Source organism: Notothenia rossii (assembly GCF_949606895.1).
Source record: "Notothenia rossii genome assembly, chromosome: 3".
NCBI lineage: Eukaryota > Metazoa > Chordata > Actinopteri > Perciformes > Nototheniidae > Notothenia > Notothenia rossii.
The window spans coordinates 43,931,012-43,998,511 of record NC_136901.1 but is presented as its reverse complement, the minus strand read 5'-3'; the positions used below and the strand labels follow the sequence as shown (position 1 = coordinate 43,998,511).

The 67,500-nt window shown below is 38.6% G+C and overlaps 5 protein-coding genes across 6 annotated transcripts in view; 3 read left to right on the top strand and 2 right to left on the bottom strand.

Moving 5' to 3' along the window:
* Positions 1-3,867, top strand: part of npy2rl (neuropeptide Y receptor Y2, like) — a 36,723-nt gene extending 32,856 nt beyond the window's left edge. The window contains exon 6 of the mRNA XM_079671968.1: positions 1-3,867. This exon is cut by the window's left edge and continues 2,160 nt beyond it. The gene's annotated coding sequence lies outside the window, so the exon portion shown is untranslated.
* A 24,319-nt stretch (positions 3,868-28,186) lies between these two features.
* LOC307033171 (uncharacterized protein) lies at positions 28,187-35,692 on the top strand. The gene is made up of 4 exons (XM_079671529.1): positions 28,187-28,392; positions 30,535-30,770; positions 33,290-34,011; positions 34,434-35,692. The coding sequence occupies exons 2-4, from the start codon at positions 30,542-30,544 to the stop codon at positions 34,722-34,724; spliced, it is 1,242 nt and encodes a 413-aa protein (XP_079527655.1). The 5' UTR covers positions 28,187-28,392; positions 30,535-30,541; the 3' UTR covers positions 34,725-35,692.
* A 372-nt stretch (positions 35,693-36,064) lies between these two features.
* On the top strand, positions 36,065-52,064 carry LOC307033169 (fibrinogen alpha chain-like). 2 transcript variants are annotated; one of them, XM_079671528.1, is made up of 11 exons: positions 36,065-36,222; positions 36,434-36,541; positions 36,855-37,038; positions 37,126-37,271; positions 37,781-37,879; positions 43,045-43,206; positions 43,503-44,097; positions 47,534-47,643; positions 48,534-48,717; positions 49,198-49,343; positions 49,960-52,064. In XM_079671528.1, the coding sequence occupies exons 1-11, from the start codon at positions 36,175-36,177 to the stop codon at positions 50,272-50,274; spliced, it is 2,097 nt and encodes a 698-aa protein (XP_079527654.1). In that variant the 5' UTR covers positions 36,065-36,174; the 3' UTR covers positions 50,275-52,064. The 2 variants fall into 2 exon arrangements, with proteins under 2 accessions (XP_079527654.1, XP_079527653.1); XM_079671527.1 differs by lacking the exons at positions 47,534-47,643; positions 48,534-48,717; positions 49,198-49,343; positions 49,960-52,064 and adding an exon at positions 44,918-46,488.
* An 803-nt stretch (positions 52,065-52,867) lies between these two features.
* On the bottom strand, positions 52,868-60,959 carry fgb (fibrinogen beta chain). The gene is made up of 13 exons (XM_079671957.1): positions 60,784-60,959; positions 60,297-60,320; positions 60,106-60,215; positions 59,354-59,456; positions 58,630-58,698; positions 57,921-58,035; positions 57,212-57,318; positions 55,996-56,110; positions 55,691-55,810; positions 55,482-55,604; positions 54,858-54,952; positions 54,409-54,599; positions 52,868-53,519 (listed from the first exon to the last, which is right to left on the bottom strand). The coding sequence occupies exons 1-13, from the start codon at positions 60,871-60,873 to the stop codon at positions 53,288-53,290; spliced, it is 1,494 nt and encodes a 497-aa protein (XP_079528083.1). The 5' UTR covers positions 60,874-60,959; the 3' UTR covers positions 52,868-53,287.
* Positions 60,960-62,006: 1,047 nt separating this feature from the next.
* Positions 62,007-64,463, bottom strand: LOC307033471 (ladderlectin-like). The gene is made up of 5 exons (XM_079671958.1): positions 64,071-64,463; positions 63,341-63,432; positions 63,032-63,166; positions 62,720-62,825; positions 62,007-62,229 (listed from the first exon to the last, which is right to left on the bottom strand). Exons 1-5 carry the CDS (start codon positions 64,357-64,359, stop codon positions 62,162-62,164), a joined length of 690 nt encoding a protein of 229 aa, XP_079528084.1. The 5' UTR covers positions 64,360-64,463; the 3' UTR covers positions 62,007-62,161.
* Between the last annotated feature and the right edge of the window lie 3,037 nt (positions 64,464-67,500).

Genomic DNA, 67,500 nt, shown 5'->3' with positions numbered 1-67,500 from the left:
CAATAATAGCCAGGAAGAAGTGGACATAGATATGGGAAAGAGAAGGGCGAGAGCGGGGGGAAATACACATGATTTCAAAGCCTTTTTTTATCAGTAGCTTCAGGACAGATGGGCAGAAAGTGAGGAGAGGATCAATGTGAGGAGGGAGATGTGAGATAATGAGGGAGAAGGAAATAAACATCTTCAAATGGAAATCCAGCTGAGATCACACAGATTTCAAAACGTCTCTTCAGTTCGAAACTGCACGATGTTAAACGTGTTAGATGAATCTGATTTAGCTGAGAGGCAATTCGTCAAATCTGGCTGACTGCTCAGATTTTGCGTCACGCTTCGATTTCATTTTCATTACAGAGTTTAATCAGCACGACTTAATAATATATGAGGAAAGAGATGGTTCGAATATGATTGTTCACTCTGCAGAATTTCTTTTATTTCATTTTGTAAGTGTTTCTTGTACTTCAAAGTGACTTTTATTTAGTAAGTGAAAAATAGTGGGCTATTTTGCCCTGAACTGAGCCTTTCAGGCATTTTGTCTTATCGAAAAAAGGCCTGCAGATGCAAAAAAATGTATTAGCATATATGTTAAGTGTTGTGTAATTCTAAAGACTCCACTCCTTATGTATAAACAATCTCTGCAAATTAAAGGTGATATTTAAGTTTAAATGTTCAGGTTTGTCGGAAACCAAAAGCACCTTACTTACAGATCGCCAGCCATCAATGAAAATGAAGTTTATTTATACCAGCGATAACCAGGCAACGCAACAGTTGTTCTTAGTAATGGCCATTAAGGCTCGTTAGTTAACTTAGTAAGTGATTTAAGTAAAACCTTTACAAACGGTGCCTTATAGGCCTTTTCCACTACAGGAACTCAAAGTGTGTGTATAGATTGTGATAGGTGCAGCTCAGGAGAAGGAGATGAAGCCAAGTTTAGCGATTTCTGGGAAGAATAAAGCAGTATTGTCAGTGGCCAAATGTTTCAAACTATGTTACCCTACGTACCAATCTTTAGCTTCAGCAGAAATACAGGAAAATACTTTAGGAATCTGGGTTAGAATAAGTGTTTATTAAGTTCATAAGACCATTTTGCTAGGCTGTGTTTCCCTTCTTTAGAAATGCAGAAACTGAGATCACTATCGGTTTTCATATTTGTATTTTTTTTCTATCAATGCTGGGACTGTAGTATTTTGTGATTCAGTCTACATTTTCTTGGCAAACTATTGAATCTTTTGCAATTAGATTATCTTTTAGATCCCATTGGTTCTCCTTCTGGTGACGGTCCTCCTTATTCCTCCCACCGAAAACTTGTTGTATCCCGGACGATCCCCCAAAATTGTTAAAAAGTCCATCCATCTTCTCCCGCTTATCCGTGGTCGGGTCGCGGAGGTAGCAGTTCCATCAGAGAGCCCCAAACGTTCCTTTCCCTGGCCACATCAACCAGCTCTGACTGGGGGATCCCAAGGCGCTTCCAGGCCAGAAGAGATATAATCCCTCCACCTGGTTCTAGGTCTACCCCTTGGTCTCCTCCCAGCTGGACGTGCCTGGAACACCTCCCTAGGGAGGCGCCCACGTGGCATCCTAACTAGGTCCTTTCAAAGTGTTGAATAATTTGCAAAGACCTTATCCGTCGCACAGTTATCTAATATTATATCTAATAACAACTTTGGATCACGTGTTAAAACATGTACTTTTGAAAAACTAGAATATAGAGGCAAATGAATTAATAGTGTGTTTTGCTGCTTTGTCATTTCTATATTATGCACGATTTGGGTTATCCAGCAATGTTTAGCTAACGGTGACATTGAGAAGCAACATTTCCAGTCATATGAGGCGGAGCGGCACAAGTAAAAAGTGATATATTTGTATTTATCTTGTAGTAAAAAAACAAACAAAAAAGTATTTTAGTGACACTGATAAAAAAGTCATTCGATTTAAAAGTGACAAATATCAAAAATGGTTCCAAATGTTTCATCGTCGTTTTGAAATAAACTACTCACAACTAAATCACTAAATAGAGCATAAAATGTGTGCTTTTTCATTGAAATGTAACCCAAATGTTTGTTGAAAAACACAAAGCATGTGCTTAAAAACTTCCTGTAGTGGAAAATGTCCATTTTTAGAAAAGTGATACCCTAAAACACTTACTTACAGATCAATTCTGAATGTCAGTGTCATGATTTCCATGCCCTGAGTCATATTTATTTATATTCCTATATATCTGCCAATCTTTCACCCCCGGTGTTCCCATCATGCACCCTGCCTGCAGGCTGAAAATCATTACCTGTCTCTTTAGTGATTTCGGGGACAGGAAAGGTCAAAAAGTGCATTTGTTTTTTCAGAGACCTTTTTTTTATTTCCCCTAATGAATATGACTTCTCCTAAAGCTCGTTTTCTTTCCACACCATTGATCGGCGCCGCTCCAAATTAAATTGCAAATGTTATTACCAAAGGTCTCATTAAACTTTAATTGCCTGATTTTAATTACGGCGCTCTGTTTCCCTCTGTGTCAACATGCTAAACACTTTGCAAAATGTGAATCAACACTACACCAGTTATTAGTTCTGCAGATGAAACTCTTAGCTTTTTTAATTTTTGGGGATTTAGCCACTTGTTTTTCCCTCTTTAATTCTCCGTCTCTTGTATGCGTCATTACCTCGCACGACCCGAAATCCCACAATCCCTCACCAGCTGTTTATCTCCGTCCTCTTTCAGCCCATCGTCTGTCTCGTTCCACCCTTTTTCCCGTGAATGCATGCCTCAAACTGATGGAGAACGGGGTTTTCCTCTGAGGGAAAAATGGCTATTTTCGTCCTCATGATGGAGGATTTCATAAAAGAAAAAACAGCTGCAATGTTGGTGATATTTTACCCTGACTGTATCCGCCTCAAATATATTTCCAGCAAATAACTAAAACATAAGTAAACCAATATGTGCTTTACTTTAACAGCAGCATCCTGAGTTATGAACCTTGGCGTTAAATTGGATGTTTTATGAAAAGGATTATATTTTGAATGGTAAAAAGATAAAAAAAGGGCAGTTTGACGTCATCTTGTTTGCTTTTAATCCTTGAACATATCCCACAATGCATTGCGTGGGTACGTCGTCATGCACTTTGTTAATAGAGGAAATATTTTGTACACAAATCGAATTTATTGGAGTATTTTAAGGACTTGGATTGACATTAATTGTACAAAAAAGGATTAAATAATATCATTTTTTTGGTAAAACATGAATAAAAATACAAGCATGTGGTCATACAATTTTTTTTTAACGTTTTTAATTTTTTCTAGCAAGCAGAACACTTCAGAAAACATTATGACACACTTAGTGAATGGATATTTCTTGTTGCAGTGCATCTTGGGAGTTGTAGTTAACTTCTACCTTTTACATTTTTGAGTCTGTTTTCTACTAAATTAATCTTTTGGACTTTTTTGAACCAGTTTCCAAGAACAAACATAACATTTAACTAATTGAAGAGTTTTGAAACAGTATTATTATTTCATCACATTTGTGACATAGCTAGCAATACGTTTATAACATCTACCAACGCTCATAGGACTCAAAGCAAACAAGATGGCGTCATTCCCGTTCAAACATGTCTTTCAGCTTGTTTTCTATTATTTGCAGAACAGCACCCGGTGTTTATTTCCTCAGTGATGATGTTCTGATGTTTTTCTGACGAGGTTTGGGGGGGACACGGATGCTGCTTGACCTTTATAAAAACATGAATGTAAAACTGCTTAGTAACATGGCTGTAATGTTGTGTATCGTGTCATTCTGTGTAAATATGTGTGAAAGACTGTAACCAAGCACAACGTGTGGGCCTTTACTCGTGTCCAACAACATATGTACTGTTTTCTCAAGCACAAATACGCCTCTGACTCTTTATTTACCTGTGTGTGTGTGTGTGTGTGTGTGTGTGTGTGTGTATGTGTGTGTGTGTGTGTGTGTGTGTGTGTGTGTCTCTGTGTGTGTGTGTGTGTGTGTGTGTGTGTGAGTGTGAGTGAGTGTGTGTGTCTGTCTTACTGGTGTTGTGGGGACACATCTCTGTTTACACAATCACAATGTGGGCACACGCAACTAGGGGCTTACAAAAATGTAAGTTTAAGGTTGTGTGTGTGTGTGTGTGTGTGTGTGTGTGTGTGCCCTTATATATACATTTGTTTTGTTAGGGGCTGTCACAATATAAGATTGTCTCTACTGTGAAAGTACTAACCCACGATAGCGATATTGTCACGATACCTTGATAATATTTAAAAATATGTATAATGTTGCTCAAAATCTTTTTTTAGCATTTGACTTATTTGTTCAGTTTAGAAACATAGTTATTTAACATTACAGCTACTTAACTTACATAACAATCATAAACAAGTCAGATATTGCAATACTTTTAGATAATAATACTTTTTTAAAAAGAAAATATGACCAAGAAAATTTACAAAATGCATTGATTTGAACCAAAACATGTACCTGTAGTCATCCGCTGTCTTTCTGAACAATATAAGGTTAAATAAGTGCAGCAAAGCTTTCATTAACTCCAGCTTCATCAGTGCGGAAGGTCTCAGCTGCAGGCGACTTCACAGTTTCACTTGCTATACATGTATACACAACTCAATTAAAAATGTAAGCGACGTGTTTGTGTGTAAAGCAAGCTGACATCTAAATATTCAACAGACAGCGTTGGATCTGCAGCTCCAGGTGGGATCAGTTCAGCAGAAAGAGACACGATGAGTTCTAATTGAAAACGGTTACTGACGCTCGTTCATAATAAATGTGCCTCGCTGGGCAGAAAAGGACAATTAGACAGAATAAGTCTATTTTTACTTTTTCATCCACAACTTTTACTCAATAGACAAAGCTCAGACTGACTCGAAAGCGAGGGAAAAGAGGTGGGTCTTCAGGCGGGACTTAAAAGTTTGAAGAGTGGGCGACAATTTTACATATGGGGGGGGGGGGGCAGGTCGTTCCAGAGCCTGGGGGCTACCGCTGAGAAGGCTCGGTCTCCCCTGGTCTTTTACCTTGTTTAAAGGCCCAGACACACCGGCCAGTCACCTGAGAAGTCGCCGACGCCGACACCGACTGTTACGTCGCCGGACTCTCCTGCGTATTTGCCGACTTCGCGCACTGGAACACACCGCGAATCCGAGCCGAGCACGTATGAACTGCGTATGCATGAGTGGCAATAACTCTCCTTACCAGCAGGCGGCGGTAGTGTGTATTCATCATTCAAAAGAGGCAACAACCGGAAGACAGAGAAGAAGAACAGACTGTGATATAAACAAACAACAAATAGCGTTTTTCTTTCCATTTTCACTCTCGTCCATTGAAAACCTGAACGAACAGGAGCTCTATAAACCCATGAGGTGAAATAGCCGTCCGTGTGTGTTCCATCTTCCATTTGAAATCATTTGTTTACCTCCCTCACTTCCGTTAACGCTTCTCATGCACTGATTCGCTAGCTGAACAGCCAATCAGTGTTATCCCTTTGTCCGACTTCCGGTGGTGTTCCCGACGCCGATTCAACATGTTCGGCCCGACTCCCATTTACGGCCGATTTCGGCTCTGTGTATCTGGGCCTTAAGGGACTAACAGCTGATCAGCCGACCTCAAAGCCCTTGAGGTGGTGTACACCTGTAGGAGGTCGGAGATGTACTGAGGGAGGGGCCAGCCCATTGAGCGATTTAAAAACAAACAATAGAATCGTCAAATGAACTCTAAAATGGACAGGAAGCCAGAGGAGGGAAGCCAGAGGAGGGAAGCCAGTGGAGGGAAGCCAGTGGAGGGAAGCCAGAGGAGGGAAGCCAGTGGAGGGAAGCCAGTGGAGGGAAGCCGGCGTAAAGTGCATTACAGTGATCTAGACGAGTAGAAACAAAGACGTTACACGTTCAAAGTCTAAAGGATAAAACCTCAAGTGATAAAAACTGGACTTATCTGTTTATCTAATTTAAAAGCACTGTCGATTTTGACGCCAAGATTTGTGACCATGGGTTTTGCATTCTGTTAAAGGACAACCGTACATTACATTTCCCTTTACATACCGTGTTTCTGCACTGTAAAGATTATTTGATCTCTTATTTTGGAAGGGCACAGTTTCAATTCCAATGGCAAGCTTTCTCAGGTAAAGCTTTGTCATTTATTTAGAATATTTTCATATTCTTTCATAAAATGTTTACATGTATTTAAAACGTGTCTTTATCTCGTAACTGTGTATTATTTATTAAAAACACTTAATACATTATTTAGAATATTATCTGATATTTATAAAAAAAACACATTTTCTTTTTTAGAATATTCTGTTATTTTTCACATCTCCATAGTTATTGAAAACACCTAATAATTAATTAAAAAATATGTTCTTATTCATCTGTAACCCTTAGGTCAGTGTACTTTTTAACCTGTACACCTTTAGGACTTGGCAAATACCCAAATCAGTGCTTAAATTCGGCTTTTGTTTTGAAAAGTTATGCGTTTTGTCTCCAAAGCAGAGAGTGTCGTGGTGTTCATTGACTTTGCCTCGGGAAGCTTTTAAATCACCCGTGAAAAATTGCTGGGTTATATTTTAATCAAATGAATTAGTCTAGAGGTGAAGTTTGTCACGTCTGGACCTACAATGGAGGGTTTTTTAATTGACATTCATGGAAGAAAAGTAAATGATGAGCAATTCAGCAACTAATTTACAATCCTGCTGCCGACTCTCCGTGCTCCAACGGAGGCAGAAACTGAGGTTACCTACCAAAGAAAACGCAGAGTTTAAATGAGACTCCAGGGGTTAGTTGGACGTCTTAGTTAAACTCTCTGGAGACGATTTAATTCAGCTGTCACGCCTACAGAATTCTAAAACAGCTGATTAATTTGCAACGTCAGGAAAAGTTCCTCCGTGTGCAGACTCACTTTTCATTTTATAATAAAAGCTGAAGGACTCGGTGATGCTCCAAAAACCTTTCTCTACTCACCAGCTGTGCCATCAATCACTAGGAACAACGTATGTCCCCTTAAATTGGACGGGAGGTGAAGTATAAAAACTATATTGTATTGTTCACTGATTCATGTACCCTATCTGTTTACAAGGATAACAGATACCTGAATACAAACCAGGGTTATGGCTGTCAGTCGCAGGTAGATGTTCTTATATTAAAGAGGCCCTATTCTGCTTCAAGAATTTGGGCATTTTTTGGATTATTTTATAAATTGACGACACTTTTGAAAATTCAAAGAAATGTTTGGAGGTCCTTTAAAGGCCTGTTTGAAATTGTACTTGTCTTAAAGGGGACCTATCATGCAAAATGCACTTTTTGATGTCTTTTATACATACATATGTGTCCCGGTGCGTCGGGGAACTCACGCAGCGTCAGAAAATAAAAGCCTTTCTCTTTTCCTCCGTACCCAAATATTTTCAAAACGGGGGAACAACGAGCGGATACAGATTTGCTGCCGATCTGACGTAATATCGGCGGCGTACCCACAGAGAGTTGCTATCAGAAACAGTGCCTGACGTGTTCTGGACGTAATCTCGTCTTTGTTTACATTAGCATCGCTAACACTCAGAGCTAACCTGTACACTGGAGAGCACATGTGTTTAAAAAGCAGGAAATTATAAAAGGAACTCACCTTGTGATAAACCCGCAAGAGAAAAAGCATTTGAACTCCATACTGTTTCAGAAATAATCTTTGATGTGGTTTAGAACAGGATGGCGTTTTATCACAGCAGAATTTAACTTTATCTCCGGTAGAATTCTGATCAGGCATTAGCTCCGCCTCCTCTTTTTTTCTTTCAAAGCTAAGGACCCAACATCCGCGTTTCTCTAACAGCTGGAACAGAGGGGTATGAGCATGGATGTATAATAAGAACTGGATACAGCGTGGGAGGCGGGGCCTCATTCATTCCTATGAGAGTTGCTCAATGGCGCATGATGACAAAATGGCCCAACTTTTGAGAGAGCAAAACGTCACAGATTACCCAGCATGCCTGAGAAGTACCCGTATGTGCACTCATAGAGCATGCGCAACTTTAACCACGCCGCCCAAAAGGCTCGTTCACATCAAGTACGTGAATTTGCGTACACGTAACAGCACCGCGCGTTCGTGACAGCATGGTACTGGATTTATATTAACGAGGCGGCAGTTAGCAGCTAGCGGCTAGCTAGTAAATTATGCTAAGTTACACATCAATCGTTATGTACTTTTATATTACGCTGACATCAGGATCTAGTGATATCCAAGCAACAGAGCTTCATTTAGCATGATACTTGTGTGGATTGTACATGAAACCACTTGGTAATATATAAAAATGTATATGTTGAAGCCTGATGCTATGCTAAATGCTAATTTCTACCTGAAATGCTTGTGTATTTGTAATTACATTTTCGTAAAGCTTTCACTTTTTCAGCGGAATAAATATTATAACTGGTTTTGTTCAGCATTGCCAGCTTCACTGTTGAGCGTGATGTTGTGCCCAGCATTCTCCTGTCCTGTGCTCTGAAATCAAAAATATGGATAAGAAGAAAACAACACTAAAATAAACACTACAATACAACTTGTAAAACTTTTGAAAAAACACAAGGTTGTTCATTTGTGTGTATACATATACAATACACGCAATATACATATATTTATACAATTATAATTAATACAACTGTTCATTTGATTAGAGCTTTGACACATATCTTTATTGATATATGTATAAATATGACGACTTAATATATAGTCGGCCTAATAACAAACAGCAAAGTTCAACTCTTTTAATGGTATATTGCAAGTGCAATAAGAAGCTACAGGAACGTTAATCTACGTCGGTAATAGTAACTTTATTTAATACAACATTTACGGTACAAGGTTTACATCATACAGCCCATGTAGTATAATATTTTACAAATGATGAATTACAGCAAACATGTGCAATATATCCATTATTACAGCTCCGTGGGATGGCAGTAAGGCGATATGGTCCGTTGTTATTGTGCATCCAAGAGAAAAACTCATTTAGTACTGAACATGTCACATGAACGTGCCGGGCGGCGCGGTCCCGTGGGTTAGATGCATGTTCATAATGCAGAGGGATATAACTCTCAGAATAACGTTATTAGCACATTTATACAACTTGAGGAACGAATGTTTTTAATAAGGGATATACAAGTGTTCATACTGGGTGGCTTATTTAGTTTAAAAAAAATTATCCAATGAGTTAGAGACCACTCTTTCCCAATGTAAGTCAATGGGAAAAAGTGTTTCCGGGCCCAGCAAACAAACAGAAGTGTAGTACCGCCGTTTGGCCACAACGAATATTCTCATCAGACTCCGGCGCACTTCCTGGGGGCTTGGGTATGAGGGATGTCTGTTTGTATTTTGAGCAAAACACATCATAGACATGTTTTTATTTTTTTATGTTTTCTGAAATAAAATAGCATGATAGCTGCACTTTAAAGTTGAATAACTATGTATTAAAAAGTTTAAAGAGGCTTTATTCACATGTTCTGGGTTCAAAATCATCTTCAACTTACAGAACATTTCAAAAATGTCAAAATGTTCCCATTGTCCAAATTTGTCCTCACTTTCAAAAGCGTATCTTCAGTTTCTGGAAAAGTCCCAAATGTTCCTCAAAAGCCTTTTAAAGTTAGCTGTCATTTCAAACGATGTCTACAGTTTCTAAAAGAAGTCTTCACCTTTCCCAAATATATCTTTAAAATAACCTACGTTTCTATTTTCCAAAATGTCTTGGCTTTTCCAAAAATGTGTCCTCACTTTCAAATCTTTCTGACGAGACCCATTCCTTTCCAAAGATGTCTTAGTTTCTAGAAGAACGTCCTCCTTCCTAAATGTCCTTTCTTTATGTCTAAACATGTCTTCAGTTTCCCAAAAAGTCGTCACCATCACAAAACTGTCTCCACCTATCAGAAAATGTTCGATTTTCCCAAAAGAAAGTTGCCTTCACAAAACTGTCTCCACCTTAAAGTACCTCCCACCATCGTTAATGGTGAAATACATCAGACAACAGAATAACAACGTGTCAGTCGCAGGTTGTTTTTCTGTGAAAAGATAGATGCGACGGCCTTGAAGTCTTTCAGTTTGCAGACGTCCTGCTGCTCCTCTGTTTCTGACGTTCAGGGTTCCAGTGTTGCAGTGACAGATTAAACAGTGACAGTGAACGTCCCTGAACGCAGCACAGTGTGTCAGCCTTTCTGTTTTGTTTTTCTGGAAAGACGCCCGCTGGCATTCACCGTCGCTTAATATAGAAACGTCTGTCAGTGGAAATCTGCTAAATGCCCAAATCACTGGGATAGAAATATATAACAGACCGACCTTCAGACGCTGTGAACCTGAAGAGACACGAGGATATTTAAAAAATAAATAACAGATATCAAAAACATATATAATTAATTAATATGTTATGTCCTTTCTCTCATTTTTAAATAAAAAGCAACAATCACTTTGAGACAAGCAGACATTTCAAAGATCAAATGATTTTAAGAAGTTTTTCCGTTTTTTTGTAATTGCTTTGTTCATCAAAGGGATGCAAAATACAAAGAGTACTTCTACTTTTACTCAAGAATAAGATCTGAGTACTTTTACTTTCACTCAAGATCTGAGTACTTCTACTTTCACTCAAGATCTGAGTACTTCTAGTTTTACTCAAGAACATGATCTGAGTACTTCTACCTTTACTCAAGTACAAGATCTGAGTACTTCTACTTTTACTCAAGAACAAGATCTGAGTACTTCTACTTTTACTAAAGTACAAGATCTGAGTACTTCTACTTTCACTCAAGATCTGAGTACTTCTACTTTGACTCAAGTACAAGATCTGAGTACTTCGACTTTGACTCAAGTACAAGATCTGAGTACTTCTACTTTCACTCAAGATCTGAGTACTTCTACTTTTACTCAAGAACCAGATCTGAGTACTTCTACTTTTACTCAAGAACCAGATCTGAGTACTTCTAGTTTTACTCAAGAACAAGATCTGAGTACTTCTACCTTTACTCAAGTACCAGATCTGTGTACTTCTACTATCTCTACCGTTCAGGCAGTAATTATTAAAACATTATTGACATGTTTTTTCAGGCAAATCGCTGTAAATTCTCAAATATACGTTCATTGGATAAAGTAATGACACATTGGGAATCGAAATAGTTTGTTTATCTCCTGAAAATCTGTGAAAACATATATTGGTTAATTTAAAAGCTTGAGAACGGTTTCCTCAGCAGGTGAAGGTTGATAAAGCTGCCGAAGTAAAAGCAATTACGCTCTGACAGGAAGTAACACGACATGTTTCAGCCAGGTGGATTCACCTAGAGCTGGATGAGCATACAATACGCTGAATAACACGCACACATCTCCTTTGTTATATAATTGCTTGTTATGGTTAATATGCCATACGCCTTGTTTCCTCCTCTTTAACTGGATCCAAACGTCCCAAGGTCGAGGAAACCAGATATTAACGAGGTATTTTCAACAGTTTCCACTCTCAATATCTCTCCTGATTACGATCAGTATTCATGAGTAGATACTCCAAGTTCATCTTTACATTATGAATAAACTGCTGCTGTTCTCCCGTCACTGTGAATTACGTTATAGATGCAAACTGAACACAATATATATTCTGCAGAGCGAGACATTTCAGATATCTGACCCCAGGCAGGTTTCATCATTTCTGTATGCATGAAATATGGAGGATGCACACATCGAGGAACAAACTCTAGTCCTCACTTTTTACACCTTCAAGGAAAAAAGCACGAGTCGATTCTATGGATGTTTTGCCTTTTTTGTTTCTTTGACGTCAATTATTTCAGACAAGTGGAAAGAACAGCTTCTACAAAATCCACATCCAGGACTTTTTTGAGAATAAAAACTGAGAAATGGTGAAGTTCCCCGGATGAAAGAGCTTTGAATTTAGCAAATAATGCAATGACTGCTCTCTATGTATGCAACATAAAATGATATTTAAGAAATATGTACAAAAAGGTGAAAGATAATGCAATAAAGGAGTGAAATGCATGAGTAAATAGAAATGTACTTTAAAAAGGTTGAAAAACTGAAAGAAAATCCTGTTTACGGTATTCAATATTTTTACATGAATTAAAAACATGACGGTAGTTGTTGAATTCATAAAATGGTGTGTGTGTGTGTGTGTGTGTGTGTGGCCTAGCATTACTATCCTTGTGGGGACCTAAATCTGTTTACAAAGTCACGTGTGGGGACTCGCCTCCCTCATGGGGACAAAATGGAGGTCCCCATGAGGGGTTAGGATAAGTCTCCAGGAAATGCATATAGGTCAATGTAATGTCCCCCTGAAGTGATGTATACATGGTATGTGTGTATGTGTGTGTGCGTGTGTTTGTGTGTGTGTGCGTGTGTGTGTGTGTGTGTGTGTGTGTGTGTGTGTGTGTGTGTGTGTGTGTGTGTGTGTGTGTGTGTGTGTGTGTGTGTGTGTGTGTGTGTGTGTGTGTGTGTGTGTGTGTGTGTGTGTGTGTGTGTGTGTGTGTGCTCTCTGAAAGGTTGTTTCAGTGGTCTGTCAGCTAAATGAATTTTCAATCTGCAAATCAATTTCCTGAACTTAATGGCCTGTCAGCGTCAGCCGCGCTGCAGAGATGATGTTATTTAATGTCTGTGTGCAATGTGTGTGTTCTTATGTGTGTGTTCTGATGTGTGTTTTCTGATGTGTGTGTTCTGATGTGTGTGTTCTAATGTGTGTGTTCTAATGTGTGTGTTCTGATGTGTGTGTTCTGATGTGTGTGTTGTGTGTGTTCTGATGTGTGTGTTCTAATGTGTGTGTTCTGATGTGTGTGTTGTGTGTGTTCTGATGTGTGTTTTCTAATGTGTGTTTTCTGATGTGTGTGTTCTGATGTGTGTGTTCTAATGTGTGTGTTCTGATGTGTGTGTTCTGATGTGTGTGTTCTGATGTGTGTGTTCCCATCTGACAGTTATTGAGCATCAGAGGAGCGTCAGAAACAAGCTGTTCTGCCGCTAAAACAAATCAGATCCCAGTTATTGACTCTGAATCAAATGGAAAAACAGCGTCTGCTTTTAGAGGGTTTCATCTCAGTGTCACTCAGTTTATTCACAGAGAGAGAGAACATCCAAATGCATGAGAGGAAAACTAGGGAGGACATTTAAGGAAAAGATGTTTGGGTTTGAGGACTTTCTGGAAATCTGCTAAATGTCAGAATCACAGTTTTTGTTCTGGACGATTGTTAAAGTTGTTCTTTCTTTTCCTCAGCTTCCAAAAAGTCCTCATTTTCCCCATTGTCCTGAGTCTCCACTTACCCCTAACCTGCCTTAATCTTCCTAAAAACTAATCTTTCAAATTCTTCAAAAATGTCCAAACTTTTTTTGCTTTAGTCCAAATATCCCCAGTTTCCAGAATCACATCTTTATTCTCCAAAAAAGCCAACTTCATTTTGATTTCACCTTCAAAAAATGTCAAATGTTTCAAACATGTTCTCACCAGGGCCGCCCATCCCTACAGGCCGACCACGCAGACTGCATGGGGCCTCACCTCGCGGAGGGAGCCTCATCTGAAGCCAAATAAGCGTCGCCCCCGGCAACGCTCGCGACACAGAGGGCCTCATCATATAACTTTGCGTGGGGCCACAAGTTGGCCCTGGTTCTGACACACCAATATAAGTCTTTAATTTCACCCAAATTGTCATTACTATAAAATATATTCAATATTTAAATTGTAAAATATCCTTACTTTGTTGAAAGCAAACTTTAGCTTTTTTGCGAGCAAACGATTCAGTGGGATACGAGGATGGAAGATATAAAGATAATTCTCCTCTCGTTCACATCCCTCAGCAGACGAGTTGAAAAGTTCACATTCAAATTAATTCAGAGACGATGCCAGCAGCACTTTATGATAATCAGCATCGACTCATTAATTTGTCTGAGAACGGCACAAACCGTATGTCAATATTATAAAAGGCAGAAAGATCGTTTTAATGTTCGTTTGTTCAGGGTTTTATTTCCTGGTTTTGACGCCTCGAGACACTACATACTGATATACACCTGAACATCAGCAGGAGAGGACTCTTTAAAGTAGAGACACTACATACTGATATACACCTGAACATCAGCAGGAGAGGACTCTTTAAAGTAGAGACACTACATACTGATATACACCTGAACATCAGCAGGAGAGGACTCTTTAAAGTAGAGACACTACATACTGATATACACCTGAACATCAGCAGGAGAGGACTCTTTAAAGTAAAGACACTACATACTGATATACACCTGAACATCAGCAGGAGAGGACTCTTTAAAGTAGAGACACTACATACTGATATACACCTGAACATCAGCAGGAGAGGACTCTTTAAAGTAGAGACACTACATACTGATATACACCTGAACATCAGCAGGAGAGGACTCTTTAAAGTAGAGACACTACATACTGCTATACACCTGAACATCAGCAGGAGAGGACTCTTTAAAGTAGAGACACTACATACTGATATACACCTGAACACCAGCAGGAGAGAACTCTTTAAAGTAGAGACACTACATACTGATATACACCTGAACATCAGCAGGAGAGGACTCTTTAAAGTAGAGACACTACATACTGATATACACCTGGACATCAGCAGGAGAGGACTCTTTAAAGTAGAGACACTACATACTGATATACACCTGAACATCAGCAGGAGAGGACTCTTTAAAGTAGAGACACTACATACTGATATACACCTGAACTTCAGCAGGAGAGGACTCTTTAAAGTAGAGACACTACATACTGATATACACCTGAACATCAGCAGGAGAGGACTCTTTAAAGTAGAGACACTACATACTGAAAACACTCTTTAAAACATTGCTGAACAGCGACGTCCCGCAGAGATGACAGAAGGAAGGAGACTTTAAAATAGACGCTCTATTTATATTCTCTTCACTCCGTCCTCCTCTTTTCTAATTTGCCATTGGACATCTTTGTCTCCTCCGTCTGTAAACACCAATCATCTTTTCCTCTCCGTCTCACCGCCTGACATTTGTCTCTGTCATAGTCTGACTGTTCCTTTAATACATTCACACTTCTTTTCTCTTCACACTGACCTTTGTTCCCTCGAACAAACTACTTTCATCGACTTCGTCTTCAAAATCCATCACGCTGTAACTCTGACATCCAGCGCTGCCGTGGAGGGAATCTTAAACTCTACGGGGAGAAACGCTTGAGGGAAAATTGGTCTTCGATCTTGCAAAGCTAAAATATTTTACATTATTGAAACACACTTTCATTATGTGAAGAGTTCAGGGTCTCAAGGCTCATTTTCTCTAGGGAAACATGGGAACACTTTGGAAAAGGACTTGGAAAGTGTGGACATGTCTGCAAGATCAAGACTTTCTTGGATAGTTTGAAGGATTTTTTGTAAAGAAATTAGAAGTGAGGACGTATGTAAAATTGTAGTTTTATTTGGATTGTGAGTTGATTTTGAAGAAATGTCTGAAAGGTGAAGTCGTCGTTGGAAAATGAAAACATTGCAAACATGGAAACATTTTGGAAAAGGACTTTGAAGGTGAAGACATTTTATAATGTGTGGAAATTAGGACGTTTTGGAAGGAAAATCTTTTGGAAAACAAATTGCAAGTTATAGTTGTTCGTATTGGGCGTCCACAAGGCGAACCATTGCACAGAACACGTAGCGTTCAACTCTCTCAAATCTGTGAAAGAAAGTGGATTTAAAAACGCAAATCGGCAGAAAATGACCAAAAAGTTGAAACGCTACTGGAACTTTTTTCACAACGCTGACAACCGCCGATCGGTAAGTGTAAGTGTTTGCTGAAAAATCGAAGCATTTTTCAAAGTAGCTAGGCGACCTTTGTATGGATCAACACATATCTCTGCACAGAAGAGCAGAGTTCATGATGGGTGCGACAACTTGAAAAACGTCTTGTTACACCGTTAACTACGTTAGTCCGTGACCAAGTCCGGTACTTATTTGAACCCAAACCAGAATGGAAATGTAGTCATGCACTGCTTTCCTTTAGTATTATTATTATTAAGAATTTGAGGGTTGGCATGTTGGAGTCTTGCAGATAATCCAATGAAGTGCTTTTAGGGTTTTCGAACAAGAGATAAGGAAAGAATAATTAAGAATACACACAATGCGCGTGTATATCTATCGTCATTTCGATGATGCTCGTCAGTGTTTCACATCAAGTGTGTAAGACCTCCATAAACCCCTCTCTTGTTTGAGCCCTGCTGAGATCCACTGACGCTCCGCAGATTGTTGCTGCCGCCCGAGGTCATCATTCTCCACGAGACCAGAAGGTCAGCACTTTATATTCCAGAAATTAACTGCTGCCCCTGGTAATAAAGTGTGTGTGTGTGTGTGTGTGTGTTTGGGGGGGGGGGGGGGTCACCTCATAAAGGATTAACACTCTGGTGTGGTGACACACATCAGAAGAAGTGGACACCCAAGAAAACAAACTTTCACTTCAAGCAGTTTCATTTTAGAATATTCCAATGTTTTTCACATTAAATGTAAATATACAACTTAATGTCACATTCATATAAGATCCATTTGGAATTTTTGGGTTTGTAATTCATCTTCAAGTTGTTTCTTAAATTATTAATATCCTGCTGTCATCAGTTAACTGATTACATCTAACCTTTTAGTGTTCAGTTACTTTCATTGTTTACAACTTATTTCTTTGGCAGATGCAGTATTTCACCAAAGATATAAATAATTCCCCAAAACAATGACCATATCCCGATCTTCGTTTACAACAAATTTCTAAAAGCAATTAGTTTGGTATTTTAAGGTAAAATAAATGTCTAAAGCAAGGTTTCAAAGTGTTTGAAGGAAATGTTACTGGTGTTTTGAATGGCTTTATTTCTACATTGTAATAAACTGCCTTCCTTTTTGAACAGTGTGCTGTAACCCACATGGAAAAACATCATTAAAATAATGAAAAAGGAACCCTGTTGGCGGGAGAACAGCTCAGAGCCGAGAGCTGACAGGAAAAGGAAAAGGCTGCCATGTCTGAGGAAATTTGAAAATATTAACAATTATTTTTCAAATTTCTATTCAAAGTATTTTTTGGATTCCTGCTGTGCAAAATATTCCTCCGCAATATGAAGTGACAACTATGAAGACAGAATAACAAAAACAACACACACACACACACACACACACACACACACACACACACACACACACACACACACACACACACACACACACACACACACACACACACACACACACACACACACACACACACACACAGAGCGTGTGTAATGATGGAGGCATTTCAGTAATCATTTTAATAACAATTTTTCCCCTGTGCCTTCGCTTGAATGTGTTTTTAATTGTGTGTGTGTCTTCAAAGTCTCCAACTTCCCAGAAATGTCCTTACTTGCCTAACTTACTGAAAAAAATCCATGTCATGGTCCTTGTTTTTGTTTATGACCTCGATTTAAATCTAAATTTCTGAAAAGTAACAGTTACTTAACACAAAAGACGTCACTTTCCAACGATGTCAAAAACCAAAAGTAATTATTTTCAAGGTCCAATACCTTAATTAACTCCAAAAGACACACACACACACACACACACACACACACACACACACACACACACACACACACACACACACACACACACACACACACACACATACACACACACACACACACACACACAGACACACACACACACATACACACACACCACTTCCTGTTTCTGATGATCAACATAATCTGCCAGTCGCAAAAAAAGGAAGGAAGAAACGTAAGGATGGATGTTAGGAAAGATGACACACACACACACACACACACACACACACACACACACACACACACACACACACACACACACACAGGTTTATAATCCTGCCTGTGTTTCCATTAAAGGATAAGCCGTGTGAACAAACAAATCAACAGATCCCATTAAAGACCAAAATCACAGTCCGTCTCTGGATACTTTGCCCTAATTGAAGCAATAATAAGCCTCTTTGAGATGTTATTGTTTAAAGATATAAAGATTAAGTATACATCTAAAGCTGTTTCCCTTTATTTACAGTCTTTATGCTAAACTAAGCTAGTCGACTAGCTTACAGGGTTTGTCTTTACCGTATGTTTTAGTAGAGGTGTGATTAACCCAGGCTGTTTCCGTCGCCCTACAGTGTTAATGCTAAGCTAAGCTAATACTGGCTGTATGGTCATATTTTAACACATTTGAAATAGTTATCCATCAAATTGAACTCACATCTTCAAAACAACTTCCAAAATGTTATAGTTACCTCCTTTAAGGATGTTTGTGTTTACTTTGTTGGTTTGTTTGTGTGAATGTCAGCAAGAGTACGGAAAAAGGACCATTTTTATGAGAATTGGTGGAAAGTTGCAGCATCGGCCGCCAAACAATCTGTTGAAGTTTGGCGCAGATCCGATACCGATTTGAAGCACATAATTCTCTCTGAATGCTTCTCTATGTTTTTTTGTCTTTTCGTTATTTGAAATCTCATGAACAGATCAAAACTGCGTGCATAGGATTTGTTGCGGCACATTTGTTTTTGTAAGTTGGGTTAAGGGACCTATTATCCAGTATAAACCAAACATTGAATCATGAGGAACTCTCCGTGATGCAGATGGAAGTTGAAACTGGGGCGCGGACCCCCTGCTGAGCTGTGTAAAGCATGGAGGAAGAACACAGGGAAATAAGAAGTCCCCCGCTGATCTGCTCAGAAGATCTCCACATGCTTATTGCATGAAGGGTTATCGGTTTTACAAACACACGTCTAACAGAGACGAGGAAGCGCAGGGTTAGTAGGACAGGTCAAACATCACGTCTTCGCTAATTCATTTCCTGCGGCCTATACTGCCTTTCATACCATTTACAGCCTGAGGGTAGATCCCCCCGTGTTCACTTGAATTATCCGGGAAAGATGCAATTATCATCACACTTGGGTCCTAGATCTGCATATCATAGTTACCTACCTGTACGACAGTCTGTTTGCACATCACAAAATGACCATTACTGTTGAATGCAACATGGCTACCAATCATCCCACCTTCACTTGCAACAATTACCCAAAGGAACTTCAATGGACCATATTGCATTTGAAAGATGGCACCTCAAAATGTCCTCAAAATACCTCATGGTACCTCAAAATTAGCAAAAGTTTCAGTTTGGGAATGATTGGCCTCCAAGGAAGCTTTCAAATTACGCATTTGAAATTGTTTAAACATTAAAAAGTATGAGCTAGCATCAATCTTAGCATTTGATCCAGAAATCACCCATTTCAGTTGGATTTGAAACCAATTAGTAATGACAGGACGTATTTATCCCACAACTAACTCTATTTAAGAATTATTTCCTGTGTACATGTGTCCACATTTTCTTGGCTTGTTGTCGTTTCTTGGGAAGGCTTGTCCGCCATTATTTCTAATGAAGCTATAGCTCTTTAGAAATAGGATGTTTCCATTTTTCGTTTCGCTTCAAAGTGGTTAACACATTTGAAACGTTTTCAATTCAATACTTTGACTTTTTTAAACTCCATATCTCGCTGTGACTTAGTTTGTTTTGTAAGCTGTGTACATGCGTCCATTTAATCTATAATTTGTGTCATTTTGGGAAAACTTTTCCACTCTTTTCTTCCAATGATTGATGAAGTGAGCTATTTAGGTGGAGGACAACCTTTTCTTTGTCCCAACCAGAAAACTCTGCTGTACTCTGGCTTTTTCTTAAATTGCTTTCTATCTGAACCCGAGTATAAGAAACGGTATTGGACAGCACGGTGAGAAGAAGTTAGATTTATTTTGATCCATCTGAGGTTTGGTTGAGATGTGCAGACGTCCCACAGTGACATCATTAACATTCCTGTCTTATCCCGCCTTTATTTCCCAGCAGCTACCACTGTTTGTTTCTCTAAATTACTTCAGTGTTTGGAGATCCACTGTGTGTGTGTGTGTGTGTGTGTGTGTGTGTGTCTGTCTGTCTGTCTGTCTGTCTGTCTGTCTGTCTGTCTGTCTGTCTGTCTGTCTGTCTGTCTGTCTGTCTGTCTGTCTGTCTGTCTGTCTGTCTGTCTGTCTGTCTGTGTCTGTCTATCTGTCTGTCTCTCTGTCTGTCTGTCTGTGTGTGTGTGTGTGTGTGTGTGTGTGTGTGTGTGTGTGTGTGTCTGTGTGTGTGTGTCTGTCTGTGTGTGTGTTTCACTTCTTTCTCTATCTCAGATTAGCGAGTTCAGGTGAGACAGATTCCCTCACACAGTGTTATCGGCTCTGACTATCCACGGACTGTAGAAATCATTAAAAGTTGCTGGTTTGATCCAAACTTTAGGAGGAAATAAGATAAAGCATGTTCATAACTGATTATAATCTGAGGATAAATGGGGCTGAGCTGTCCTTTAAAACCCCCGAATCATTCCTTTCTTTAATTGATGACCAAACTGCAGTGTAGTCATCTGTCATATCAGTTACGTGGGAACACTTGTTTTGATCGGAAGTAAAAATGGAATGGTTTTAATTGGCTAATCCTATCCACTGATGCTGCTAAATCAGGTGCATATTCCTTTGTTTGAAGAAAGTCAGAGAGTTTTGTTTTCACAGCAATCTGACAATACAATAATTATGGAAAATGTATCATCTGAACAGCCAGGAACTTAAGATTTAGGAGTCGGTGGAGACCAATAAGGGCTAAAAGAGGACTAATGTTGGACTAAAATGTATTCAGAGGACAGAAACTAGTTGGGTTTGAAGGCAATTGATTTTATAATGTCATGTGTCCATCGTATGTTTCTGCTGTTCACTGACCCAGGTGCTTTTAAAAGGTCAGTTTCATCTATGGGTGCATCAGATAAATTGCCATTTCTGTAAATCTTGGAACATTTAGCATTTAAATAACCGGAAGCATATGTTTTAAGATTCAGTGGAGACCAAAAAGGAGATAAAAGCAAGAAAATACTGGACGTAAATCCATGAGATGTTCATAAGCTTCCTGCATGGTGTGAGTTGTCAGTTTGAGGTGATTTTTGCGATGTCTACAGACCAAAAGATTCAAAGGTGTTATTCTCATATGCACATAAGCTACAGTGTAGAAATGGCAATGAAATTCTTCTGAACTGAGCTCCTCCAACAATGCAACATATATAATCAAATGCAAAAATAAAAAATGGTGAAAAGCACAGAACGAAAAGTAATCAAACACTGAAATAAAACTAAAAAAAGGCAGGGTTGGAGAAGAGCTGCCAATTACTTCCTAGCAACAGAGAAGGCAAGAGTACACACATCCTTTACTCAAGCAGAAGTAGAGATACTCGTGTTTAAAAATACTCTGGTAAAAGTTTAAGTACTGACTAAACTTCTTTACTCAAGTCAAAGTAAAGAGGCTTTGAAATGTACTTCAGTAAAAAGTACCCATAACTAGCAGCTGTTTTAAAGAGTACCTGACCTCCCTTTATATTAATAGAACAATAATGTCATTGTTAGCTAATGAATGTTTCCATGGTGACCAACGGCAACATGACAACGTTTTCATTGGTCCCTCTTCTTTAGAGAAGACCAGGAAATGATGGATACACGGATCGTGTTCAAATCAATAGGCACGCAATGACTCTAAATAATAATGATCACGCCACCAAACACACATTCAGACTAAAGGAACCAGCCTGTTTGGGAAATGAGAGAAGTAGAAAGTACAGGTATTTGGGTTCAACATGTGAGAAGTAGAGAGTACAGGTATTTGAGTTCAACATGTAAGAAGTAGAAAGTACAGGTATTTGAGTTCAACATGTAAGAAGTAAAAAGTACAGGTATTTGTGTTCAACATGTAAGAAGTAGAGAGTACAGGTATTTGTGTTCAACATGTAAGAAGTAGAAAGTACAGGTATTTGAGTTCAACATGTAAGAAGTAGAAAGTACAGGTATTTGTGTTCAACATGTAAGAAGTAGAGAGTACAGGTATTTGTGTTCAACATGTAAGAAGTAGAAAGTACAGGTATTTGTGTTCAACATGTAAGAAGTAGAAAGTACAGGTATTCGGGTTCAAAGTGTAAGAAGTAGAAAGTACAGGTATTTGGGTTCAACATGTAAGAAGTAGAAAGTACAGGTATTTGTGTTCAACATGTAAGAAGTAGAAAGTACAGGTATTTGAGTTCAACATGTAAGAAGTAGAAAGTACAGGTATTTGTGTTCAACATGTGAGAAGTAGAAAGTACAGGTATTTGAGTTCAACATGTGAGAAGTAGAAAGTACAGGTATTTGGGTTCAACATGTAAGAAGTAGAAAGTACAGGTATTTGTGTTCAACATGTAAGAAGTAGAAAGTACAGGTATTTGGGTTGAACATATAAGAAGTAGAAAGTACAGGTATTTGGGTTCAACATGTAAGAAGTAGAAGTAATAAGTAGTGGAGTAAAGTACTGATACCAGAGACACTTAAGTACAGTAACGAAGTATTTGTACTCCACCTCTTCCCAGCCATGTTTAAGGACCCTTGTCCAGGCAGGAGAACATTCCCAGCGGCAGAGACAGAGGTTCGATGAAGCGGAAGCTGAGCTGTGGCCTGCTATGATGTAAAGTGACAGTCTGTGTTGTTCCCGCTGATCTCTGTTCTCTTTGGGGAAGCTGTTCTACTTAATAAACACACAGCATCAAAACAACTGAGCCATGGTGCTGGGAAGCTAAGAGATGGAGCCATGAAAGATGCATGTTGTACTCTGAAGTCCCGGGGCTCTTTGTTGCCAACTGTTACACCGTGTACCATAAGACATTTGCACATATTTCTACATCACAAACGATTCTTCTTGCCCTGAAGTCTTGTTTGTCCATCACTTACGTCCAAATCAAGCTATCTCCATAATTGTTTTATTGATTACAATGACATTTGGTGTAAATATTCATAGTCCCCAGAAAGATAAGGTGTGTTGAATTTGGTGATTCTTAGACTTTTCCTCTGGCAGCATCTCGAGGTTGAAAATATGGGCTTTTAGTTAAAATAATCCTGACAAATGTTGGACTGATTTCCAATAAATGTGGTTTAGACATTTAAAGAGTCCTCTCCTGCTGATGTTCTGGTGTATATCAGTATGTAGTGTCTCTACTTTAAAGAGTCCTCTCCTGCTGATGTTCAGGTGTATATCAGTATGTAGTGTCTCTACTTTAAAGATTCCTCTCCTGCTGATGTTCAGGTGTATATCAGTATGTAGTGTCTCTACTTTAAAGAGTCCTCTCCTGTTGGTGTTCAGGTGTATATCAGTATGTAGTGTCTCTACTTTAAAGAGTTCTCTCCTGCTGATGTTCAGGTGTATATCAGTATGTAGTGTCTCTACTTTAAAGAGTCCTCTCCTGCTGATGTTCAGGTGTATATCAGTATGTAGTGTCTCTACTTTAAAGAGTCCTCTCCTGCTGGTGTTCAGGTATATATCAGTATGTAGTGTCTCTACTTTAAAGAGTCCTCTCCTGCTGATGTTCAGGTGTATATCAGTATGTAGTGTCTCTACTTTAAAGAGTCCTCTCCTGCTGATGTTCAGGTGTATATCAGTATATAGTGTCTCTACTTTAAAGAGTCCTCTCCTGCTGATGTTCAGGTGTATATCAGTATGTAGTGTCTCTACTTTAAAGAGTACTCTCCTGCCGATGTTCAGGTGTATATCAGTATGTAGTGTCTCTACTTTAAAGAGTCCTCTCCTGCTGATGTTCAGGTGTATATCAGTATGTAGTGTCTCTACTTTAAAGAGTCCTCTCCTGCTGATGTTCAGGTGTATATCAGTATGTAGTGTCTCTACTTTAAAGAGTACTCTCCTGCTGATGTTCAGGTGGATATCAGTATGTAGTGTCTCTACTTTAAAGAGTCCTCTCCTGCTGATGTTCAGGTGTATATCAGTATGTAGTGTCTCTACTTTAAAGAGTCCTCTCCTGCTGATGTTCAGGTGTATATCAGTGTGTAGTGTCTCTACTTTAAAGAGTCCTCTCCTGCTGATGTTCAGGTGGATATCAGTATGTGGTGTCTCTACTTTAATTTAACCAAAGATGTTCTCGATACACAGGAAGTTAGATTTTACTTAACGCGGCCAACCTTTTTTCGAAAGGCTTTGTAAGCTTGACATTTCAAGTGTTGCGTTTTCAAGGAAATAAATTGTTAAGCAGAACTGTCCTCGCAGGAAAGATATGCCAGGAGATTATGTGAAAGCATTATCCTTCAAAGCATTCATAATGCATGAGCCCAACAGATCCTGAGTCTGTAAACAACTCGCAGGAAGCCTTCAGAAACATTCAATATCCCCTTAACGGTAATCCAGTGAGACAACAATGTATGAAACGGGTTTTGTTTTGTACTGCACTTTCCACCTCTGCTCTGTGGGGATATATCTCTGGATGAATATTTAGTCCAGATGCCTTTAGTTGATTTAATATACAGACATACATTATTCAGGGCTAAGTTGAACTTTTGCATAACCTTTTCAACTTTAAAAACATGCTTCTCATATTTAATTGTAGTTCGCTGAAGACACCAAACTACAGTAAGTGTTTTTGTCTCAAAAAGCTCTTACTCATATAATACTCACACCGCTTGTGCTGCAGAACCTCTTTTCACCCTCTGTCTGAAACCAGAGCCCAGTCTGCTCTGATTGGTTTGGGATTTGGGATTGTAGCCTTTGCAGACCATTAACATGCACTACAACCTATAGAACACACTACAGGAGAGGGTGTACCTCTTTAACCAGGATACGTAACAGCTATACAAAATGTACTTTTTCTGTACTGTGTGAACCAATGCTTTAAAACTGAGCTCTAATTGTGTTCTTGTATCGGCTGAAAACCATTGACTGCCTTGAAGCTTCAAAACATGCAGAACTACTGATGTGGTCCTTTAATTAAAATGTCCTGCTCGAGGATAATTCTTCAAAGGTGTACGTGTGTGTGTGTGTGTGTGTGTGTGTGTGTGTGTGTGTGTGTGTGTGTGTGTGTGTGTGTGTGTGTGTGTGTGTGTGTGTGTGTGTGTGTGTGTGTGTGTGTGTGTGTGTGTGTGTGTGTGTGTGTGTGTGTGTGTGTGTGTGTGTGTGTGTGTGTCTTTTGGAGTTAATTAAGGTATTGGACCTTGAAAATAATTACTTTTGGTTTTTGACATCGTTGGAAAGTGACGTCTTTTGTGTTAAGTAACTGTTACTTTTCAGAAATTTAGATTTAAATCGAGGTCATAAACAAAAACAAGGACCATGACATGGATTTTTTTCAGTAAGTTAGGCAAGTAAGGACATTTCTGGGAAGTTGGAGACTTTGAAGACACACACACAATTAAAAACACATTCAAGCGAAGGCACAGGGGAAAAATTGTTATTAAAATGATTACTGAAATGCCTCCAGGTAACACATTTGTAAACACACTCGGCTCCCATTCGTACTGAAATTAACCGTGGAATGTACCTGTTTGTTTCACACACACACACACACACACACACACACACACACACACACACACACACACACACACACACACACACACACACACACACACACACACACACACACACACACACACACACACACACACACACACACACACACACACACACACACACACACACACACACACACACACACACAGAGCGTGTGTAATGATGAAAACAAAAGTGTCATTTGAAACAAAGTAATTTCCATAGTAATTATGTTTTCTTCGGTACCTGTCTCATTTGTTTTGTTTTGTCAAATGGAATCTTGTTATCCATTAAATTATATATTCCGTTCTATGATTATTATTTTCTTGTTTTTGTACACATTTATGGTTCCTCGTTTTCCATTTGGTGGATTTCTGTCATTTTTTAAATTAATATTTCCTGTTCTTTATTATTGTCTTCTACATTTATCCATTAAAGTAATTTATTTTGATTATTTATCTATTTTTTCCTATTTCATTTTCACATTTGTTAATTTGTGTAGTTAAATGTCATTTCTGATTTTTTTTTTTTCTTAATTCAAACATGTTGTCAAATGGTAACTCGTAAATGTAATCTGTTTTCGTCATAGTTGTCAAACTATGGAAGTACAGGAACAGCCAGTTAGCTTAGCTTAGCATAAAGACTGGAAACGAGGACAAAAGCTAACATGAATAATAAAATCGAAGCAATCTTTCACAAACTGTAACACATGCAACAATGATGAGTACAAACCATACGCTGTATTTATGAAAACACACTTCATTGTTGTGTGAAAAACCACTCTGCCAGCATCTTCCGTAATTAATCTTCTGTTTCTAATTGAGAAATGTTCAATAATCATGTGTGCAAACGTCCTGCTTGGCTCATTGATCTTCTTGCTGACTCACACAGTTGCACAGCACTTGATTTATTATCTTTTAAGACATAGGCTACTGTGTTGTTTGAAGATTTTTATTAAATATGCACACATCCAGGGTTCATTAATGAGCCCACATATAGCATATTCTTTTAATTCATATTCCGTTTTAAGCATTTATGCTATGCTACGCTGTTCCCTTTAGTGTTTACTTCCTGTCTGTCTTCTTCTGATGTTCCCTTTAGTGTTTACTTGCTGTCTTCTTCTGCTGTTCCCTTTACTGTTTACTTCCTGTCTGTCTTCTTCTGCTGTTCCCTTTAGTATTTACTTCCTGTCTGTCTTCTTCTGATGTTCACTTTAGTGTTTACTTCCTGTCTTCTTCTGCTGTTCCCTTTACTGTTTACTTCCTGTCTGTCTTCTTCTGCTGTTCCCTTTAGTGTTTACTTCCTGACTGTCTTCTTCTGCTGTTCCCTTTAGTGTTTACTTCCTGTCTGTCTTCTTCTGCTGTTCCCTTTTGTATTTACTTCCTGTTCGTCTTCTTCTGCTGTTCCCTTTAGTGTTTACTTCCTGTCTGTCTTCTTCTACTGTTCCCTTTAGTGTTTACTTCATGTCTGTCTTCTTCTGCTGTTCCCTTTAGTGTTTACTTCATGTCTTCCTTCTTCTGCTGTTCCCTTTAGTGTTTACTTCATGTCTGCCTTCTTCTGCTGTTCCCTTTAGTATTTACTTCCTGTCTGTCTTCTTCTGCTGTTCCCTTTAGTGTTTGCTTCCTGTCTGTCTTCTTCTGCTATTCCCTTTTTTAATATGGAAACTCTACTTACTGCATACTATTATTCATCTTCCCTTTGAAAGACATCCACTCACCACATTTACTTCAAACGGCAACACACACACACACACACACACACACACACACACACACACACACACACACACACACACACACACACACACACACACACACACACACACACACACACACACACACACACACACACACACACACACACACCTATTGTGTGTGTGTGTGTGTGTGGGGTGTGTGTGTGTGTGTGTGTGTGTGTGTGTGTGTGTGTGTGTGTGTGTGTGTGTGTGTGAGTGTGATAGAGAGCTAAATGTTCATTGGGGAATAAGCTGAGGTCAAAATGTTGCCTCAGTACAAACACTGAATACTAATAACTGTGAATAAAAAAAATGGAACATCCTGACAGTAATGTAAAGTAAATCAACAAATTCAGTTCTAAGAAAAAGTCCAAATTAAATTCTGAGAACAAGTCATATTCTGTAAAAGAAAAAGAAAATTATAGAAAAAAATCGAATTCAAAGAAATGTGCGAATAATATGAAAGTGAAATTTGGAAAATTATGGAATACATTTCAAATTCTTAGGAACAAGTCCAAATAATAATATTAAAACATTAAGTATGCAAATATGACAAAATAAATGTCTCTTGAGTGTGAACTAATTAATAATTAAACATCAACAGACACGTTGTGTGAAGGCTTTAAATGTAATTCTTGCACGTTTACAAATAAAAACATTTCTCAAAACCTCACTCTGTTTTTTTTACTCTTTAACTTGTGTCTTGTGAATGCAGAGTTTATTTATCAAATGATTTAAATCAAATTCACAGTAAATGATCACTTGGCTCCATCTAGTGACACAAGGAGGAGTTCAAGTTAAAATCCACTTTCCATGCTTTTTTAATATTTTTTCTTCACAATATACCCACACATAATGGGGTTTTTAATCCAATGTTTTTCTGTGAGCGTCATTTTAAGGCAATCAGTAAATAAAGTATTTCAGGTCAAAAAGCGTTATGGCTTATTTTTGTCCTAAGCGAGTGCCCGTCTCCTTGTAAAAAAGCGAGACAGCGATTGGCGCTAAATGTATTAAAGATCCCACCCCTTTGTACGTTTCTCGAAGCACATTGGTTGACCAACTCGTTTAACCCGGAAGTAAGCGCCAAGCAGCTTTTGTTTAGACGATTCCTCCACGGCTTCTTGTTCGGATGTGTTATGCTTTTTGTAATCCTGTTTTCTGCGGTTTATCACCGCAAGAACACTGCGGGAAACCAGCTACACAAACAGAGAGCATAACAACAGCAGTTTACTATTATTTACGATTGGATATCCGTGTTTAACAGCCGAAAACACTGGACTCTATCTCCATTTGGTAAGTTTTTACGGTGTTTTCAACATGTTTTATAATGTTTAGAGACAGTTTAAGTTCACTAAAAACAGTTAAGCAACTCACACTAGAAGGTAATGTGCGGATTACATGTGGACAGAAGCTGTAAAGAGCTACAGTTAGCATCGGTTTGAGCCTTCAATGTAATGCTAGGTTAGCTGAAGTAAATGGTAACAATGGAAATGCAGCATGATGTTCCTCAGGTATATTTATATTATTTAAAAAGGTCTGTAGCGGTCTATAATATGTTTATATTTATTCTGTATTGTGTCTGTATGATACAGTCTTATTTATACCTGATCTATTTTGTAGTATTTTTTATATATTTCTGTTTATATTGCCTTATACCAGTGTTTTTCTGTGGGTGCGATCCCTGGTGGTTCGCGGAGGTACTGCAGGGGGGGGCGCGGGAAGAAATTGTAAATAAACACTGCTCGAAAATATCTAATTGGCCAGAGAGCTGTGGGCATACTGATGCCTTTTGCAACATCCTACTTGTGTGAGACATTCTTTTCTGCTGTTGCTGCCATCAAAACGAAATACAGATCAAAGCTGAACATTGAGTGGCAGTCTCAAAACAACAGCTCCCTGTTTGAGAAGATCTGCAAGGGAAAGCAAGCATACACAAGTAGGGATGGGAATTTGAAAGCAAATGTCTATTCGAATATTCGACCCCCAAAAAAACGGTTAACCGATTAAGCAAAATGTACATATCCTATAAAAAAATTAAAAACGTGGAAATGTTTACACATTTTAAGTTTTATTTAGAAAAATAAATAAATAAATGTTCAAATACATATAGAAAGTATAGCCGGACGCGAGAGAGAGAGATCAGCACCTGCAGCTCTGCCCGCTGTGAGGGACCGGTGAGCGGAGCGTAAATATTTCCAATTACTCAAGGGGGGCCCGACTGAAAAAGTTTGGGAACCACTGCCTTATACGGTTTATTGTGTTAATACTTGAGTGTATATCCGTCACATGTATATCTATATTACAATATGAATAACTGCATGTCGTTTTCTTTGTACTGGTAGAATCTTGTTACTTTCAGATGGCTGATGGAGATGTTGACTGCTTTATTTTATTTGTGAAATATATTTGCAATATAAAATAAATTACTATTATAGTAACGTTTCGGGAAAAAAAGTAAAATTATAAGAAAAGAATCTGAGAAAAGCTTAAAGGTGGGGTAGGTAAGTTTGAGAAACCGGCTCGAGATACACTTGTTGTTATATTCCATAGAATGCTCTTAACATCCCGATAGCAATGAATATCTGAAGTGCTTTGACAACAAATACATTAAAAAATGTCATCTGTGGAAGCCGTGGTACTGTAAAAAGCACGACCAATCATCTGAGCCGGCCCGGCTAAAGTAACTGGATGGCCTACCTGCATGTCAGCCTTCCATCTGTGCACAAACTTATCTCGGGCCCTCATTGGTCATGTGTGCGTTCGTGTGCGTTGGAGGGGGGGCTCTGTCAGGAAGTGGCAGATTTTTTCCAGTTGTGTTTTTTCTAATTCTAGCACACTCGAGCCGGTTTCTCCAAAATTACCTACCCCACCTTTAAGTGTTTCCTGAAAAACAGGCACCCGCTTGTTTAATTCTTCTGCGGTCTCGATTTCTCAATTATTTTATTTTTTGCGTGTGTTCCGTACCAAATGGTCTCGCGGCCCGTATACGGCCCGGAGGTTTACCCTGGTTTAGATGCTAACAGCATTTCGTTGTCTTATTACTGGTTTTCTTTTACATTTGAATCTTGTTTCCTTTCAGAAAAATCTATGAATTCTCACAATAAAACCCTATTGAAGGGCTTTAGACACAATATAAAGCAGGATATTATTTACATTACGTGTGTAGGGAATGGAATATTAAATTAAATATATATAAATTGTGCCTAAAAGTAGAATTTGAGATCTAAAGCACATCTTTAAAAAAGTCACAATGTGCTTCCCACCACAGAAAACATCAAATGAGGCATAACAAATGCTGGTAAATCTAGTTAAAAAAAGATCTGATATGTTATGAAAATAATGTAAATGCAACAAAAGTATCACAGCAGTGAAACCTTTTTAAAGATGCATTATGTGGCCTGGTTTTCTTTTACGTTTGAATCTTGTTTCTTTCAGTCTGCAGATGGAGATCATGTCTCCGCTCGGCTTCAAACGGCTGTCGGTCTGTTTGGTGGACTGCCTAAAAACTCCGGGAATAAACGGGAATGCCGATGAAATATCCATGGAGTCCCTGAAGGAAACAGAGGAAAGTAAACAGGAAGCAGGAAAACCAAATATCGCTCCAGATATCGTCTCCGCTCCGGAGCAACGGGAAGATGAAGATGTAGAAACTCCTGAGGTGGAATATGGAGGTAAAACGCCTCTTTAAAGCAGGGGGCAGCAACCTTTTGGATATGAAGTGCCATTTAAAAAAATAAATAATGTGATCAGTGTGCCAAATCCACATGCACGGTTGTTGCATGACCACCCAAACAGAAAGATATGGACACAAGATGTTTGCAAATGTATTTAGTAACCTATCCATGTAAACATGATTTAAGTGGGGGATGGACCTAGCCTCCTCTAGGCTCTCTGCTGCGAGGAGCGGGATGTTGTGAGCTGGCTCACTGTTGTGAGACACCGCGGAACTCAGCCTGGGCACACACACAAACTCCCAGCCAGGCTGCGGATGTGTGTGTGTTTCGGGCTGGGTTTCGATGTGTCTCGCTGTCTCACAGGGGGCCACTGGATTCACAGGGAGGGGGGGGCGCAGGAGCTCCAACAAGCCATTTAGGACAGAGAGTGAATACACATACTATACAGAGATGCTGTATGAGAAACCAATGTGAGTTTGCAACATTGAACAATTTAAATCTATTCTAGTAGACCTCAACAATGGAATTATGATCAGTAGAAATGGCCATGACATGGGCCCTTTAAAAGCATCAATCTGATGCACTTTGAGAGCTACATGAAGAGATCTATGGATACATCTCTCAACACCCATATGAAACAGAACTGTAAACAGATTTATTTTTCTTTATGGATATTTTACAAATCACTCCCCTTTCAAACTGTATGCTTTTTTAACAACTTTTTTTTGACTGTTATAGTATTTTATACCGGTTTACTTTATTCTCTTATTTACAACTATAATGATCATATAAAGGTGTGTCTTTACCTCACCTCAATGAGGTTATCTGAGTCTGTCAGTAGAGAGCTCTCTTCCACCTGGTTGTAGAAACAGCTCCTTATATTCGTTAGCATAGCTAGCTAACCAGATGCTAATAATCCCCGGTACCGCTCTCTCTCTCTCTTTCTCTCTCTCTCTCTCTCTCGTTCACACACAATGTGCTCGTGACACACACACACACACACACACACACGCCCAGGAATTGTTGTACTGTACTGTAGCATATTATTTTCGATGGCGTTATTGTCTTTTCAGTATGTCAGATGAACAGATTGCCACTGGGCTTAGAACTAAAGACACAGCCACGCACAAACTGCGGAATGTGTACGGCTCCTTATGCGTACTGCCTTTTTTGAAGTGCTGGAGCGGCGTTCCGGTGCTCTCCGGCAGCACTACACCACATGATGAGACGTTACGCTCCAGTTGTGTTCAAGGGACCTTTCCTTGGCCAGGAAAAACAGGCAGTCGCTTGTTTAATTCTGTTGCGGTCTAGATTTCTTTTATTTGTAGTTTCCTCTGCGCTGCGTTGCGTGCATGGCTTCCTTCTGCAGGTAACGGTGAGACACGCTCTGGCGGCGCACTCATTCAGAATCCAAAAATACAATTTAAATATTTGGCACGCTTATTCCACTTATTCCTAGTGTGCCACTGGTTACGGTACCGGGTGCCAATGGTGGCACGTGCGCTTAGGGTTGCCGACCCCTGCTCTAAAGTGCCCCTTTTCCTGTAGGGAGAATAAACCTGACTCTGATAAAAACACCACATTGTATATTTATGAAGAAAATGCTGATTACATATTAATTTACGTTTAATCTCTATTTTGAATGCAAATAAAATATGTGATAAAAAGTCTAATTCTGGGTAAAAGTCAGAATCATGGGAAGAAAATGAAATTCCTCACCAAAATTGGAGAAAATACATTCAATTCTGAAAAAAGAAAGTCGGACATTTTAATAAGTCTAATTCTGGGGGGGGAAATCCAGAATTTGAGAAAGTGTCCTTTTTCCGTAGAGAGAACAAACCTGACTACACGTCATATATATTTATAAAGAAATGCTGATAACATTTCTCTAAATTCATTGTTTAAACTATATCGAATGTAAATTAAAAAAAAAGTCAAATTCTGTAAAGAAAAAAAGAAAAAAAAAAGAGTCAGACATTTTTAAAAGTAGAATTCTGGGGGAAAAAATAACTTCTACAATCCACTTCAAGACAATGGTACTTGCGTACCATGCTGCGAATGGATCTGGACGTTCCTACATCCAGGACATGGTTAAACCGTACAACCCAGCACGTGCACTCCGCTCTGCATCAGCCAAACAGCTCGCTGCACCCGCACTGCGAGGGGGACCCAAGTTCCCATCAGCAAAAACACGTGGGTTTGCTATCCTGGCTCCAACATGGGGGAATGAGCTCCCCATTGACATCAGGACAGCAGAAAGCTTACACATCTTCCTCAAAAAAAGCACTTGTATATTAACAAAGGACTGGCTTATCTAAAGCTAGTTGAGTAGCACTGAAAATTGTTTGGCTCTATGAAACCTGATGTACTTATATGACTCTATTTTTCAAGTTTGTATCTTCTTGGTCGAATGCACTTATTGTAAGTCGCTTTGGATAAAAATGTGCTTTTTTTGCCACTATTTTTCTAGCCAAAAACTGTGAATATTGACTGCAGTTCTTCCCTTCTCTCTCTAGACTCGACAACTCAAAAAATGGCAGATAAGGACGAGCAAGAAGCTGCATCCGAGCCTCGAAGTCACCGCTGTGAGGATTGCAGGAAATCCTTCGTACAGAAATGCAACTTAACAAGACACCGGCGACAAAACTGTATCAAAACAAGAGAAACCGCAAACCAGGTGACTTCTGAACAGGATAAATCGTTTATATGCGAGCAATGCGGAAAATCCTTCTCCAGGAAAGGAGATCTGAAATCACACATGCTGAGTCACTCGGAGGAGAGACCGTACGGATGCAGCAAATGCGAGAAAAGCTTCAAGCAGCTGGCGAGACTACAGCAACATGAGCGCATTCACACAGGAGAGAAACCGTATGGATGCTCGCTTTGTCCGAAACGATTCAGGATCCGAGAGTCGTTGGCGGCGCATAAATTAACTCATTCTGGAGAGAAACCATACAAATGCATCATCTGTTCCAAAGCCTTTAGTGAGAGGAGTAATCTGAAGAAGCACAGCAGGATTCACACTGGGGAGAAACCGTTCTGCTGCTCTCAATGCGGGAAAAGATGCCGACACCTTCAGCATCTTGTTTCACACGTGCGAAGCCACACGGGTGAGAAACCGTACAAATGTGACAAGTGCGGGAAAAGTTACGGTCATTCGTCGGCGTTGAAGAAACACCAGATCGCTCACGAAGAGAAACAAAAACGCTGCTCCCTATTATGTGTGGATTCAACTCTGGTGAGACATTCTTTTAATATTTTTAAGTAACATTAAGCTGTTTTTGGCTCTTTTCTGCTGTAACAATGTACATGTCCCCTCTGTGGGACTAATAAGGGTAGTCTGATTCGGATCAGAAATATCTTCACACTTTTTACAAACTGAATGAGACAACAAAATCTGAATTATCTGGAAGTGTAGGGAACTTTATTGACAAAATAGTTGGATTTATTTTATAATCTGCTTTGTATTACGGGATCCTTTAAAACTCTTAAAAAGCTTTAATTCATTTAAATTATTTAATACTTCTTCATTAATTAAATAAAGGCCATATTTTGTAGCTGACACCATGAGAAAAATTTGTAAATTTACACATTTAATCTGTGGAAGTTATGCAGTGTTTTTCTTTTAAATATTTATCCTTTTTTGTATTTCTTCACAAGTGCGTCGAGACATCGAAGAAACCACATCGCTGCACAACGTGCGGGAAGTGCTTTTCCCAGAGGGTGGCCCTAAAGAATCACCTGTTAGTTCACGCCGGGTTGAAACCCTACGGATGTAACTGCTGCGGGAAGACATTTGCAGACAAGAGCAACCTCGCCAAACACAAACGCATTCACACCGGAGAGAAACCCTTTGAGTGCGACGTCTGTAAGAAACGTTTCAGGCTCCATCAGCACCAAACAAGCCACCAGCTGACTCACCAGAAAGAAACTCTGGATAAAAAACCTTAAGAAAAATATCTCTGTTCAGAAGATACAATTTTAACTGTCATCAGTGGTGGAAAGTGCATTTACTTGAGTATAATAATTAGTTATGTGAAGTTTTCTTTATATTGATGCAATTTTATTCTTCTTCTCCACTACAGTTCAGAGGGAAATACTGTACATTAGCTTCACTATATTCATTGGATGACTATAGTTAATTTACATATTAAAAACCCGGAGTATAGGAATTACAATAAACTTTAGGTTAAACCCCCTAAAATGTCTCTATTACAGTCAGTCAAACATTAAAGATAATTTTAAATGTTATTGGCTTAATAATAATAATCTTATATTGAATATGTTACAACTAAAGTATATTTTCCTGATTATATTAACATTTACTTACAAAGTTGTTATTTCTTTTATCATGGAGTAGTACTTATTTTCACCACTGGGTGTCCCACTTGTATAACGTTAAACTTTACTTTAACTTATATACAAATGTGACAGTTCTGTTGCTTTCTATTGAGAAACAGTGAAATATCCAATAATGCATTTTAGTCCCATCTGTATAATGTGAGTCATACATATACCTCCATAGTTCTCTAAATACTTTTACATTACATTAAATGTCACTTGTTAGATGCTTTTTTTTCTCCAAAGAGACTTACATACTCAATATTGTGGGCAATCCCCAAAGGAGCAATTTGTTTTGCCCAGGGACACAACGACATGCTGACTGTAGTGGGGTTTGAACCTGTGATCCCAACACCAACGCACAATCCACTGCGCCACACGTCTCAAATACTTCAAGTATTACGCTCAAAATGTTCTGTAGAAATTCCGTTAGTTTACAATTTTTTAAATAGCCATTAGTGAGTTTTAATAATGTGAATTTATTTTTGAAATAATGACCTTTTGCTTCGACAATTATTGAAGAAATGTGTCTCTTGTTTTTTTCTGTGCTGACAAAATAAAAGAAGCTAAAAATACAATTATGTTTTGTTTGCATTTGATGATCAAATAGTTAATTTAATGTGTTTTTATTCACTTTGTTAAAACCCCAAAAGAGCCAGGAGTTCAATTTCATTTCATTATAATTTCGTTATTTTCTAGATGTATTTAAATGCAGGAAAATGATATTAAATTGGGTAAAGAAACAATTAATATTTTTAACAGTATTTGTTGTTCTTTTTGCACATTCGTTGTTGTTGGTTTAAGGATGCGTCATGTATAAGTACCCAGAAAATGTTGTTTATTTTGTCGATTTGTCGCTTCTTGAGTAATCATTTACGGCTCGTGATGTTCCTGTCAGTTGTTTGTCACTGCCAGTAAGTGTGTGTTCAGTATGTGTGTGTGTGTTCACGACAAACACACCCCCACAACAGCGCCCTTTGACCCCCCGCAGAAGGGTTGAAATGTCCTGCAGCGGCTTCAGAGGAACATTCAGAAAGAAATCTGCGAAAGAGACGCAAAGATGAAGAACCTCGTCTTCCTCACTTTATTATGCGTGGCCTCGACTCTGGTGAGACACTTTCAAATATCTGACTAAGAAATCTGATTTATCTGGACTTTTAGGGAACTTTATTTACAAAATGTTAGGATTTATTTTATAATCTGCTTTGTGTTACATATCCTTAAAAACTCTTTAAAGGCGTTACATTCATTTAAATTAATTATTACCTCTTTATTGAACAACTATAAGGATGTCAGAATTTTTTATCGTGTGTGTGTAGGCCCAGCCTCTGGTGGACCCCCGAGGGGCTCGTCCCGTGGAGCAGGGAACTCGATCTGATAAATGTGCGCCGGAGAAAGAGTGGCCGTTCTGCACCGACGACCAATGGGTACAGTTCATATAAAATATAATATATATATTTATAATATTTGGACATTTTACTTATTATGTTTTTATATATATAACATCATTCTTTCTACTTCTAGAATACTCTGTTGTGATTGGTCTATTGCTTAGAGATGTCAGGTACAACGTGTTAGAGCACTAGCCAATAGAAGCTAATGAAATCACTATGTTCCGGAATTTAGCATTTCAAGACCTTTTCCATGCACACAAACCTATTCAACACACGATGATAGGGTCTTTGAGCATTAGAAAAAGCCAATGTATTATTATGAATAATATTGTTATTATGATTTCAGGGCTCAAAGTGTCCGTCCGGCTGCAGGATTCAGGGTCTTCTGGATAAATACGACCACGGCACGATGAAGAAAATCGAGAAGATCCGCAGCCTCCTGGATCAGAACCGGGCCAAACACCGATCAGCTGACCAGGTCTCCAAGCAGACCTACGACTACCTGAAGGAGAAGCTCACCCTCGATTCAGGTCAGGAGGGTTATATATATCTTAGATATATACTTTTATATATTATTTGAAGTCTTCTAAATAATTGTGGTGAATGATATTTCTCAGGAAACGACAACAGCTACTTCGACCTGGCTCAGAGTCTCCGGACGAGGATCACGGACATGAAGATCCGGATCGACCAGCAGCTCAGGGTGCTGGCGGCTCTGAAGAAGCGCGTGAAGGACCAGGTGGACGATATGCAGCGCCTTGAGGTACTAATACACACATTCCTTGATTGAATACCTTTTATAATACCTGCATTTATAGTATTTATACCGCAGATAATATTCAAAATCCCGACGGAGGTACCTGAATATATACATATATGAATACCTTCATATAATACTTTTATTTATGGTATTTATAGTGTGGATAGTCTAAGAAACACACAGCTGGAGGTATATGAAAATATATATATACCTTCATATAATACCTTAATTTATGGTATGTGTGTTGTGGAGAATATATATAATCCCACTGGAGGTACTGGAAATACGTTATTATAGTATTTATAAAGTTGTATCCGAGTCCTAAACCCTGACATGGCTCAAAAGCTGCTTCAGTATTTATGAAAAAGTCAGATTAATGTCAGTTTTTCTTTAATTAATTATCTACAAAAACACATCTTGGCAGCGGGGGTGTTGTTGTGTTTACTCCCAGAGTTCATGCAGACTTGGTGCTTGTAGACACTTTTATTTTAACCTCTTTTCCCCTCCGTCAGATCGACATCGACATTAAGCTGCGTTCCTGCAAAGGATCCTGCCAAACCTACGCCAAGTACGACGTGGACCAGGACAGCTTAATGACTCTGCAGAAACAGGTGAGGGCGTTAAAGACAGAAGCTTTTCAACGACATCTAAATGTGTCTTACAAAGATTACGCTAAAAGGTGCACGCAGTTAGAAGCTTTGAGGGGATAAATTATGTTATTTGTACAAGATCCAACTTCTAAAAGTAGAAAAAAAAACCTAGGAAAATTGTTAACTGTGTGACTAGTGCTAAAACATAAGTAGAAGTGTGGGGTGTCCTAGTCTGCGACTTTATTGAGGTTAATCTGTGACAGTTTTGCCTCTTCTTGAGAAAACCGTAACTAGTAACGATAAAATAATTTGGCCTGAGCATCCAAGTGCCCTTATGAACCATATGTGTGATTTGTGTGTGTTAAATGTGGCCGTGGAGGCAGTTTTCCTAATGTGTGAAGGCCCAGTAGAACATTTAACATGGGAGTCTATGGGCAAGGCCGCTGGAGTTTTTGTCACTCAAGGGCTCTTTAGGGTTAGATTTGTCCATCAGTTTTATATGATGAAGGCATCGAGACAACGCTGACTAATTTAGCGTCTGAAGCAGGCCTGGAATTTCGTCATTTTAGGGGCAAGGCCACTTGGCCTTTTGAGTTGTCCATTTTTTAAGGGCACAAAGGCCAAAAGCCAGGGCACCAAGGCCATAAATTAAAACAATGATTTAACATACGATATGAAGTGACTACGATTGTATATGCATTTACAATACTTTTATATATATTTATTAAGCATTCAATGGACACCAAATTGCAATTAAACAAATTATTTATTAAAACTACAAAGGATTCTTATAGCACAGACATGTTTGGCTCACTGTGAGACTGTGGTAGTGGGCCTACGTCAAGGTGCGTCCTTATTCTGAGTCACTTGAAGATGGAGATGATGACGAGTCAGGGAGATTTGGACTTTTGGGGTTCCTTTGACCATAGGGATGAATATTGGGTCTCCTTTTGTTGATGCCAGCTGCCCACCATCTTGCCACAGCTTCATCACTTTGATATTCAGCAGGAGCACAACCCTGGGATTTGATGAGGAGTAGATCTTCAATTGTTGAAGTGTGCAGGCTTAAACGCCAATCGCCCTGCATTCTCTTCATTACTGAGAACTGCCGTTCAACTTGAGAGGTAGAGACAGGAAAAACTAGGACAATTTGTATTAGGTGCAGCAGATTGGGGTACATTCTTCCCTTCTCCAACAAGAATATGGACCATAATGGGAGGAAAGTTTCCCTACTATGGTGACGCACAATGTCGTATGTAGACAGTTCAGGCATGCCACAAGACATGTGAATGGGTATTTTGATCGCGTTTTGAAAATTGGGCGATATAAACGAGCAGCAAACTTTGAACTTCCGTCTGCGATCGCCGGTGGTAAAATAAGTCTGCACAGAGGTCTTTGACAGCTAACAACACAGCGCTAACTGCCTAGCACTAGATAATAATAAAAAAAGAACACAACTGCAACATAACTCAGGGTTCTTACACCTTTTCCAAAGTCAAATTCAAGCACTTTTCAAGCATTTTCAAGGTGCATTTTCAAGCTTTTCAAGCAGCGTACAGCTGTTGTAAATTACATATTTATATGCACATATTTATACTCAAATGATTATTTCCCTACCTCACATTAAATCCGATGTTCTTTATGCTATAAACAACCAAATGTGTGTTTCGTAATAGCATTCTACATAAGGATGACAAATTAAAGATAAGAAAACAAAGTTTAATATTGTAAAATGAGTGACCCATATCATATATAGTAGACTGGGCATCCCATATAACCTGGCTGAGCCAATATAAAACAATCAGCCAACTAACTTTTCAATACATTTTTTATTAACATTTTTGAGGTCCTTTTAGGGTGGCAGTAAACATACGGCTCTCCAAGGTTAGGACAAAACCATTGAAACACAAAGCTGATATAAAAAAAAGCGTGTGCAGAGATCCTCTTTCTGTGTAAGGGTTTTGGAGGTTTCCAGGGAATTTTTTGCAGAATATGAAACTTTTATTGCCAAAATCTCCCGATAAATACATGTTTGAAGCTTGTAAAGGGAAGATGACAGCTCTCCCTCGCACTAATGCTTTTACGTAGCGATGCTCCCCCCTCCCTCCCGCTGACATTATGAATGTATGGCGTATAGCAGGGGTCGGCAACCTTTTTGATATGAAGTGCTATTTTAAAAATGTTATCAGCGTGCCAACGATCAATAATTATCAACGGGGGGGGGGGGGGGGTTGAGGAGCTGCGGGGAAGCAGTGTGTGGACCTGTCAGCGCAACTTACATGATGCCGAATTTAACAAACACATTTAAATAATTGGTTTAAACGGCATAATAATAAGGACGATCGTCCGTTCTGTGATTCTCCAGAACACACAAGTTATGATATTAGGGTCATGCAGAGTGAGATGAGATCGCTGTCCCTTTAAGAGAGAGAGAGAGAGGGGTGCGGCTTGTGCATGTGTGTTTGTGAATGGTAGAGCGACAGTGAGGGAACGTGTATATGTTTCTGGAAGTGAAACGGGAAAGCAGAAAAACAGAGGTCTGCGATGTATTTTGTGAAACAGAAGAACAGCTAAATAAATGCAACGGCCTCCCAAGAAGAGCTCGCCTCTCTCCAGTCATCTAAGCTAAAGTGGGTTATTGAACCTGAAGCTTGTTGCTTCTGCCCTCCTCGACTACGGTCTGGGAGCCGACAGGAAAGTTCAACACACAGATGGCCAGTCCGCCCCTTTGTAGCATATTATTTCGATGAGAGATGAGCAGATCGCCACTGGGCTTTCAACTAAATACACAGCCACGCAAAAACTGCGTCATTTGTACAGCTCCTTATGGGTACTGAAATTAGTGAAGTGCTTTCCTCCGTGGTGAAACCATCAGCACTGCACCACGGAGGAAAGCGGCAGAAAGTCAACTGGAGATAAAGAGAGCGGGGCTGCGTTGCGTTCATGGCTTCCTTCTGCAGGTAACGGGGAGACGAGCTCTGGCGGCGGTCTCACGTTCAGGATCCGAAAATTAATTTAAATATTTTGCACACTTATTCCACTTATTCCTAGTGTGCCACTGGTTATGCCAATGCTGGCACGCGTGCCAGGGGTTGCCGACCCCTGGCGTATAGTAATCATAGATAACACGGCAGGATCCGTTACAGTTTGTTTTCATCTGATTTCAAATAAACAAAGTCTTGGCTTTCAGAATATTAAACTTGTTTCGGCAAATTCAGATGATAAATACAACTTTGAAGCTTGTAACGGCATAATTACAAGCGGAGAACGGAGTAACTTTACGTCAAAGCAGGCATAACAACAGCCGGTGTTTCTCGTGAGTGTTTTCCCCGGGAAACTAACACAATACACACAAACGCAAAAATACACAAACACACAAACACACACTCGCGAGCTTCCCCCAGACCATTAATACAAACGAGAATATGTTTCCTCCGTTAGAAAGCTAGGAATATCCTCTTTCCAATAGTGTATAACTCAAAATGTGTCTTCGGGTCAATGTGACTGATTTCGATGGAGCAAGTTTAGGCACGAAAAATACTACCAGTAGAAATACATTGCTTTTATGTGCTTCATCCTCTGAAAACCACAGGATGGCGACTGTCGCACATACTGACATAGGTACGCTCCTTTTTATTATTGTCACCTGCATAAGCAATTATCCCACATCGAGTTCGCTAACGTTACTAGCTTAAACAAACGTAACATGCAACGTTAGCCTAATCCAAAATGCTCTACTACGGCTTACCTTTCATATTGCTCGTCAGCGCAGACTCTCCCATCGCGAATAATTGAAATTCTTTGTGGCAAACTGTGCAGAAGGCGAATCGTTGGGTTGATCCTCGTTTTAGCCACAGCTTGTATTTCTTTTCGGATAGCCAACGCTCGTTAAAACAGCAACCTCCTGGCATACTGTCATTCTCTCATTAGAATGCCCAGGTCACACAAATAAAACACTTGCAGGTCGCGCGCATAGCGCGGGAAGGCCGGAGCGGAGCTGTTTTATGTAGAAGCGAAGCAACTAAGCGCGCTCCGACTTCTTTATTTTCTTTTAATCTAAAAAGCGAACTATTCAGTCAGACAGCAATTTATTGTAAAAGTAAAGCATTTACAATTTCAAGCACTTTATCTCAAATCCAAGCACCATTCCCAAAATTCAAGCACTTTTCAAGTCATGAAAACACCTCGTAAAAATGCAAGCATTTTCAAGGATTTCAAGCACCCGTACGAGCCCTGATAACTTATCCAAGTAGTAACAAAAACACTTCAAAATATTATAATTATGCATTACCATACGAGCAAGAAATAGTAATGTTATGCATAAAATTACACTTAAAGCTGGACAAATGAAAAACTTAACGGCAAACAGGATCATCACAAAACCTTACCTCACCTCAGCCTTTTCTTGAGCGGAGAATCAGCTAGCTAGGTCCTAGACCATCCTACGCGCACGGACGCGTGAGGGGGTGGGCGGAGATAGGTCCTAGACTGATGTCAACTGTCATCATAGATCGTCCGAGCGGTGCATTCCAGGCTCAAATCAAGCGCACCGCTGATTTTTTTTTCCTCCTTCAAAATATGCTGGTGTTGAAGCCGTGTCAGAAAAGAGGCAGACTGCTAAACCACAAAACTTAGTCAGAGAGGGCATCAAGGCCACTGTGGCCTTATGGCAGATAGGGCCATGGCCCTCGTGGCCCTCGTGAATTTCCTGCCCTGGTCTGAAGTCATTTTAAATGATGTGAAAAGAGTGAATATTATGGGATTTAGAGCAGGTTTAAGGTCTTTTTTTTCAGTAGATTTCAATGACCCTCTACACTCTAAGTGATGATGTCATCACTCTGAACATTCCGCCTCATTCACACCCATTGTGACAATCTGAAACAATGCTGAAAAATTCACAACTTTCAAACTGTGATTTAGAGAAAACTGTTCCATTTATCAAAAAACTTTTTTAGTCCAACAAAGACAAGAATCTGGAGAGCTGATTGAACTTTGAATCACCTCTCTCCGTTAAAATATGGCGAATCTGTATGACCTCAAAGTTGGGCGATTTTGAGCTCTGTTAAAGTCGATTTCCCATTCATTCCTATGGAGAACATCTTGTTAGTTTGCTACCATTCCCGATCATTCTGCAAGTTTTTTGTGCATGTTTGTAGCTTTTTTTAAATAAAGACGTCTTCCTGCAGGTGGACCAGCTGGACTCGCAGGCGGCGCAGAACATCGAGGCGGTGGGAACGCTGTACGTGATGAAGAGTCGCCCGCTGCAGGGCGTCATCGTGGACAGCATCTATAAATCGGGACAGAGCGGCCAGGCGATGGCTCAGCACAAAGAAGACATGTTCCCCGACGTAAGATCTTCCTTTCCTCGACTGAACAATGCACCACGTCATCCTGCACACTTTCACACCTTCCATTCTGGCATTTTCAACAAATCCCATTTAAAAAAACAAAAAAAACACTGATATAAGACATTTTGTTATTTTATTCCTAATTATTTAGGATATTTCCAAACGAACTAGAATACTTTGTTATTTATTACCAATATTTTCTTATATAGCTTGGGGCATTATCATATTTACTTCAAACACTTAATGCCATAATCCGAACACATTAAACTGTACTCATGCTTCCTCTCCGTTCTCAGGTGAAGACGGTAAATTTGATCCTCGAGTTGGAGGGCTCCAGTTCTTCCCCTGCCACCATCTCCAAGTCCCCAGGTACTTCCTTCCCTTCGTCTTCATCCACTTCCTCCTCTTCATCCTCCTCTTCCTCTATCACCCATCACGGAGGAAACGGGGATTTCTTGGGTGGCGGCGATGGTTTCCGACAGCCGAGTTCGAGCCACGTCACTCACGTCACCTGCACCAAGAGCACCCGGATAACGGTGGTTCAAACCAAAGATGGTCCGGTGGAAAGAGTGGAGGAAGTGATGAATGGAGGCCCCGAATGCCAATCAATGACCGACTTCTCCCAGGGAGGAACCAGCTCTCATTTCCCCAGCCTCTCTCACACATCTTCCTTCTCTTCTTCCTCCTCTTCGTCTAAAATCGTCCAAGCCGGCGGCACCAAAGGAAGCCTTTTAGACACCAAAACCGGGTTTTCCGGGAATCCGTTCGGCGACTTTGGCGCTGACCTTGGCGGGTTCATGACGTCTCTCGCCGATGAAGACGTTCCCGATTTCCACGCCCGCAGTGTGAAGAGCGTGCGTACGGAGCGGGAGGCCGGGTATATAGGAAAAGGTACCAAAACATCGGACGTGGAGTAAATACATAAAATAAAATAAAAATAATCTGCGTTTAGCTAGACGTTAGCATCAGCTAGCCTTATGTACCAAAAATATAAAGTGAACACAGGAATTTTTATTGTTTAATGCTAGAGATTCAAGATGTTCTGTTTGATGTATTGTTGTGTTTTTGAGGTATTTCTGGACATCAAATATGAATAAATCTGAAGAAGAATTTGCATGAGTTTGTTGGGACAAAAGTCATTTTGCAGTAAAAGCTGTTAGCATTCTTTTGACTGGGGTACATGTAATTGTATTGCAAATACATGTATTAAAGTAAGCATTAGCGTCAAATTTCCCCCGACAAAACCACTCTCACTTAAGAATGCTGATGATCTTAATGCACATTAACGTTAGTCAAGGAGTTTATTTCTGTGATTTTTTAAAAGTTCTGTTCAAATACACTCTCATAACTGCCTATTTTAATAAAGATACAGCAAAAAAACCTGCCTGCCTCAAAAACATATCATATAATCAATGTGTATTTGTAGATAACATTAGTTTGTCATTTGTCATGTTGCAGTTCCAGCTACCGTTAGCACAGTACATTAAAGCAGAAAGAGTGACCGTTAGCCCATTAAGTACTTTTAAGCTTTCACAGACAAATACTCGCTTTAGAGGTTGCTTTTAGAGACCGAAGACGGAAAAAAATGTGTATCAGATTGACAGAAATGGGTTGCCGTCTTGCAGGAACGCGACCATTTACTGCAGTAAATTGAAGCTAGCCGAAGCGCTCCGAGCTAACTGGCGGTCTGCGGTTTCCCCTCTGTCCGCAGATTGTGTCGACGCCCACAGGAAGCATCTGAACGGAGAAACGAGTGGCCTTTTTACGATCAGACCTGGAGGTCAAGACTCCCCCCAGCTGGTGGAGGTTTACTGCCACCAGGAGGGGATAATGGGAGGGTGGGTGTTAGTCCAGCTGAGAGAAAACGGCGCGCTAAACTTCAACCGATCCTGGGCCGAATATCGCGACGCTTTCGGGTCCGTTGACGCGAAGGGAGGCGGGGAGTTTTGGATCGGAAACCAGAACCTCCACCTCCTGACGAATCAGGGCGAGAACATGCTGAAAGTGGAGCTGGAGGATTGGGAAGGAGGCGTAGTTAACGCAGAGTTCACGATCAGAGTCGGTTCTGAAGACGAAGGGTATCCAATTCACGTTTCCGGGTACACGGGAGACGCCGGGGATTCGCTAACGGTGGCTAAATCGTCGCACAACGGGATGAAGTTCAGCACCTTTGATAAAGATAACGATAAGTCAGAGGGGAGTTGCGCGGAGATGTATGGTGGAGGATGGTGGTACAACGACTGTCAGGCGGCGAACCTAAACGGGGTTTATTATAAAGGCGCGTACGAACCGGAGAAAACCGCGCCGTACGGAGTTGCTAACGGAGTTGTGTGGGAGACGTTTAAACCGACAAATTACAGTCTGAAAAAGGTTAAAATGTTCATCAGATCGGCAGCTTTTTAGACATACTGAGAAAAGATCAAACATAAATAATAACGGCTAACTTAGAAAAAGATCGGAGTGTTCTTTGACATCAAACCCGCAAACAACCGCATAAAAACTTTTCTAATTACATGCTGAGATAAAATACAACAACTTCAGGCTCCTAACTTAACGAGATTTATCATATTGAGGATTGTACGACCCGTGCACTACTTAGTTGCAAACGAAGGCGCGTGGAAAACATTTCAGCTTAAAAATTGTAATTGTAAGCAGAGAAAACATGGCAAAACCTTTAAAGATATTTATCAAAAATCCCCTGAAAAACGCACCATACTTTGAACTCAAACCGGCAAATGTCCGTCAGATCGGCGGCTTTTTAATTAGACACTGATACAAATGTTTTAAAGGAACAAGAGCCTGAAAAACTGTTGCCAGGCAGATTGCTTCAATGGGATTTATTCTAAAGTCTAAATAATTTAACAATATGTTGCCAGCAAACGTCACATGTTACCATATTAATATGCATATTTGACGTTGGAAACAAACCTTTGATTTCATTGCGGTATTCTGTCTGGTTGAAAAGAATCTGAAAGGGATCTAAAAAACCTCTAAAATTTTCATCTGATCGGCGGCTTTTGTTTTAATGCACAATCTTCTATTTAAACTCTACGAGCAACAAGGCAGGACTAAAGAAAAGCTTAGAGTGGGACGTGCACTTCAGACTTCAGACTGTTGATCTCTCCGTGTTTATTCTTCCTGATTGTGTACATTTCATCGACCTGTTTATCCCAGAAGAGTTTGTGGAAAATCACAAAGTGTTCCCAATATTTCCCTCTGTTTCTCAACTTTGTACGGAGCGATGAACTCTTGCAAATCAATAAAGATCAAATGTTCACTTCAGCTGCTGTGGTGTGTGCCGTCATTTAACTAACACAGACTAACAGGCTTAAATATTTTCAAACATACCAAAAACATTTAATGTATAATAAAGTAGAAATTATTATTCTAAAAAATATTAGCTAGAGAATCAATACAAAATGTATGATAAATATATATTTCTTTTAATACATCATTTTTTATTTAACGGTTTTTATCGTCTTCCAAATTAAAATAAAACATTTTCGTCATTTTAAAAGGCACTTTAATAATAATCTAATTTAAGGTTGATGTTTACATATTACATTTTTTATATTTTATTAGAAGTGGGGAGTAATACATAAATACATATTTTAAATAAACACACTTGTATCTGGAAGGTCTGCATTATTCTTAATTAATACACAAATATATATAAATTATTAAAAACGTATGCCATATAAATATACTTCAATTATATATTTACATATGATTCTATCAAATACAATAAATGTACTCTTTAAATACTTTGCTGGAAGACTAAATTAGATCAAGAATATTTGAAGTTTTCTTACATAATTAATACTTACAAGGGGATCAAAATGTATTTTAACGACAGAATTGTAATTGTTCAAAATCAACATCTATGTTAGTAGTGAATTACCTTGCTTACAAATGTGTTTCCAAATGTTTAAATGACTCATATTTAACATGAAACATTATTTCTGTGAGTTTGATATACACAAACACTTGGTGAAGAATAACATGTTTTAGCTATTAAACTACAAAGTCCACTTCTTTATGTAATGTTTATGTATTTTGTTATACTGCCTGGTTCTTAAGCAGATTGAGAATTACTCAAAAAGTAATTTGATCCCATTTTGATGAGAAAACATTGGATATTAAAGTGATCTTTTATCTAAGAAAGTAAAACCTGAGTTCATGTTGGTTCCACTTGTTTGTTAATTCCAAATAAAGTGTTTTCCGCATGTCCTCTCTTGCTTCACATCTTATCTCATGTTTGATTTGGAGGCCGGTCCAAGGTGCGCTGACCTCAATTATTTATTTTATTTATTTATTTTCTCTGCAGTTTGTACAAGGCTGCAGAAACAAGATGGCCGCCAGCCCTCAGGTCACACACACATGAAGAAACACTGCCGGACACACACACACTTCCCTCTGTGTGCAGACGACGACTGGGTGAGAAACACACACACACACACACACACACACACACACACACACACGGTTATCAAACTATAGTTCATGAGGTGGAAGTACGTTCACCAAATGTGAAGTTGAGTTGAGGAATAAAAACCTGACATTTGAGTTAGTTTGACAGCAAATCATCAGCCTCTACAAACACCTGTAATACTGGATATATTTGTATATCATGAGTATACCAACATAGTATTTTTGTTAATCCACGTATATATGTGCCCTTATTTATTCTTCAAAACATCCTAGAAGGCATATGGTAATAAAGTCCAAAAACAACCACATGACAAGGCTACATTTATTCATAAAATATATATATAAAGATTTTAAAATGTTTTTATGAATCCTAAATGTTTCTTATGTTGCTTTTCCAAAAGATGAAAATGATTGGTATTTTTGTATTTATAGTGTTTGCTTATGATGTGCCTTTAGTGTTAAGATCAGGCAGATTGCGATATTTATTTGTTTGTACAGTTTTAATATAAAATGATATAATGTATATTAAAACTATATATCAGAGTAGCATGAAAAATGTTACTTCTTATTAAGTGAGCATATTTATTATTTTCGTGATTCAGTGTTTCATAACCATGCTGACACTTCATTGTATTTCCTTGTGGATTTACAAAAACCTTAATTCCCTTTTACTCGAGTGAACATGTCTGTATGTATCAGTCTTTCTGTAATCTGGCTGGTTCAGGAGAAAAAAGTCTCAAAAGGAAAATGTTTTTCTATATTTACCTTCTATAGTAGTACTTTTCTTTAGATGGGACCAACTTCATACACATGAAAGTATATAGTTCACTCTGTGGGACTAATAAAGGTATTCTGATTCTGATTCGGATGTCGACCCTCGTGTTTCCCTTTTACAGGTTTCTAAATGCCCCTCCGGTTGCAGGCTGCAGGGTTTGATCTCACAGATGGAGAGCAAGGTGGAGAGGAAACTAACAAAACTGTGTAAAACAGCGAAGAAGCACGAAGACGCGAATGAGAAGTCCATGGCGGCCATGACATATGCCTACAAACACAACCGGAGATTCCTCGTCAGCAGACACAGTGAGACTGTAACAGGGACAGTGCACATTAATCAACATCTCTTTACATGTGCCAGAGTCATTCAAGAGGCTATTTTTCATCTGTAGTCCCTGGTAATGTTTGGTTGACTGGTGTAGGGATGTCGTATTTCTGTGTTGGACCCTGAAGGCAGCATCTCCCTGGTCCAATGGGATTCCTCCGTGGGATTTTGGGTTACTGCAGAACATAATCTCTGTGTCAAACAAGTTTTGATGAAATGTACACGTATAGTTCAGCAGGGTAATCTCCACATATTAACACACAGGTCATTGTTCATGCTGACGATGACATTTAATACCTTTTTAAGGGTTAGCTTTAATTTAAAGAATGTGTAATTAAGAAAGGTATGTTAGGTTCTCTTTGACACTGACAAACAACTAAGTAGTCGTTCTTGCACCACTATAATCTGCATGTAATAAAGATAGGATGATTTAAACTAATGCTGTCTGTATTGGTCTCCAGTTTCAGACCTGAAGTTCGTGGAACAAAGCGAAGTGTTGGCGTTGAACCTAACGTCGCTCCGAAAACGTTCGTCCAAGTTGTCACTGAAACTCAAGGAGGTGAACCGAGACGTCCAGAAACAATTAGTGGACTTATATCGAACCGAGGTAAGAGAAATTAACAGGAACGCTTCTTTCAGAATGCTGTTGGATCCTTAAAGGTGCTCTGATCCAAAATTAAAAAGTATGAGCATCTTTCAGCTCATTATTTTAGTAGGTAAGCGTTTTAGTCTTTGAGCTACAAGATCTTTTGAAGGATTAGCGAGCGTTTTGGGCTCTTTCCGCTTTATGTTTTGTTCGCCGCGTTCTTTGTTAAATCTTGATTTTGGTTTCACTATATAACGCTTATATTACTTGCTAAATCCAGGGGGTACTGTGCAGTGTGTTTCCAAAGACTTCGATCGGTCCAAGAGTTGCCAATCATACACTTTTTCCATTGGTTATAATTGAACTCTTACATAGCCTGCATTCAACCTTATTTCAATTTTCTATCAAAACAACAGCTAACGTTTGCTTATTTCATATATGGCACATTTGACTAGGAAAACATGAATCAATACAGTTGAAATCTTCGGGTACTTCAACATAAAACTCCACCACAATAGAATCAGAAAACCTTTATTCGTCCCACAGAGGGGACGTTACATGTGTTAGAGCCAGAAACAGCTTAATGTTAACTAAGAATTGACGTTATAGAGGAATAACATGTTTTTCCCGTCTCCAGGTGGAGGTCGACGTGCAGCTGCGTGCCTGCTCTGGTTCTTGTAAGCTGGTGTTTCCGTTCAGCGTGGATCATCACAGCTTCCAAACACTTCAAACCGACTTGAGGCCCCGGGACAAGACTCCTCACCAGAGGAGGAGAGTCGTATCGCCTCCAGAAGACGTCCCTCACATGAAGCTGCAGACGGTCGACGAACACCCGACATCGCCCGAGTATAAATCCATCCCAACGGTCCGGAGAGAACTTTTGACCCAGTTCGAGGACATTCCCCAGAACCGGGTCTTCATGGTGGCTTTCGAGACCGAAGAGCTCCACTGAGGCAGGTTCATGGTGGAAGGTATCAGCACAGAATAGTTTCTCAGGTAGAGTATAACACCTGTTTCAATGTATATTTCTGTTTACTGTTTAATACATTTCATATTTTTCCATGACATTCCTTACTACTTTTTACTGTCGGCAATTGTTTAAAAATATTTGCGACATAGTAAACTGTGACTTTTAGGGGATTTATCATTGCACACTATTACTTTTCTCGACATTGTTTGACATACTATACTATATCGACATACTGAACGGACATTTTGTCATGTTTTTTGACTGGTAAAAGAAAGACTGTACTTCGTATTTCAAAAGGTATTAGTTATTTTCTGCCAGTATTCCTCAACACTGTTGCTTCTTGCTGTAATAAGTATTGTATATTCTTTGTCCCTAGCATTTAAAACCTCCACTGAGAAAGGTTCATGGAGGAAGTTAACAGCACTTAGGGGTTCAAAGGGTCTCTTCTAATAAACACCTCACTGTATTTTTCCTGTTTATTAACAACAACAACACACTCTTTGTTAACGTGCACACAGGGCTGGGCAATACATCGATATATATTTTTGAGTAGATATCGGTGGATTTTGGATATCATATATTGCATAAGTGTCTTTTCCTGTTTTTATAGACTGCAAAGACATGTCATTTTCTGAACTAACCAGACTGTTCTATGTTTTCTCCATCATCATTATAGTCTCTATATCCACATAACTAATGATTATTTATTAAAAATGTAATATAAGTGTCGATATTTATTGATATCTCCGATAATCAACGCCTCAATATCTTCTTAATATCATTATCAAGGTATTTGATTTTCTCTATATCGCCAAGCCCTTTGTCCACCTTAATGTTGCACGTCAAAAAAGTCTGTTCACTTTGAATATTATCAGTATCATGTATTGTAAAGCAGAATCACTGCAGGGAGGTTACAAATAGTTAGGCGGCGACCTCTAGTGGCCGTAGTTATTCTAAGTCTTATTTTAAATTATGCACCTAAGACTTACATAACATACTTAACAGAAAAAATTCACTTAGCTTAATCAGCCTTGTTTGATGTGTGCATAACCAACTATTTAATTCTACCCTGAAACCAGGTCCTAAACCAAACCAAGGAGTGACAACAATGACTTTTGCTTCAATTCACAATTTAATAAATATATTTTGTTTTTGTTTTGCTTTTAATGTCTGGGCAGGTGCAGTTTGCTCATGTTGCCTCATCTAAAGCATTATAATGGTAGTACTAACAGACATTCAATGGGTTAATAACATTTCAAATATGTGGTTTGTCCAGTTTTGCATATTAAATGCATGTTCTGCTTGATACAAAATCTGAAATTGCCATACAAAAAAATTGGAGTCACTTTTATTGGAAAACTAAGAAAAATATGATTTTAAGCAATTTTGGGGGCAAAGTGAATCTCTAACTTAAAGTCATTATATGTACAATCTTCCTGTCTTAATTGTCAACAAATAATGTATTTCTAAAACACCTCAAACTGTTTTTCTGTCCATTTTAAAATGCTTGTAATTACAATAATCTTGGTCTTCAGAAATTAGCCGTGTCTTTCTCTGGTTCTGCATGTGGGTGACAGATTTAATCTTCTCTGATCTGTCACTAGACACATTTAAATATCAATGCATAAAGAACACACTCCTCTGCTTCCTGTTATAATATTAATGTCACTGTTTCAACAAAGACTTCCCTCGCTGGACAGCCATAAACTCACTGCATGTTGAAATGTTATTTGTATATGCACGGATCAGTTAATAAAACACACTTTTGCACATTTCTGTCACCTCTGTCTCTTATTGAATAGTTTCTCAGGTAGCATACAAAGCTGTTTCAATGTACCATTAATCAGCATGCTGTTTACTGTGGTGTATCTTCACATTTATATATTTATTTTGACCGTTTTATACACATTATATTTGTATTATGACATTCCTTACTACTTTTTACTGTTGGCAATTGTTTAAAAATATTTATAATTACATTTCTCTTTAATATTTGACATACTTTAGGACTTTTTGTACAAAATGTTTGGACACACTGTAGTGACATTTGGTCATGTTTTTTGCCTTGTAAAAGAAAGACCTTACTTACAATTTAAAACATGTATTAGTAATTTTCTGCCAGTATTCCTTAACACTGTTGCTTCTTGCTGTAATAAGCCTTATCTTTAGCATTTCTAAACACCCACTTTTGACTGACTAGATAAGCTAGTTACTAAAACTATCCCGGCAAGAATGGGAATTTCCGATTGTTCCGATGGCCCATTTTTGTGATGGCCCTTTTTTGCGATGGCCCATTATTACAAAAGCCCATTTGTGCTTCAGCCTGTTATCCCAAAAGTTGACAGTGTGTTTCTTGTGCAGTTTAAACCCACGTACTCCTCTTGATTGACGTAGAAGATGAGCAACAATATTATTTAGCATTACTTTTCTCACTTTTCTTTAAACCTTCTTTGCATATTTCACCATGATACGTTTTTGTGTTTTATTTTGACAGGCTGTAGCAGGAAGTATTCATTGAGTTCATTTCGTTTTCTACAGTCCCTTTAGTGAAATAACAGCCAGACCAGACAGGAAGTATGTTCCTCAACGTGTTTATTGAGTAGCGGAGGACAGTCTGTTGACTCGTCCTTGTTCTGCACACCGAAGAAGTCACACATCACGAGAAAGGACAGAGCACAAACACTCACAACCAGTACCATGCTTCTCTTTTCCTGTAGACATGACACAATAATCTTACTTTTTATCAATTCTTATTTCACTTTGTTCTTAAGCTTATGTTTGTATACATCAGCACATGCCGAGACTCTCGGTAAAAGTTGTGTTTGAGTGTGTGTGTCCACCAACTTTAAGGTTACAGCTAAAATAAAGGACACACTTGAAAATGAGCTACAAAGACTTTTGAAGCTGTTTGACCCCAAACCCTAAAGCCACACATTCATTTCCTGTCTTTTATTTTGGCGGTTTCCCGTATGTGTGCGTTGATGATGCTCTCTGATTATCTGGAGGCGAAGAACGGCCTGATCTTCATGCTGATGGCTTTCAGAGAATACCAGCTGCCCTTCCAGTTCATCCACACCACGCCGTCGTCCGTGCCGTGTTTGGCCATTCGGCGAGTGTACGCTCCTCCGATGTAGTATCGTCCGTTGGGATTGGCCGAGTGGCAGCGGTTGTACCACCAGCCGCCTCCATCCTCTCTGGCGCATTGTTTAGACGGATCACCTGGGATCCTGGGAGAGGAAACAAGGAGACGAGATTAGATTAGACTTCACAGAGTACAGCGAAATTCCAAGTATTCCTGAAGGTGCGATCACACATAACAGACCGTATAAGTGTCATTTGACAATACAAGCTAAAAACGATGAATATATACTTTATACAGAGACAAGAAAGTGTACCTATGATACATGGAACAGTACGCTTATAAAACAATACAACATTGCTATAAAAATACAAAAACAATACGGTCAAGGCAGTAAAACAAATCTAAACAACTCAATAAGTAAGTTATTCTACATGTGTTTGTCAGTGCAGTTGATAATTACAAAACTAAAAATAAATATGTGTTCTATAAAAATGGTAAGAAGTAGGATACAAAGTGCAGTTGGATGTAAACATGGGTTCGAAGGAAGTTTAGATAACAAAAAAATCATGACGAATCTGAATCCGAATCTGTGTCCTAGAAGCATCCTTGGAACTGTTACTATGGCATTTTTTTACTTTTTCAACATTCTTTACGGAGTCTTTTTCGTCTTATATTTTGACATACTACACTATGATGTTATTTATTGCCCATAATCTGTGTTATTGCTAAGTAGGTTTACAAACACTATGAATTTGCTTTGGTACACAAGAAGGTTAGAAAACAAAAACATGACAAATCTGAATCAGAATCTGTGTCCTGGAAGGATCCTTGGAACTGTTACTATGACGTTCTTTTCTTACTTTTTGCAACACATTATATCATGTATCTTATATCTATGACGTTTTTTCGACTTTTTCAACAGACTATATTACGTTTTATTGCCAAGAATCGGTGTCTTTGCTAAGTAGGTTTACACACACGGAGCGAAAAATATGACTATTTTAAGAAAACGTCAGCATTACCAGGACACTCACCAGTTGTCGTTGTCTCGGTCGTAGGTGCTGAACATCATGCTGTTGTGCATGGTCATCGTGCGGTTTTCACCAAACAGTTCCGTGGATCCTTCCAAGAAACAGTTCCCGGCATTCCCGGAGTATCCTTCCACCGCCATCACGTAGTTGGACGTCTCTGATTGGATTGTGAACTGGCGGTACTGAGCATGGACCTAAAGGCAGGGAAAAACAACAAGATGAGTTTATATTGTGAGAGAAGACCATTATCCTTCTTTTTTTCAACATTCTATGACCTTTCTTTGACTTTTTCGACATACTATATACCGTTTTTTTACTTTTGCAATATTTCAATATACTATATAATGTTTTTCCCCTATTTTTTCAATATGACTTATTTTTATTTTCTACACTACCTAATATGACTTTTATAAACATGTAAATCGGCTGTAAATAGAAATATTGCTGCCCACCTTGGCTCTGGTCCAGTCCTCCATCTCGATGAGGACCTCGGTGGGGCCCATCTTGGTCACCTGACTGATGCGGTCGTTACCCAGCCAGTACTCACCTGGCAGGTGAGAAAGGAAAAAACACAAATTAATTCTGGATGTGAACAACAACCCGAGATCATGAATAAACACATGTATTAAGGTACTCAAATGTGTTCGAAATGTACTGAGATCTTTAACTTAAGACGTGATATTTTGTATATGCTATCCTAATATTTTAAACACCATACCATGTTTTTATTTTAATCATTTCTTATTTACTTATTATATTGATTATACGTCTTGATACCATTTATTTCTAATTTAACATGCTATGCTTTTACTTTTTTTGGCATATCTATACTTACTACATGATTTTTCTTATTTTTTTTACATACTATACTATGACTTTTGCATGATCATCATTTAATACACTATACAATTACTTTTTTAAACACTTAAATATATATTAAAAAACAATAACATATTATATACAATGCCTTTACCCCTATTTCTTTTGAAAATATGTTTAAAATAATGTCAGTTTTCCCCCATTAGCTTACATCTCCCTTCACAAATCCTCTTGACTCTTATTTTGAAAAACCTTACCAGGAGTCTGACAGTGACCCTTCCCAGAGTCGGAGGCGATGTTCCCAAATCCGCGTCGATATTCGTCCCAACGTCGCCCAAAGTCCACGCTGCCGTCCTGCCTGTTCTGGATGAGAAGCCAGCCTGCGGAAATAAAAACAAAAGAAGAAGAAATGTTAATTAAAAACCTCGTTAAGACATGGGAGATATTAAAAGGAAGTGATTCTGACCTCCGTTCTGTGTGGTCTGATCACAGAAGACTCGGTACGGAGCGGTGAAGCTGTCGGGCTGGATCATGTACATCTGGGAGTCTTTTCCTCCACGGCGGAAAATATCCTCACACTCCTTACCTGAAACACACAGGTTACATTTTTCATGTAGTTTAATATTCCCTTTGCATATTGTTTTACATATAATAAGATGCTTCTTTTGTTATTGACTATATGCTACAATATGCATGTTTTTTATGTATTTATTTCATATTTTTACATCGAATAATTAAGCGTCTTTAATGATATTATTAGGGACGCCTTACCGGACACCACGGGGATGGGGCACTTGGTGGTGCAGGGCTCCTTGCACTCCTCCCTCTGAGTCTGGATCGCCTTCTCCAGCTTCAGGATCTTCTGACGGATCTTCTCCAGGACGCCCTGAACACAGGAAGCAGTTCACATCAGTGTTTGTAGTCTTTACTGCTCACAGTAAATAGTTAGTGTCAGTGTTTGTAATCTTTACGTCAGACTTCTGTCTGACGTAAAGACAGTGCAGTGTGTGTGTTTCCTGTAGTCTTTCAGTCAGACAGGAAGCAGTTAGTGTGTTTCCTGTGGTCTTTCCGTCAGACAGGAAGCAGTTACTGTGTTTCCTGTAGTCTTTCCGTCAGACAGGAAGCAGTTAGTGTGTTTCCTGTAGTCTTTACAGTAGACAGGAAGCAGTTAGTGTGTTTCCTGCAGTCTTTACAGCAGACAGCAGACAGGAAGCAATTAGTGTGTTTCCTGTGGTCTTTACGTCAGACAGGAAGCAGTGTGTGTGTTTCCTGTGGTCTTTACATTAGAAAGGAAGCAGTTAGTATGTTTCCTGTGGTCTTTACGTCAGACAGGAAGCAGTTAGTGTGTTTCCTGTGGTCTTTACGTCAGACAGGAAGCAGTTAGTGTGTTTCCTGTGGTCTTTACGTCAGACAGGAAGCAGTGTGTGTGTTTCCTGTGGTTTTACGTCAGACAGGAAGCAGTTAGTGTGTTTCCTGTGGTCTTTACGTCAGACAGGAAGCAGTGTGTGTGTTTCCTGTGGTCTTTACGTCAGACAGGAAGCAGTTAGTGTGTTTCCTGCAGTCTTTACAGCAGACAGCAGACAGGAAGCAATTAGTGTGTTTCCTGTGGTCTTTACGTCAGACAGGAAGCAGTGTGTATGTTTCCTGTGGTCTTTACATTAGACAGGAAGCAGTTAGTATGTTTCCTGTGGTCTTTACGTCAGACAGGAAGCAGTTAGTGTGTTTCCTGTGGTCTTTACGTCAGACAGGAAGCAGTTAGTGTGTTTCCTGTGGTCTTTACGTCAGACAGGAAGCAGTGTGTGTGTTTCCTGTGGTCTTTACGTCAGACAGGAAGCAGTGTGTGTGTTTCCTGTGGTCTTTACGTCAGACAGGAAGCAGTGTGTGTGTTTCCTGTGATCTTTACGTCAGACAGGAAGCAGTGTGTGTGTTTCCTGTGGTCTTTACGTCAGACAGGAAGCAGTTAGTATGTTTCCTGTGGTTCTCTCACCTGCAGCACTCTGATGTTGGAGGGGAACACGGTGTCCACGGTCTCTTTGATGTAGGCGTGTTGCTCCTCCACCCGGTCGGTGTACTGACTCACCACCCGGCTGTTATCTGAACGGGAAACACACCAGCGTTACTGACAATGTGCACAACTCGTTAAAGATGCAATCAAATAAACAAAGGTCATGTTATTTTAATGTAGTTTTCTTTTTGGAAGATGTGTTTGAATTTGCCTCGGTTTGGGGTTTGTAAAAACTATTTGCAAGTCTTCAAAATGGTATTGTATCTATCTATATGCTCTCATATCAGTGTAAACAATTCAAGAATAAACAAAAAATAAAATAATTTCAATAATAATGATACATTACAAATATTTAAAAAAATAAAAACGTAATAATAAAAAAATATACATTTTAAATGTTTTTATTAAAAAGTAAAACATTTAAAGAATACAAGAAAATTACAATTATAAAAAAATATATGAATTATTATAACAAATGTTATTATCTCTTGTGCTGTTATAATTTTCCAAAGCAGTTGTTTTCAGGAAAAAAAAAAAAATATATATATATTATAATTTTGTTTCTTTTTCACCTGGATTTTTGGGTCTATAAAGTAAAGTGAAGACTGAGTACTTGGAAAATATACGAGAAATGTCTATCATGCAGAAGTATATTTAGTGCTTTGACTGAATAAAAGAGAGTATTCCTCACCGTTGATGACTACCTGCCTCTCCCTCAGAGACGTGGAGATGCTGTTGACGTATCTGTAGACGGTGTTGGAGGATTGAGACAGTTCCTCCACCTGAGGCTTCAGATGGTTGATGCTCTGCCACAAACAACATATCATGCATTTAGATTTAAAGAAACAAGTCTTTGAACTAGCTCTTTATTTAGGCCAAACACACATTCAAACTAAAGGAACCAGCCTGTTTGGAACATGTAAGAAGTAGAAAGTACAGGTATTTGAGTTCAACATGTGAGAAGTAGAAAGTACAGGTATTTGTGTTCAACATGTAAGAAGTAGAAAGTACAGGTATTTGTGTTCAACATGTAAGAAGTAGAAAGTACAGGTATTTGGGTTCAAAATGTAAGAAGTAGAAAGTACAGGTATTTAGGTTCAAAATGTAAGAAGTAGAAAGTACAGGTATTTAGGTTCAAAATGTAAGAAGTAGAAAGTACAGATATTTGGGTTCAAAATGTAAGAAGTAGAAAGTACAGATATTTCTGTTCAAAGTGTAAGAAGTAAAAGTAAAAAGTTGTAAAAAATAAGTAGTGGAGTGATACCAGAAACATGTACTTGAGTACAGTAACAAAGTATTTGTACTCCACTACTTCCCAGCTCTGATGAATTAACTTGTGTTGAAAGGTGCTATCTAAATACATTTGCCGACATGTCTCAGAAAGATTAAACATGTGTTACCGTCTTGACGTTCCTCTCCTGCTTCAGCAGCGTGGTCTTCAGCTCGCAGCCGGTCGGACACAGCACCCCCTGGTGGACGGGAACATATCGGCTTAATTACCTTCATCTCGCAATCTACTTATTTCTATAAATACAATAGTTATCAACGCAATAAACCGCATTCAATGTTGTCCTAATGTAAATTATTTAATTTTATATTCTGTTCTTGTACATATCAAAAGTCAAAGTTAACTTTATTGTCAATCTTTCAGTTTTTGTGTACAGAGAGATCGAAATACCGTTTCCCACAATCCCGAATACAAAAACAAAGATATATAAAAATATGTATATCCTATATATACACAATCAAATGACACATTTATACATATGCAAACATTAAGACATTAATAGCCTACAAGTACAACAATCAATATAAATAACAGTCACTTCAATATCTTTGAGAATATACATTAGTGCAAGAGTGTCCATAGCAGCGTAAAAATTGTCTGGTGCTGGTTTTGAGTGTCTGAGTTTGTAACATATTCTATTTACATGTTTATAGACTTCTTGGGCTATTTTTTGTATTTGTATTGTTGTATTTTATTATATATGTTGCATTTTTGGAGGTGCTCAGGTCAGAAGAATTTCATTGCCATTTCTACACTGTAGCTTTTTGCATATGACAATAACACCTTTGAATTTGAATATATTCCTCCCTGGTTATCATGTGCTGGTGTTCTCCTACCATCTCCTCTGCAGCGTGAGTACACCCTCCTTCATCGGGCTGAACCTCCTTCTCCTGAACCGTCTGAGCTCCTGTCTGAGTCGTAGAGGGGCGGCCGCGATACCTGGGGCAAACAGAAACAAACAAACATGAGGTCTAATGTTACCCGAGTAAAACTGTTTGTCGATGCACTTGAAGCCATAAGTAATGCCTGTCTTTGTTACAGTAACTAAATGTATCCCAGTTGTTTACACAGACACCATGGGCAACTAAAGAGCTAAACAAATTATTTAAAGAAAAGTATCTTTGACGAGATAAAGAACTATTCCTGTCTTTGAAATATGGGACATGGTCCATGTTCAAACCCCACTGCAGTCAGCATGTCGTTGTGTCCCTGAGACACTTCACCCCAAATTGCTCCTGTGGGGATTGTCCACAGTATTGAGTATGTAAGTCGCTTTGGATAAAAGTGCCTAACAAGTGACATGTAATGTAATGTGAGTCTCATAGACTTCTATAAAATGTTGCAACCATTGTCCCCTGCTGGACATTATTATTATTAAAGGATGCCCTTTACGGTTTTGTAACCCTTACTAAACTTGAAAAAAATATGTTTGTGTCTAAAAGAATATGAACTCTAAACACTTGTTCTCATACACTTCAATATAATTTCTTTTTCTTTGGCAACATCGATCTTTACAGTCCTGTACATACTGTATAGTGGAATTGGCCTTAAAATACATTTAAATTAAAATATTGAAGTCTAAATGTACCTTGCTCCTCCGCTGATTGGGGGCGGGGCATAGCGGTTGGGGGTGTACGTGTCGTGGCCTCTCGTTGTTGGGCGATGACCTCGAGCATCTACAGCGGTCTCTGTTGGAGTCTGCAGGTCAACAAGATAAATACATTAAAACATACAACTCATATAATTACTTCAACATTTGTAGCTTAATAGTCTACTCACTGTCACATTCTTGGTCTTGGTGTCCTGAGGAAAGTAAAGGGAAAATATTGTGAATTGTTTTCAGTTTAAATGTTGTTTGCCACTGTTGTTTAAAGGATGCATTGAATTCAGATTGTATAGAGCACCTTTTAAATGTAAAAAATAAAGAGAAATATATTTCTGTTTTATTTCTTAAAATATTTAAGTCGATGTCGAAAAGTTTTGCGCCCTTTATGTATAATGCATATATTTATATTTCTGCATGATCATTTTGTTACATGTTAAACAAAAACAATAGAAATTATTTTAAAGTAATTAGATTAATGTACACAACTAAGATTTGTAAATGAATTACCATTGCAAGCAGATTAAGATATAACATTTAATTAAGACACTTTTTTTACACTATGATATTATGAAATAAACGTATTCATTTTTACAATTTATTAAAAAAGCACTATATTTGAATAAATGTTTTTCTTACTTTTGATCAAACACACACACTTACCGTGTCATAGGTGTCATAATCGGGATCCTGAGCCCTGGCAGCGGACACACACACACTCACACACACACACAGCAGCAGCAGCGTCCTCATCGTCGACTGTCGATAAAGTTTTATTCTCAAACGCTCGTCAGTCTTCAGTGTGCTCTCTCTTCTTCTTCTGTACCCGAAATCTGCTGCACCGCGTATTTATCCCCTGTGTGTGTGTGTGTGTGTGTGTGTGTGTGTGTGTGTGTGTGTGTGTGTGTGTGTGTGTGTGTGTGTGTGTGTGTGTGTGTGTGTGTGTGTGTGTGTGTGTGTGTGTGTGTGTGTGTGTGTGTGTGTGTGTGTGTGTGTGTGTGTGTGTGTGTGTGTGTGTGTTATTGATCTGCTAGATATTGGTCAGTATGTGCAGGAACAGTTTGCATAACCTGAGTCACGGAACAAAAGGGCAGTCTGACTAAAGAGTTTACTGAAAACTGAAGAAATTGAGGTTTCTGAGAGGAGAGAAAACACGCTTTATTTAGAAAGATAATTGGAGACAAATATATGAGACATTTTAGAGTGATCGAGATAATAATAGATGAAAAAAAAGCGTCAAAATATTAAAAAAGTTACAAATGTCAAATAAAAAATTCCTTTCTTTTAACAACTGCATTAATATTTCTTAATAATGTCAAAAAAAGTAATAATATTTAGAGGAACAAAATAGTAAAGTTTAACCGAAAAAACGAAATTTTAAAGAAATATTTTGAACATTTTTTGTAAAAGAAAGTCAAACATTTTTGCAAGAAAAAAATCGCAATAATTACCCAAAAATATAATATTAAGACAAAAAAGGATCAAATATTTTTGCCCAAAAACTAAATTAAATGTGATTTTTTTTATATAGAAAAAGGTAATTTATAGATTTGTCTCTAAAGCTGTTTTTGTCAGGTGAATCACTTTCGGGAAATCAAGACGATTGAGCAACGGATGTTTGTTTGAGTCCAAAAGGAGACGTGGAGCAAATCCCTAAACACACAGACCCTAACACACACCCACGCACACACACACACACACACACACACACACACACACACACACACACACACACACACACACACACACACACACACACACACACACACACACACACACACACACACACACACACACACACACACACACACACACACACACACACACACTTGTATCCTTATTTAAACCCTTGAGTTTAGGACAGAAATTAACCCAGAAACTCAAAATTCACATTTTCATGCATTTATTCATAATTCCGGACAATTCTTCGAGTGTTAATATAAATGCAAACAACATAAATGAACCTCTAGAAGCTTCTGAGCCTAATATTCATCTACAAAAACAATAACGAGATGAATTTGAAGGAACAAACTAAATGTTATCAGACCCTCTTTGCACAGAGGAAGGGTAGCTCCGACTCGCAGGAGGCGATATCCCACTTCTTCTCATCTGAAACATAAACACAAATGAACTGTCATTTCTCAAGATGGCTAAAAACTAATTTAATAATAGTGAACAGTTTGCATTTATTAAGCTTGAATGTTAAAAGTACTTATTGTGGTGATTTTTCAGGAATTTAAAGGCAGGTGAAGTATAGTTTAAACTCCTAAGGGAATCCACAATGACAAATATGTGAGTTTAAAAGTGAATTTTACTGACTTTAAATGCGTAATTTAGCAGAAAAAGCATCGAAAAAACTGGATTTTCAAGGGGTTTAAATGTAGAAATTACTCTATTATTAAAGGTGTGTGTGTTTGTGTATGTGTGTGTGTGTGTGTGTTTGTGTGTGTGTGTGTGTATGTGTGTGTGTATGTGTGTGTGTATGTGTGTGTGTGTGTGTGTGTGTATGTGTGTGTGTGTGTGTGTGTGTGTGTGTGTGTGTGTGTGTGTGTGTGTGTGTGTGTGTGTGTGTGTGTGTGTGTGTGTGTGTGTGTCTCACAGCCATTGTTCATCTGCAGACAGCGCTCACTGGTCCTCGTGTTGCTTTCCATGTTCCAGTTTTCATAAAGAAACCTGGAGCCGTCGCTCCACATCCAGAAAAACACCTAGAAAATACAAATATATAAATAACATAATTACGTAAACACATTTATGATCAAGTACAAGTATGCTTCAAAGCACACGATCAAACCAAAACACTGTCATCTCACACTTAGTAGTTTTAGCCATAAATCCTGTTTATTACCATTGATTATTAACTCAACAGATCAGCTGTGCATGTTTTGTGATTATATCGTAGAAAAAGTCGTACGTTGACGCAGTTGTGGCCCCCGACCCAGGTTGGGGGGAAGTTGTGCGTTTCTGCGCGGGTCAGCGCCTGCAGGAAGTGGTTCTGCTCGGGACTCTGGACCGAGGCCAGGTTAGCGCCTTCGAACATGCAGTAGCTCTGCAGAGAGAAAACACGATTTATGCTATAAAAGCTTCATGTTTAACAAAATAAAAGCTCCATATTTAACAAAATAAAAGCTTCATGTTTAACAAAATAAAAGCTTCATGGTTTAACAAAATAAAAGCTTTCTTGTCGAAACTTCTTTTAACAAAATAAAAGCTCCATGTTTACCTCTGCCTCCACCCAGGTTTTCGGGGAGTCGATGAAGACGAAGCACAGCCGGCCGAATCGGGACCAGCCGAACGGGCAGTAGAACTCCCGGTCTGCCGAAATAACATATATACTTATAACATGTTACATACTGTATGTCACTTATTTAAAAACTGCAATCACTAGTTTTTACAACAACTCAAACTCAAAATGTATTTATTAAATATATGTCTTAAAGGGGACGTATCATGCAAAAGTCACTTTGTGATGTCTTTTCTACATAAAGATGTGTCCCCGGTGTGTCGGGGAACTCACGCAGCGTCAGAAAGGATCATTTGTTGACTTATTTTGTCTATATATGTTCTTCGCTCAAAATACAAACTAATTTCTTCGACAACTATAAAAGGCTTCTCATGTTAAAAAAATAAAAACTCTAATGTTGTAACAAAATGTTCTAAAAAAATTATAGCTTGAGTTAACAAAATAAAAGCTCAATGTTAAAAAAAACATCCATGTTTTAACAAGAAAATATCCATGTTTTAAAAACATAAAAGCTTTCTTTTGTTACCCTTGATTTAGCGAATAAAAGCTCCATAGAAAATCGAAATGTTTTGACTAAAGAAAAGCTTTTTGGTTACCTTGTTCTAACAAAAGAAAAGCTTTCTTTTGAGAAAAGCTTTCTTTTGTTAACCTTGATTTAGCGAATAAAAGCAAACAAAGATTAACTAAATACCACCCCCCCTCTCCTCACCACAGTTGACGGGCACGGTCCCCGGCGGAGTTCTCGTGTTCGGGATCTCCTCCCCCGTGATCACGTTCACGCACCAGCAGGATCCCGTGGATGTGGCGCATTGCTGCGGCAGGAAGTTCCCGTTGAAGTCGCACGAAGGCACGAAAGCGCCGGGGATACCGGGCGGCGTCTGTCTAACGACGTACTCACACAACCCCGAGGTCCGCGTGCTGAGGGAGGTGTTGATCGCCATGGCAACGGTCAGAGACAGGAAACAGGCGAAGATCAGGGTCACGATGAGCGTCTTCATGGTGACGATGAGCTGAACCAACAGGAGCAAAACAAAACTAAATCTGACATCAATTCTGTGAAATGTTCCCAAAAGATATTCCAAAAAATGATGTGTGACGATGAGCCAACCCGGTCTCACATCTAAACGTGTAATAACTACGTTGGTCCAAAACGTAAGACGTAGTATTTCTACAAAAACGCCTCTGAAATTGTAAGATCCCTACATTTTTTTTCACCATCCATTCCAATGGCTGGCGTCTATGTCACGTGATCTTCAAATTTCTCCCTGCAGAAAAAAAAACATGGCCGAACTTCGTTTTATTCTCGGTGGAAAATGCCTATTTTAAAGTTAGTTTGGCCATTAAAATGCGTTTTGATGTCATTTGATGTGAGAAATATGAGTTGTTATTTCAGATTATGTGTGCAGTGGATGTACATGATCTTTAGTTTGCTAGTTATTACGAAGATTACTTCAGGAAATTGTGTCTATACAACTTTTTCATTGTTACCAAGTTGGTTGCTAGGGATGCTGCTATCGATATTATTTCTGTTACGTTGTGTAACTGTTTAATGGTGTTATCTTTATTGCTACCCCCCTTCCCCGTCAATGTATAGTGTTGGTCCACAGCGCAAACGTATTAGTTAAACAAAATCCGCATCTAAAATGGTGCCATAGATACGTTATTTTCCCCTGTGCAATTCCAGTCTCACATGTCACATCAAATCGTCATAAACAAATACCGGAAACAGACGAAGGCAAGATCCTCAGCATGGTGATTAGATGGTTTAGCCGCAATGCACGTTGGGAAATGGTGTTTATGCGATGTGAAATCCGAAAACATTTAAAAAAAATAGAATAATACTTTATTCGGAGTGTGCTTGCTTTTCTCTTTGGAGGTCATCACATAACGGCATTGTAATACACGGTTCGGCTGCATTAAATATTACATATCTGCCGTAGTTCTCTATTTATAGAGCCTTGATGAGAAGACTTCTAGACAAACATGAGGAACTGAAAACGTGACGTGGACACTGAAAACGTGAAGTGGATCATAAATATATCAGCAATGAAACAACATCTTACATTTATTTCACACAATACGTCTCCTTGCAGGATCAACACTAATTCGGCTGACTTTTATATTTGATCCAATTGGTAGATAGGCTGTATTTACACCATAACAGGGCAGAGCTGATAGAAAGGGACACCTAGTGGTTATAGCATGTTATTGAATTTCATTATTTGTATTATTAGATATTAATAGGATCCCTATAAAGTATATTCATTACTCGTTATTCTCTACTAATAGTTCATTAAAGACTGTATATAATAACTATTTTGCACATCCCTTTCGAGATTTCAAGATTTTCTAAGGTTTATTGACATCATATTCACAAACGGTGTAGTTATGCAATGAATGAAAAACTTGGGGTCGCAGGTTCCTCAATAGTGCATTACAAGACATCTATCAATAGGCCTATGTGTGCATACCTCCAGCAATGTTAACTACATTGAAGCACTTATTTTAACTGATATTATACATATGTATTATACTCTTATAAGATGTAGATAGTATAAGAAATGTGCAGAATATGACAGTTTAATGGTGGAATTTTAGATGCGGATTTTGTTAAACTAATACGTTTGCGCTGTGGACCAACACTATACATTGACGGGGAAGGGGGTAGCAATAAAGATAACACCATTAAACAGTTACACAACATGACAGAAATAATATCGATAGCAGCGTCCCTAGCAACCACCTTGGTAACAATGAAAACGTTGTATGGACACAATTTCCTGAAGTAATCTTCGTAATAACTAGCAAACTAAAGATCATGTACATCCACTGCACACATAATCTGAAATAACAACTCATATTTCTCACATCAAATGACATCAAAATGCATTTTAATGGCCAAACTAACTTTAAAATAGGACTTTTCCACCGAGAATAAAACGAAGTTCGGCCATGTTTTTTTTTTCTGTGGGGAGAAATTTGAAGATCACGTGACATAGACGCCAGCCATTGGAATGGATGGTGGAAAAAAACGTAGGGATCTTACAATTTCAGAGGCGTTTTTGTAGAAATACTACGTCCTACGTTGTGGACCAACGTAGTTATTACACGTTTAGATGTGAGACTGGGTTGGATGAGCAGGAAGGAGCTGAACAAACTGGAGCACCAATTAATAAATCTGACAATAATAAATAACATTTAGAAAAAAACTCCATGTTTTAAAGAAAATAAATTGAATTAAATTAGTAAATGTATCAGCATGGCTTTGCAAAAAGAAATTGCATGATTTAAAGCAATAAAAAAGTTTTCTAAAATATTACATTCTAAAATAATAATTGTAAAACATATGACCAATGTTTTGGAAAAAATAAATACATTCTGTAAAATATTCCCCAAAAATATTCAAAAAACGTGTCTGTATATTCTGTATAAAAAATATGATCCTGTTTCGCAAAAATAATACATTCTGTAAAAAACTAAATTATTGTGCTGGCAAAATAAACACAAATATGAAAAGAGCCCTTGATTACATTGCAGTGAAATAAAACATTGAAATAGATGTAGAGATATAAGGCAAACTTAGCAGAGAAAAACAAATCTAAAAAAAAATATCGAAAGTTTCGCAAAAATAATAAATTGTAAAAGATATTCCGTAAAACATGTGCCTGCAAAAAAAAATACATACAAAAATGAATCAATACAAAAAACCCAATATTTTAATAAGATTGAAAATAAAAATTAATTCTATAAAAATATTATAATTAATCTGCAACAAATAATGATAAATTCTTTAAAAAAGATGAGTGCTAGCAGAATAAACACAAACATATAGAGCCTTTGATTACATTGCAGTTATTTAAAAATAAATGTAGAGAAAGGAAGCAGACTTAACACAAAATAATGAATTCTGTACAAAATCATAATTAATGTGAGTGAAAGATTAATACATGAATATTTAAATAAAAAAATATATATATTTGCATAGGCTTGACAAAAAAAAATTATATAAATAATTATCATTAATGTGCAAACAATTAATAATAAATACTGTAAAAAACAACGTGTGCTTGCAGAGTAATCACAAACATGTATAGAGCCCTTGATCACATTGCATTAAATAGAGGAGCAGATTTGAAGCG

Excerpts from the sequence above, each read along its gene's own strand:
- LOC307033171 (XM_079671529.1), top strand. The coding sequence starts at position 30,542 with ATGGAGATCATGTCTCCGCTCGGCTTCAAACGGCTGTCGGTCTGTTTG. Across the intron at positions 30,771-33,289 it reads TCCTGAGGTGGAATATGGAG|ACTCGACAACTCAAAAAATG; the intron begins GTAAAACGCCTC and ends TTCTCTCTCTAG. Across the intron at positions 34,012-34,433 it reads TATGTGTGGATTCAACTCTG|TGCGTCGAGACATCGAAGAA; the intron begins GTGAGACATTCT and ends TTTCTTCACAAG.
- fgb (XM_079671957.1), bottom strand. The coding sequence starts at position 60,873 with ATGAGGACGCTGCTGCTGCTGTGTGTGTGTGTGAGTGTGTGTGTGTCC. Across the intron at positions 60,321-60,783 it reads ATTATGACACCTATGACACG|GACACCAAGACCAAGAATGT; the intron begins GTAAGTGTGTGT and ends TACTTTCCTCAG. Across the intron at positions 56,111-57,211 it reads CCAACATCAGAGTGCTGCAG|GGCGTCCTGGAGAAGATCCG; the intron begins GTGAGAGAACCA and ends TCCTGTGTTCAG.
- LOC307033471 (XM_079671958.1), bottom strand. The coding sequence starts at position 64,359 with ATGAAGACGCTCATCGTGACCCTGATCTTCGCCTGTTTCCTGTCTCTG. Across the intron at positions 63,167-63,340 it reads AAACCTGGGTGGAGGCAGAG|AGCTACTGCATGTTCGAAGG; the intron begins GTAAACATGGAG and ends TTCTCTCTGCAG. Across the intron at positions 62,826-63,031 it reads GGGGCCACAACTGCGTCAAC|GTGTTTTTCTGGATGTGGAG; the intron begins GTACGACTTTTT and ends TGTATTTTCTAG.
- LOC307033169 (XM_079671528.1), top strand. The coding sequence starts at position 36,175 with ATGAAGAACCTCGTCTTCCTCACTTTATTATGCGTGGCCTCGACTCTG. Across the intron at positions 44,098-47,533 it reads GGCCGGGTATATAGGAAAAG|TTTGTACAAGGCTGCAGAAA; the intron begins GTACCAAAACAT and ends TTTTCTCTGCAG. Across the intron at positions 48,718-49,197 it reads ATTCCTCGTCAGCAGACACA|TTTCAGACCTGAAGTTCGTG; the intron begins GTGAGACTGTAA and ends ATTGGTCTCCAG.